This window comes from Oncorhynchus masou, chromosome 31 (assembly GCF_036934945.1).
Source record: "Oncorhynchus masou masou isolate Uvic2021 chromosome 31, UVic_Omas_1.1, whole genome shotgun sequence".
In the NCBI taxonomy this organism is placed as follows: domain Eukaryota; kingdom Metazoa; phylum Chordata; class Actinopteri; order Salmoniformes; family Salmonidae; genus Oncorhynchus; species Oncorhynchus masou.
This window is the reverse complement of record NC_088242.1, coordinates 20,949,411-21,021,499: the sequence shown is the minus strand read 5'-3', so window position 1 is coordinate 21,021,499 and position 72,089 is coordinate 20,949,411. Positions and strand designations below refer to the sequence as shown.

General features: G+C 41.7%; 1 protein-coding gene across 1 annotated transcript; it reads right to left on the bottom strand.

Annotated features, from left to right (window-relative positions):
• Positions 1 to 22,032: 22,032 nt before the first annotated feature.
• On the bottom strand, positions 22,033 to 49,743 carry oprm1 (opioid receptor, mu 1). The gene is made up of 3 exons (XM_064950320.1): positions 49,414 to 49,743; positions 26,593 to 26,960; positions 22,033 to 25,782 (listed from the first exon to the last, which is right to left on the bottom strand). The coding sequence occupies exons 1-3, from the start codon at positions 49,656 to 49,658 to the stop codon at positions 25,250 to 25,252; spliced, it is 1,146 nt and encodes a 381-aa protein (XP_064806392.1). The 5' UTR covers positions 49,659 to 49,743; the 3' UTR covers positions 22,033 to 25,249.
• Positions 49,744 to 72,089: the final 22,346 nt, after the last annotated feature.

Genomic DNA, 72,089 nt, shown 5'->3' with positions numbered 1-72,089 from the left:
ACGCTAATGCAAAGGAGATTGGAATGACAAGTGGACTACACGTCTCGAATGTTCAGAAAGTTAAGCTTACGTAGCAAGAATCTTATTGACTAAAATGATTGAAATGATACAGTACTGCTGGAGTAGGCTAGCTGGCAGTGGCTGCGTTGTTGACTTTGTAGGCTAGCTGGTAGTGGCTGCGATGTTGACACTACACTAATCAAGTCGTTCCGTCGAGTGTAATAGTTTCTACAGTGCTGCTATTCGGGGGCTAGCTGGCTAGCTAGCAGTGTTGATTGCGTTACGTTACGTTAAAAGAACGACAATAGCTGGCTAGCTAACCTAGAAAATCGCTCTAGACTACACAATTGTCTTAGATACAAAGACGGCTATGTAGCTAGCTAGCTGTAGAGACTGTTGGAAACGCTGTGTGTCCTCTCTGGACAATGGAGATTTGGAATGTCCAATAAATCACTAAGAGCTATCTTGGTGGTTGTATGTCTTAGAGCATAGCAGACTATTGAGAGCAGAGACTCATCTTCAGTTTTTTTTGCATTTGGATAGATTTGGCCTTTTCTCCCCCTCCTTGTCCTCCAACTTGATTTATGATGTCCCTGCCTTGTCCATCTGTGTTGTCTCCACCTGCATTGTCTCCTTGTAAGCACAACAGATACCCTGTACAGAAGGAGCTTATAGCCGTAGTGTTAAAATTAAGTAAGGCAGATCACTAAGAAACCGACAGTGGAACAGAAAGTAGACAAATGCAGGAGGAGAATAATGAAACAGAGGAGAAGACAGCCAACAAAAACTCTTGACTACCTGAACCTCTCATTCATCAACCTGTACTTTGGTATTGTTCCAATGTATTGAGTCTACCCTGTAGTCTTGTGGTAAGAGTTTCTGTTTTGAAATCAAAAGGTTGGGTGTTTGATCCTGGCCAAGACATACTAAGTTTTTTTTAAATGTGACCGTATGAGTCTCTGTTAGGCACTCAGTATTAAATATATTGCGCAGTGGATATTTTAAACACTATCCCCAAATATCTGACCTGTTGAGGAACTACATTCCCATTTTACCTAAGTGATCATTGCAGTTACTTTTCACCACAAAGTTTGAGAGTTCAAGTCCCTTCTGTGACCAATTCCCTACTGTTTAATAGTGTCAGTATACATTCTAAGTTCATGTGGCCCTGCATGTCCCCAGGAACCCTCATTTGTTGACTTCTGTGATCGAAAAAGCCTTGGTTTCATGCATGTCAACATCAGAAGCCTCCTCCCTAAGTTTGTTTTACTCACTGCTTTAGCACACTCTGCTAACCCTGATGTCCTTGCCGTGTCTGAATCCTGGCTCAGGAAGGCCACCAAAAATTCTGAGATTTCCATACCCAACTATAACATCTTCCGTCAAGATAGAACTGCCAAAGGGGGAGGAGTTGCAGTCTACTGCAGAGATAGCCTGCAAAGTAATGTCATACTTTCCAGGTCCATACCCAAACAGTTCGAACTACTAACTTTGAAAATTACTCTCTCCAGAAATAAGTCTCTCACTGTTGCCGCCTGCTACCGACCCCCCTCAGCTCCCAGCTGTGCCCTGGACACCATTTGTGAATTGATCGCCCCCCACCTAGCTTCAGAGTTTGTCCTGTTAGGTGACCTAAACTGGGATATGCTTAACACCCCGGCAGTCCTACAATCTAAGCTAGATGCCCTCAATCTCACACAAATCATCAAGGAACCCACCAGGTACAACCCTAACTCTGTAAACAAGGGCACCCTCATAGACGTCATCCTGGCCAACTGGCCCTCCAAATACACCTCCGCTGTCTTCAACCAGGATCTCAGCGATCACTGCCGCATTGCCTGTATCCGCTACGGAGCCGCAGTCAAACGACCACCCCTCATCACTGTCAAACGCTCCCTAAAACACTTCTGTGAGCAGGCCTTTCTAATCGACCTGGCCCGGGTATCCTGGAAGGACATTGACCTCATCCCGTCAGTTGAGGATGCCTGGTCATTCTTTAAAAGTAACTTCCTCACCATTTTAGATAAGCATGCTCCGTTCAACTAAGAACAGATACAGCCCTTGGTTCACTCCAGACCTGACTGCCCTCGACCAGCACAAAAACATCCTGTGGCGGACTGCAATAGCATCGAATAGTCCCCGCGATATGCAACTGTTCAGGGAAGTCAGAAACCAATACACGCAGTCAGTCAGGAAAGCTAAGGCCAGCTTCTTCAGGCAGAAGTTTGCATCCTGTAGCTCCAACTCCAAAAAGTTCTGGGACACTGTGAAGTCCATGGAGAACAAGAGCACCTCCTCCCAGCTGCCCACTGCACTGAGGCTAGGTAACACGGTCACCACTGATAAATCCATGATTATCGAAAACTTCAACAAGCATTTCTCAACAGTTGGCCATGCCTTCCGCCTGGCTACTCCAACCTCGGCCAACAGCCCCGCCCCACCCGCAGCTCCTCGCCCAAGCCTCTCCAGGTTCTCCTTTACCCAAATCCAGATAGCAGATGTTCTGAAAGAGCTGCAAAACCTGGACCCGTACAAATCAGCTGGGCTTGACAATCTGGACCCTCTATTTCTGAAACTATCCGCCGCCATTGTCGCAACCCCTATTACTAGCCTGTTCAACCTCTCTTTCATATCGTCTGAGATCCCCAAGGATTGGAAAGCTGCCGCAGTCATCCCCCTCTTCAAAGGGGGAGACACCCTGGACCCAAACTGTTACAGACCTATATCCATCCTGCCCTGCCTATCTAAGGTCTTCGAAAGCCAAGTCAACAAACAGGTCACTGACCATTTCGAATCCCACCGTACCTTCTCCGCTGTGCAATCTGGTTTCCGAGCCGGTCACGGTGCACCTCAGCCACACTCAAGGTACTAAACGATATCATAACCGCCATCAATAAAAGACAATACTGTGCAGCCGTCAATCACCATATTCTTATCGGCAGACTCAGTAGCCTCGGATTTTCGGATGACTGCCTTGCCTGGTTCACCAATTACTTTGCAGACAGAGTTCAGTGTGTCAAATCGGAGGGCATGCTGTCCGGTCCTCTGGCAGTCTCTATGGGGGTGACACAGGGTTCAATTCTCGGGCCGACTCTTTTCTCTGTATATATCAATGATGTTGCTCTTGCTGCGGGCGATTCCCTGATCCACCTCTACGCAGACGACACCATTCTATATACTTCCGGCCCGTCCTTGGACACTGTGCTATCTAACCTCCAATTGAGCTTCAATGCCATACAACACTCCTTCCGTGGCCTCCAACTGATCTTAAACGCTAGTAAAACCAAATGCATGCTTTTCAACCAATCGCTGCCTGCACCCGCATGCCCGACTAGCATCACCACCCTGGATGGTTCCGACCTTGAATATGTGGACATCTATAAGTACCTAGGTGTCTGGCTAGACTGTAAACTCTCCTTCCAGACTCATATCAAACATCTCCAATCGAAAATCAAATCAAGAGTCGGCTTTCTATTCCGCAACAAAGCCTCCTTCACTCACGTCGCCAAACTTACCCTAGTAAAACTGACTATCCTACCGATCCTCGACTTCGGCGATGTCATCTACAAAATTGCTTCCAACACTCTACTCAGCAAACTGGATGCAGTTTATCACAGTGCCATCTGTTTTGTCACTAAAGCACCTTATACCACCCACCACTGCGACTTGTATGCTCTAGTCGGCTGGCCCTCGCTACATATTCGTCGCCAGACCCACTGGCTCCAGGTCATCTACAAGTCCATGCTAGGGAAAGCTCCGCCTTATCTCAGCTCACTGGTCACGATGGCAACACCCATCCGTAGCACGCGCTCCAGCAGGTGTATCTCACTGATCATCCCTAAAGCCAACACCTCATTTGGCCGCCTTTCGTTCCAATACTCTGCTGCCTGTGACTGGAACGAATTGCAAAAATCCCTGAAGTTGGAGACTTTTATCTCCCTCACCAACTTCAAACATCTGCTATCTGAGCAGCTAACCAATCGCTGCAGCTGTACATAGTCTATTGGTAAAAAGCCCACCCATTTTCACCTACCTCATCCCCATACTGTTTTTATTTATTTACTGTTCTGCTCTTTTGCACACCAATATCTCTACCTGTACATGACCATCTGATCATTTATCACCCCAGTGTTAATCTGCAAAATTGTAATTATTCACCTACCTCCTCATGCCTTTTGCACACAATGTATATAGACTCCCCTTTTTTTCTACTGTGTTATTGACTTGTTAATTGTTTACTCCATGTGTAACTCTGTGTTGTCTGTTCATACTGCTATGCTTTATCTTGGCCAGGTCGCAGTTGCAAATGAGAACTTGTTCTCAACTAGCCTACCTGGTTAAATAAAGGTGAAATAAAAAAATAATAAAATAAATGTCATTTCAATTGCTATGTTGTTTTACCTGAATGGACGGATGCTGGCGGTCTGGGGTCCCGTGGCGATCGACGTCGTTCTTGGACGTGTTGTCTTATGGAGAGTAGCCATGTATGTCAGGTGTCTGTTGCAACTGTCAGTAACATTTCAGAAAGAAGTGAGTGTGTAACACTGCTATGCTGTTTTACCTGAGTGGAATACTTGCAGCCACGGCTTATAAACCATTTTCCTCTTCCAATCTAAGGAGGGTTTATGTTTATGAGATGATAAAGGATATAACACAGACAAAATACAACCAATCGTCATTATCAGTAGACAGTTCATCTCCTTTTCATCCGTCTTGGGACTGGCGTAGGTTCTTGGAGGTAGGCCTTCAATTCCATAACTAGGCCTATAGGCTAGATTAAATGAATGGGCAGAATAGGTAAGAGGACATTGAAAAGGAGATTAAAATAGTTAACCAAGATACCCAGAACAGTGTTTCCCCTAGGATGGTAGTAGGCGTGGCCAATGGCATGGTTTTAGAAGCCCTCTAGTCCGCAGAGACAACATTTAGCTGTTTTAAAGCAATTTCCTGAAATTCTACACATTTTGCATGGGGAGGATAATATTTTACAGTTTTAAATCTAGTTTCCTGCAATTCTACATATATTATCATGGTGCTGAGAGAGAAACTACAGTTTCAAAACTAATTTCCTGCAATTCTACACATTTTCCCATGGCATATTTATTTATTTTACCTTTATTTAACCAGGCAAGTCAGTTAAGAACACATTCTTATTTTCAATGACGGCCTGGGAACAGTGGGTTAACTGCCTGTTCAGGGGCAGAACGACAGATTTGTACCTTGTCAGCTCGGGGGTTTGAACTTGCAACCTTCCGGTTACTAGTCCAACGCTCTAACCACTAGGCTACCCTGCCGCCCCTGACATTATGTCATGTTCTTATGCTATTTACATTTTTTGTCATTGTGCATACTCCTTTGCTTCGCTTCCCCTCCTCAGCTTTTTAACTTTTTCTTCTGGAACAGAGGCTTGTGTGGGGTGCTCCACAAGACCTAAGCTTTTTAGTGTTCTAACTTCAATGAGCCCTTTGCATGGTTCGGACCAATGAGATACACTTTTTTTATTTCAGCATAGAGAGAAAATAACATCAATATTTGTAAGTCGCTCTGGATAAGAGCGTCTGCTAAATGACTTAAATGTAAATGTAAATATTTAATAAAAGGAAAAGGGAAGTTATGCCTTCAAACATTTTTTTAAACATGTTTAATAGTATATCATTACATAGACAAATCATTACCCATGTGACTGAGTTGACAGCCTATTAGTAATAATGCATATATGGGCTTAATAAAGATGTTTAACAACAATCAAGTATTTTTCTGTTCCTAGTACGACCCCTTTCATTGAGTTGTATCTATTTAGACCCCTTTCATTGAGTTGTATTTATGATAGTAAGTACTATTCTGGTAAGTACGACCTAACTGTTAGTTGTTAAGTAACACACACACACACACACACACACACACACACACACACACACACACACACACACACACACACACACACACACACACACACACACACACACACACACACACGCAGCTGCTGCTGTTATATCCTGTGAACTCTGCCCCTCTCATCTATTTTCTCTCCTCCCCAGTTAGAACAACAGTGAGACTGACTAACAGAGGCAGCAGCACTGGAGAGCCATGCAGGCAAAGGTAACACAACACACAGTTTCAGCTGTTACAGTATATACTGCAACCTCTGTCCCTCTCATGTCTCCCCTTTCCTAACTAGTTAAAACTCAGCCACGCACACACACACACACACACACACACACACACACACACACACACACACACACACACACACACACACACACACACACACACACACACACACACACACACACACAAACAGTTTCTGCTGTTATATCCAGTGAACTCTTCCCCTCTCATCTCTCTCCTGTCCTCCCCAGTTAAGATAGGGCCTATGAACAACAGTGAGACTGACTACCAAAGAAGGCAGCACTGGACAGCTATTCAGGCGAAGGTAACACCACACACAGTTTCAGCCTCTTATTTCTCCCTTTAAAACGGAGCCTACAACACACGCATAAACAGATGTTTTTGGTGTACCAGCCATATTAAAACCAACTATCACCAAGTTTTGTCACGTCTGCTCCCGCTCCCCCTCTCTGGCGCTCGAGGTCGCCTGGCTGCTTATCATTACGCACACCTGTCACCATCGTTACATGCATCAGCGCTTCATTGGACTCACCTGGACTCGTCACATTATTAATTACTTCCCCTATATCTGTCACTTACTCAGTTTCTTTCCCAAGTCAGCATTAATGTCGTTATGTGTCCCTTGTCCAGACGCTGTTCGTATTTTGTTTTGTGTCTGTTTATTCCTTAAATATTCACTCCCTTTAATTGCTTCTTGTCTCCCAGCGTCTGTCATTACAAGTTTACCATTGCAGACATCCGGTTCCCTTCACACCAATACACATACGCAGTTAATGTGATGTGACCACTCTCACTCTTGTTACAAAATATGATTTTACCATATTTATTTAATTTCATTTTTTTTATCTCCTAGGAATCCTCTTTTATGCAGTGCTGGTGAAATGGCCAATCAAACATGTCAGCCATTGCTTCATTGGATAACAACATTTCCATGTAATCTTATATCTTGTGCAATCTGTCCATATTTTTGAAAGAATGTGGATTGTTCTACATGAAATTCTCTGAAGGATGAGGAAGGAATCTAGCAGGTTGTGCTACAGGAAAATGGCCCTTGAATATGGAATATCCTACAGGATATAAATTCTGCAGGATTCCTGCAGGATTGTTTTCCTACAGGACCCTGCAGGAATTGTCCTACAGGAAAGTTGCCCCGGAAATCTTGTTGAGATATCCTGCAGTTCTTCCTAGTTCCTATACGGACACAACAGACCGCAAAGAAGGGAAAGGGAAAGGGGGGATACTTAGGCTTCCCCATGGTGTAAACAGTCTTTAGACATAGTTTCAGGTTTTTATTTTGAAAAATGAGTGAGAAAGATCACATCGCATCATTGTATGGCTGGGTGCCATCAGTGTTTTACATGCGCAACAGCTTGGAGCAGACATTTTCTCTCTTTCTCCTATTGAAGAAACTACAGTCCCGGTTGAAATATTATCGATTATATATTGTAAAAACAACCTGAGGGTTGATTATAAAAAATGTTTGACATGTTTCTACGAACTTTACGGATACTATTTGGAATTTTCGTCTGCCTGGTCGTGACTGCTCGAGCCTGTGGATTTCTGAACATAACGCGCCAACCATATAGAGGTATTTTGGATATAAAAATAATCTTTATGGAAAAAAGGAACATTTATTGTGTAACTGGGAGTCTCGTGAGTGCAAACATCCGAAGATCATCAAAGGTAAGCGATTCATTTGATTGCTTTTCTGACTTTCGTGACCAATCTACTTGGCTGCTAGCTGTTTGTAATGTTTTGTTTACTGAGAGAGATGTCCTTACATAAACGCTTGGTATGCTTTCGCCGAAAAGCTTTTTTGAAATCTGACACACCAGGTGGATTAACAACAAGCTAAGCTGTGTTTTGCTATATTGCACTTGTGATTTAATGAAAATTAAATATTTTTAGTAATTGAATTTTAATTTGGCGCTCTGCAATTCAGAGGATGTTGACGAAAATGATCCCGCTAATTGGATGGGTGCATCAAGAAGTTTTAACAATCTTATAACCCCTCAGGGTGGATGTCAGTGACAGAAACTATACCACAAAAGTGTATTTTGAACTCTCAAATATCTGGGCACAGCAGCTTCAGAGTAGGTGACTAGAGCGACTACCATACTCATGGGAAACAAGATTCTGGACGAGCCCCCCATTTTGTTACATTCCCCAGCAAGAGAACCAAAAATTGTCACTCAAACCATAAGGGGTTTTAGGAGGTGTTCTGAAAGACACTCATGGGGTGTCCAATGAAAGTAGACCACATCTGGGAACTAAAAGACACCCACCATGAGCGCCCACTAAATTTGCCCAAAAAGAGGCAAACAGAAAAACCCACACAAGACGGGAAGCAAATCAAAAAGTGGAACAAAACAAAAGCAGTGAAGATCTGATAAAGGATTTTTTTTATCCAACAGGGAGCGCCAACTAAAGGTGTTAACCCTCCCCATCTCTTAAGAGAACTGGAGCAATGGGCCAGCCCAGGTGAAATACCTTCTCACTAACGAGATGACAAACCAACACATACTGATTAATGAGGTGACACCAATCCATGTGCCCCACATGCTAACGTGCTAATTTCCAACCTCGAAATATAAATGGAAAACCAAACCCTGTAACATTATCTTACCTGATAATGACACACATAGCAAGCACATTCCCCACCAGACCAAGCACACACACGATAGAGTGAAGAGTCATGAGTATAATCGTGATGATCACTGGTGTCTTTGGCCGGGTTCGCTGAGATTCTGACAAAAAACACTATTGTTCATCATGGGTACATTTGAGAAATTTGAGAAATTGGTATGGTTACAGAAGACAGGTTACTTAAATGACACCGGCTGCCATTTTACGGGCTCCTAACCAATTGTGCTATTTAGTTTTTTTCCGCATTATTTGTAACTTATTTTGTACATAGTGTTGATGCTACTATCTCTTATGACCAAAAGGAGCTTCTGGATATCAGAACAGTGATTACTCACCTTGAAGTGGACAAAGTTTTTTTTAATGAGTCTGATTCGAAGGTCATAATGCTGCTCCCAGACAAGGCCCAAATCTCTGTCATTCGCATGAAGAAAAGATGGAAATACAGTGGTCGCAGATCAGTGTGTCTTGTGATAATTCATCTGTGAGTGAGTAACGCGCCTCTACCATCTGTTCTATTGGGCAATGTGCAATATCTGGAGAATAAACTGGATGAGCTCCGTTCGAGACTATCCTACCAACAGGACATAAAAAATGTAATATCTTCTGTTGACTAAATGACGACACGGATAATATACAGTTGGCGGGGTTTTCCGTGCATCAGCAGGACAGAACAGCTACATCCGGTAAGACGAGGGGTGGGGGTATGTGTCTATTTGTCACTAACAGCTTGTGCGTGATGTTTAATATTAAGGTAGACTCAAGGTATTGCTCGCCTGAGGTAGAGTACCTCATGATAAGCTGTAGACCACACTATATATGAAGAGACTTTTTCTCTATAATTTTCATAGCTGTCGATTTACCACCACAAACGGACGCTGGCACTAAGAACGCAAACAAGAAAATGCTCATCCAGAAGCGGCGCTACTAATGGCCGGGTACTTTAATGCAGGCAAACTTAAATCAATTTTACCTCATTTCTACCAGCATTTCACATGTGCAACTATAGGGGAAAAAAACTCTAGATCACCTTTAATCCACACACAGTGACGTATCAAATCTCTCCCTCGCCCTCCATATGGCAAATCTGACCATAATTCTATCCTCCTGATTCCTGCTTACAAGTAAAAACTAAAGCAGGAAGTACCGGTGACTCGCTCAATAGGGAAGGGGTCAGATTAATTGGATTCTACGCTAAAGGACTGTTTTGCTAGCACAGACTGGAAAATGTTCTGGGATGCATCCAATGTCATTGAGGAGTATACCACCTCAGTCACCGGCTTGATCAATAAGTGCATCGATGACATCGTCCACACAGTGACCGTACGTACAGTACCAGTCAAAAGTTTGTTATCACCTACTCATTCCAGGGTTTTTCTATATTCTCAATATGTTCTACATTGTATAATAATAATGAAGACATCAAACTATGAAATAACATATGGAATCATGTAGTAACCAAAAAAGTGTTGAACAAATCAAAATATATAGCCACCCTTTGCCTTGATGACAGCTTTGCACAGTCTTGACATTCTCTCAACCAATTTTATGAGGTAGTCACCTGGAATGCATTTCAATGAACAGGCGTGCCTTGTTAAAAGTTAATTTGTGGAATTTCTTTCCTTCTTAATGCGTTTCAGCCAATCAGTTGTGTAAAAGAAGATAGCCCTATTTGGTAAAATACCAAGTCCATGTTATGAAAAGAACAGCTCAAATAATCAAAGAGAAATGACAGTACATCATTACTTTAAGACATGAAGGTCAGTCAATTTGGAAAATGTCAATAACTTTTAAAGTTTCTTCAAGTGCAGTCACAAAAACCATCAAGCGCTATATGATGAAACTGGCTTTCATGAGGACCGCCACAGGAAAGGTGGACCCAGAGTTACCTCTGCTGCAGAGGATAAATTCATTAGAGTTAACAGCCTCAGATTACAACTCAAATAAATACTTCACAGAGTTCAAGTAACAGACACATCTCAAAATGAACTGCTCAGAGGAGACAGCGTAAATCAGGCCTCCATGGTTGAATTGCTGCAAAGAAACCACTACTAAAGGACACCAGTAATGAGAAGAGACTTGCTTGAGCCAAGAAACATGAGCAATGGACATTAGACCAGTGGAAATCTGTCCTTTGGTATGATGAGTCCAAATTTGATATTTTTGGTTCCAACCACAGTGTCTTTGTGAGAAGCAGAGTAGGTGAACTGTTGATCTCCGCATGTGTGGTTCCCAACTTGAAGCATGGAGGAGGTGTGGGCACACTTTACAGGTGACATTGTCAGTGCTTTATTTAGAATTAAAGGCACACTTAACCAGCATGGCTACCACAGCATTCTGCAGCGATACACCATCCCATCTGGTTGGGCATAGTGGGACTATCATTTGCTTTCAACAGGACAATGACCCAACAACCTCCAAGCTGTGTAAGGGCAATTTTACCAAGAAAGGGAGTTATGGAGTGCTGCAACCAAATTGAGATGGTTTGGGATGAGTCGGACTGCAGAGTGAAGGAAAAGCAACCAACAAGTGCTCAGCATATGTAGGAACTCCTTCAAGACTGTTGGAAAATCGTTCCAGGTGAAGCTGGTTGAGAAAATTCCAAGAGTGTGCAAAGCTGTCATCAAAGTAAAGAGTGGCTATTTGAAGAATCTCAAATATAAAATATATTTTCATTTGTTTAAAACTTCTTCAGGATCGGTGTCCCTTCCACGGGACGGTTGAGCTAACGTAGGCTAATGTGATTAGCATAAGGTTGTAAGTAACAAGAACATTTCCCAGGACGTAGACATGATATTGGCAGAAAGCTTAAATTCTTGTAAATCTAAACTGCACTGTCCAATTTACAGTAGCTATTACAGTGAAATGATATCATGCTTTTGTTTGAGGAGAGTGCGCAGTTTTGAACATGAAAAGTTATTAATAAACAAATGAAGCACATTTGGGCAGCCTTGATACGACATTTTTAACAGAAATACAATGTTTCATTGGATCAGTCTAAAACTTTGTACGTACACTGATGCCATCTAGTGGCCAAAATCTCCACTGCAGCTGGGCTGGAATAATACATTATGGCCTTTCACTTACATTTCAAAGATGACGGTAATTTTTTTTACAAAAGAACGGTTGTTTTTTTTCTTTGTATTATCTATTACCAGATCTATTGTGTTATATTCTCCTACAATCCTTTCACATTTCCACAAACTTCAAAGTGTTTCCTTTCAAATGGTACCAATAACATGCAGATGCTTACTTCAGGGCCTGAGTTACAGACGGTTAGATTTGGGTATGTCATTTTAGGTGAAAATTGAAAAAAAGGGGCAGATCCTTAACACTTTGGTTACGACATGATTCCATATGTGTTATTTCATAGTTTTGATGTCTTCACTGTTATTCTACAATAAAGAAAAACCCTTGAATAAGTAGGTGTTCTAAAACTTTTGACCGCTCGTGTTTATATACAGTACCAGTCAAAAGTTTGGACACACCTTGTCACGGCTTTCTTCCTGTGAAGGAGAGGCGGACCAAAACGCAGCGTGGTAAGTGTCCATGGTTTTCATAGGAAAACTCAACATGAACACAACTACAAAACAAGAAACGTGAAAACCCGAAAACAGTCCCGTGTGGCACAAACACTGACACAGGAAACATTCACCCACAAAATACCCAAATAATATGGCTGCCTAAATATGGCTCCCAATCAGAGACAACGATAAACACCTGCCTCTGATTGAGAACCAATCCAGGCAACCATAGACTTACCTAGACACCTAAAAGAACACAACCCCATAATCTACAAAAAAACCTAAATCTACAAAAATAATACAATGTAATATTATTAATCTACAATTTATGTTCTTAACCCTGGGTAATATTGGCCTGGGAGACGCTCAGGGATATTGGTATTCACAGTACTTCACATGTTTAAAAAAAATGTTTTAAACATAAATGCACTGTCATTTAAGCATTTAAACGGCATAGTTTTTCTCTGCCTCATAGAAACATTTGTAGAATTGCAGGATATTAGCTGTAGATCTGCAACAACAAAAAATATCTCTGCCGCGTCAAATCAAATCAAATCAATTTTTATTTGTCACATACACATGGTTAGCAGATGTTAATGCGAGTGTAGCGAAATGCTTGTGCTTCTAGTTCTGACAATGCAGTAATAATCAACGAGTAATCTAGCTAACAAACCCCCGAACTGGCAAGGTACAAATCTGTCGTTCTGCCCCTGAACAGGCAGGTAACCCACTGTTCCTAGGCCGTCATTGAAAATAAGAATTTGTTCTTAACTGACTTGCCTGGTTAAATAAAGGTAAAAATAAAAAATAAAAAATACACACAAGTGTAAAGGGATAAAGAATATGTATGTAAAGATATATGAATGAGTGATGGTACAGAGTGGCATAGGCAAGATGCAGTAGATGGTATTGAGTACAGTATATACGTATACATATGAGATAAATAATGTAGGGTATTTAAACATTATATTAACTAGCATTGTTTAAAGTGGCTAGTGATATATTTTACATCAATTCCCATCAATTCCCATTACTAAAGTGGCTGGAGTTGAGTCAGTGTGTTGGCAGCAGCCACTCAATGTTAGTGGTGGCTGTTTAACAGTCTGATGGCCTTGAGAAAGAAGCTGTTTTTCAGTCTCTCGGTCCCAGCTTTGATGCACCTGCATTGACCTCGCCTTCTGGATATTAGCGGGGTGAACAGGCAGTGGCTCGGGTGGTTGTTGTCCTTGATGATCTTTATGGCCTTCCTGTGACATCGGGTGGTGTAGGTGTCCTGGAGGGCAGGTAGTTTGCCCCCGGTGATGCGTTGTGCAGACCTCACTACCCTCTGGAGAGCCTTACGGTTGTGGGCGGAGCAGTTGCCGTACCAGGCGGTGATACAGCCCGACAGGATGCTCTCGATTGTGCATCTGTAGAAGTTTGTGAGTGCTTTTGGTGACAAGCCGAATTTCTTCAGCCTCCTGAGGTTGAAGAGGCGCTGCTGTACCTTCTTCACAATGTTGTCTGTGTGGGTGGACCAATTCAGTTTGTCTGTGATGTGTACGCCGAGAAACTTAAAACTTACTACCCTCTCCACTACTGTTCCATCGATGTGGATAGGGGGGTGTTCCCTCTGCTGTTTCCTGAAGTCCACAATCATCTCCTTAGTTTTGTTGACATTGAGTGTGAGGTGATTTTCCTGACACCACACTCCGAGGGCCCTCACCTCCTCCCTGTAGGCCGTCTCGTCGTTGTTGGTAATCAAGCCTACCACTGTTGTGTCGTCCGCAAACTTGATGATTGAGTTGGAGGCGTGCGTGGCTATGCAGTCGTGGGTGAATAAGGGGGTACAGGAGAGGGCTCAGAACGCACCCTTGTGGGGCCCCAGTGTTGAGGATCAGCGGGGTGGAGATGTTGTTACCTACCCTCACCACCTGGGGGCGGCCCGTCAGGAAGTCCAGTGCCCAGTTGCACAGGGCGGGGTCGAGACCCAGGGTCTCGAGCTTGATGACGAGTTTGGAGGGTACTATGGTGTTAAATGCTGAGCTGTAGTCGATGAACAGCATTCTCACATAGGTATTCCTCTTGTCCAGATGGGTTATGGCAGTGTGCAGTGTGGTTGAGATTGCAACGTCTGTGGACCTATTTGGGCGGTAAGCAAATTGGAGTGGGTCTAGGGTGTCAGGTAGGGTGGAGGTGATATGGTCCTTGACTAGTCTCTCAAAGCACTTTGTGATGACGGAAGTGAGTGCCCAGGGGGCGGTAGGCGTTTAGCTCAGTTACCTTAGCTTTCTTGGGAACAGGAACAATGGTGGCCCTCTTGAAGCATGTGGGAACAGCAGACTGGGATAGGGATCGATTGAATATGTCCGTAAACACACCAGCCAACTGGTCTGCGCATGCTCTGAGGGCGCGGCTGAGGATGCCGTCTGGGCCTGCAGCCCTGCGAGGGTTAACACGTTTAAATGTTTTACTCACCTCGGCTGCAGTAAAGGAGAGTCTGCATGTTTTGGTTGCCCATACCTCTTGTGCCTGAGCCGTTGAATTGCGATTCTACTTTGTCTCTATACTGACGCTTAGCTTGTTTGATTGCCTTGCGGAGGGAATAGCTACACTGTTTGTATTCGGTCATGTTTCCGGTCACCTTGCCCTGATTAAAAGCAGTGGTTCGCGCTTTCAGTTTCAAACGAATGCTGCCATCAATCCACGGTTTCTGGTTATAGAATAGCACGACATTTGATTGGAGTCCACCTGTGGTAAATTCAATTGATTGGTCATGAATTGGAAAGGCACACACCTGTCTATATATGGTCCCACAGTTGTCAGAGCAAAAAACAAAAATTTCATTTTCCGTAGAGCTCCGAGACAGGATTGTGTCATGGTACAGATCTGTGGATGGGTACCAACAAATTTCTGCAGCATTGAAGGTCCCCAAGAACACAGTGGCCTCCATCATTCTTAAAAGGAAGAAGTTTGGAACCACCAAGACTCTTCCTAGACCTGGCTGCCCGGCCAAACTGAGCAATCGGGGGAGAAGGGCCTTGGTCAGGGAGGTGACCAAGAACCCGATGGTCACTCTGACAGAGCTCTAGAGTTCCATTGAGGAGATGGGAGAACATTCCAGAAAGACAACCATCTCTGCAGCACTCCGCCAATCAGGCCTTTATGGTAGAGTGGCCAGACTGAAGCCATTCCTCAGTAAAAGGCACATGACAGCCCACTTGGGGTTTGGCAAAAGGCATCTAAAGAAACAAGATTCTCTGGTCTGATGAAACCAAGATTGAACTCTTTGGGCAGAATGCCAAGAGTCACGTCTGGCGTAAATCTGGCACCATTCCTACGGCGAAGCATGGTGCTGGCAGCAACATGCTGTGGGTATGTTTTTCAGCGGCAGGGACTGGGAGACTAGTTAGGATCGAGGGAAAAATTAAAGGAGCAAAGTACAAAGAGATCCTTGATGAAAACCTGCTCCAGAGTGCTCAGGACCTCAGACTGGCGGTGATAGTTCCCCTTCCAACAGGACAACGACCCTAAGCAAGATGGCGCCGGAAGAAATGGCAGCCGCTTTACGGGTGACTAACCAATTGTGCTATTATGTCTCACGTTATTTGTAACTTATTTTATACATAATGTTTCTGCCACTGTATCTTACAGTAAAAAATATCTTCTGGATATCAGGACAGCTATCACTCATCTCGGATTAGACAGAGATTTTTTCCTCAACAAGCAGGACGCAAATGATGTACTTCAGACACCCGACAAGGCCAAAATCCCTGTCACTGGCAAGAAAAAAAAGGTATACAGAACACAGGGCAGAGTGCCTTGTAAGGATCCGCCATCGGCGAGTGGGAAAGCAATATTACTTGCCAAGATACAATCATTGGACTATAAATAAGACGAGGTACGATCGCGAATATCCTACCAACGGGACATCAAAAACTGTTATATCTTATGTTTCACCAAATCGTGGCTGAATTACGACATGGATAACATTCAGCTGGTGGGATATACGCTGCACCGGCTAGAAAGAACAGCATACGAGGGGGGGGTTGGTCGAGGTGGGGTGGTCTGTGTATATTTGTAAACAACAGCTGGTGCACGAAATCTAAGGAAGTCTCTAGATTTTGCTCGCCTGAAGTATCTCATGATAAGTTGTAGACCACATAATTTGCCAAAAGAGTTATCATTCATTTTTTTCATCGCTGTTTATTTACCACCACAGACAGATGCTCATCCAGAGGCGGCGCTCCTAGTGGCCGGGGACTTTAATGCATTGAAACTTAAATTAGTTTTATCAAATTTCTATCGGTATGTTCAATGTGCAACCAGAGGTAAAAAAATCTAGATCACCTTTACTCCACACACGGAGATACCAACAAAGGGGTAGCCTAGTGTTTAGAGCATTGGACTAGTAACCGGAAGGTTGCAAGTTCAAACCCCTGAGCTGACAAGGTACAAATCTGTCGTTCTGAACACTTAACTGTCTGGCCTAGTTAAATAAAAAATGAAAAAAAGCTCTCCATCACCCTCCATTTGGCAAATCTGACCATAATTCTATCCTCCTGATTCTGGCTTACAAGCGAAAATTAGCAGGAAGCACCAGTGACTCGGTCTATAAAAAAGTGGTCAAATGAAGCTAAAATACAGGACTGTTTTGCAAGCGCAGACTGGAATATGTTCCGGGATTCTTGGCATTGGCATTGAGGAGTACACCACATCAGTCACTGGCTTTATCAATAATTGCATCAAGGACGTTTTTCCCACAATGACTGTACATTCATACACCAACCAGAAGACATGGATTACAGGCATCATTTGCACTGAGCTAAAGGGTAGAGGTGCCGCTTTCAAGGTGCGAGCCTCTTATAAGCTTATAAGAAATCCTGCTATTCCCTCCGAAAATCCATCAAACCGGCAAAGTGCCAAAACAGGACTAAGATTGAATCGCACTACACCGGCTCCGACGCTCGTTGTATGTGACAGGGCCTGCAAACTATTACAGACTACAAAGGGAAGCACAGCCGCAAGCTGCCAAGTGACACGAGCCTACCAGATGAGCTAAATTACTTCTATGCTAGTTTCGAGATAAGCAACACTGAGGCATGCATGAGAGCATCAGCTGTTCCGGATGACTGTGTGATCACGCTCTCCGTAGCCGACGTGAATAAGACTTTCAAACAGGTTAACATTCAGAAAGCTGTTGTGCCAGACGGATTACCAGGAGGTGTGCTCCCGGCATGTGCTGACCAACTGGCAGGTGTCTTCACTGACATTTTCACCATGCCCCTGATTGAGTCTGTAATACCAACATGTTTCAAGCAGACCACCATAGTCCCTGTGCCTAAGAACACTAAGGTAACCTGCCTAAATGACTACCGACCTGCAGCACTCACGTTTGTAGCCAAGAAGTGCTTTGAACGGCCTATTGGGAAACAGTGGGTTAACTGCCTTGTTCAGGCAGAAGACATATTTTTACCTTGTTAGCTCGGGGATTCGATCTAGCAACCTTTCAGTTACTGGCCCAACGCTCTAACCACGGTTTGTTCAGGCATTCTTGAGTTTGAAGCAGATATGCACCCTTTAAACATTATTATTATTATTAAAATGTTACCCCTTTTTCTCCCCTATTTCATGGTATCCAATTGTTTAGTAGCTACTATCTTGTCTCATCTCTGCAACTCCCGTACGGGCTCGGGAGAGACGAAGGTTGAAAGTCATGCGTCCTCCAATACACAACCCAACCTGCTTCTTAACACAGTGCTCATCCAACCCTGCAGTATGCACCTGCAGTATGCACCTGGCAACCTTGGTTGGCGCATACTGTGCCTGGCCCGCCACAGGAGTTGCTGGTGCGCAATATGACAAGGATATCCCTACTGGCCAAGCCCTCCATAACCCGGATGACGCTAGGTCAATTGTGCGTCGCCCCACGGGCCTCCCGATCGTGGCCGGCAGCGACAGAGCCTGGGCGTGAACCCAGAGTCTCTGGTAGTACAGCGCCCTTAACCAATGCACCACCCGGGAGGCCCCTTTAAACATTATTTGATTAATATTGTGATATTTCAGTTTTTTATTTTCAATAAATTAGCAAAAATGTATAAAAAACTGTTTTTTCTTTTCATTATGGGGTATTGTGTGTAGATCGATGAGGGAAAAATCACTTTTTTTAAGGCTTTAACTTAACAAAATGTGAAACAATTCAAGGGGTCTGAATACTTTCTGAAGGCACTGTATATAAACATGACATGAATCTATTGAAAGCCACGAATGCTTATCTGAAAATAGACTTTCCAATTACAATGAGAGAGATGGTTCTGTGTTGCTAATTCAATGTGTTTTTTGGATAAGTGCTCATGTTTTTGGGAATCTCACAGTGTGCAGTTTTGTGATGGGGCTGTGTTGCCATAGTAATGACATATATGAAGCTGAGAGCAAGACAAATAATGTCAGAACTCCCACCCCATTACGTTTCACTCTGTAATATTTGCATAGACTAAGAGTTTCTTCCTCCCCAAGGGCAGATGGAAGCAAAGGATGCATGTGTTGATTTTTGGAGAAACCTGACAACTTGTATTCATATACAGTATGCTCACACACTTCCGAGAAGAGATTTCAAGATTTTTGGGTCAATATTAGCCTACCCTAGTTGTCAGAATAAAATATTCTTAACATATTTCACAGTTTTATAGCTTTGTTTTATGCAAATGTATTTTATACTTGCAATAAAGACTAAATTATGTATACTTAATTGATAGAAATTGATGCAATTGGCAGGAAACAGTCATTTGGCCTTCATCAGAGGCAAACAGGATCCTTGGCAACAACTAGAATGCTTAATATAGTGCAGCTCTAACATAGTGCCGTTCTTCCAAGCTACTCCGTAACACAAGTATCTCTGGCTAAGTGCAGGACTAAGTGCTGGACTAAGTGTGTGTGTGTGTGCGTCCGTGTGGGTGCGAGCGTTGTGTGTGTGCATGAGTGAGTGTTGTGTCCCAAAACCACCGCCAAGCCTCCTAAAACTGCTGCTTCATCAGACAGAGAAAAGGCTTGATCTCTTACCATTCAGTTGCTTGTATTGTCCCAGAATCTTCCAAAAATAGGAATCATTTCCATCATTGCCACCCACTGCCATGCTATCATGTCGTGTCTGCACTGCTGCAGTGGTTGAGCGTTGTTCCTAGAAAAAGGTGGTTTCTTCAGTCGGCAGGCATGGAGCCAGTAAGAGGGATATTATTGCAGTACCCTGCCTGCTATGACATACTGCTGCCTGTGACTTACTCCTTATTCAGCAGGTCCTCCATTTCAGCAGCAAAATGCAATTTTCCCCTCATTGAGATTGGGTGGTTAGGTAGCCATTTCTCAAAGTGTGAAATTTGTTAAGGTACCATTAACTTCTACAAGGATGGAGTGAGAAGTGAGTGCATAGACTGAGTGTTTTTTCACAGGAAGAAATGTTTGCTTATTTGATGAGATAGGTACATGTCTGGACAGTCTTTTTTTCAGGAATAAATGTTCGTTATTTGATGTTATTTAACTGTTTTACCCATCTCATATGAATATACTGTATTCCAGTCAAAGCTCATCCTATATAACTACTGCTGTACACACCTTTTCTATTCATATACTGTATATAATGTCTATACCAACCATGATATACATATACATTTATATTCCTGACTCTGATATTGCTCGTTCTAATATTTCTATATAAAAAAAAAACATTGTGTGGGGGGTGTGTGCGTGTATTGTTTCAAATTGTTAGGTATTACTGCACTGTCGGGGCTAGGAACATAAGCATTTTGCTCCACACGCAATGACATCTGAAAAATATGTGTACATGACCAATAAAATTAAGATAAGGTAGGGGTCTAGCACAGAATTCAATCCAGGACCTTGCTATTTTCAACCTAGAAATAATGCCGGAACTATTAACTACCTTTTCTCTGAGTGATTGAGCAATGTTGGTCAAACAAGAGGGTTTCTTCAGCCAGCTGGCACGTTGACCCTTGGCTTCTTTAAAGGTACAATCTGCAATACTGCTGTTCAATGGTCATTGGAATTAGGCTAGTCATACTGTATACCCATTGATCCTTGACGAATTTAACAAAAAAATGCCTTAGAACATTTGTCTTACCCCATTATAACACAAAATAGAAAGCCACTTTTCTCAACAGTTTTTTGTTGTCTTTTGGGGATTTATTTAGAATACAGTTTTAAAAGTTTGTAACTATCAAATTGATGTCATGGACTGTCAGTCAATGCATCCATAGGATCCATCGAATTTGGAAGTGGTTACATTTCTTTATCCCCATCCTTCAGCTTTATAACAAGCCAGGTGGCTATACTGAATGGCTTGAGGTTTTCCTTGAACGAAATCCAACAAAGAAAAGAATAGGTTGATGTGAGCCAAAATCTGGATGGTTACTTCCAGCCTCCAGACATCAATGGACAGACAAACAAACTGAAGCCTGTTGTCTGACACATTCTTTGAGGAACCAAAAGGATTACACTACTCACAAATCTTTGGAAAAAACACTTAATTCATAAAGGCTGAGAAAATCCTATTTCAATCACTTGCAACCATTTTTAATGACTTCTCTTTTCTTTGAGCCACTACAACAGCTTGATAGTCAACTGAATTGATCACTCATATCACCTACCACACAGCTCCCAACTCCACAGAGTCTATCTTCTCCCCATCACACAGGCATTGGCATCCTAATGAAATAGGAGCCCACCTCTTTGATTATGTTATAACGTGACAGAGTTGGTACTCTGGGATAAGGTCTGAAGCAGACCATGTCATATTAATGAAAGGGCAAGAGTAACAACCTTCATTATCATTCAACTCAACGAGGCTATTCAGACTGACAAGTGACAACTAATACAATCCAATATTTAGGCCTAATTCAGTCACTTCCTCTAGTCTGATGGCATTACACTCCTGTGTAATAATGTATAAACTGCCATGGTGGTGTATTTGTAAATTGTAAATTGTGAATACATATACCTCTCATAAATAGTCATAACCATGCATTATTCAGATTATCAGATTTCATTTGCTAACTTTTTATGGCCATTACAAAAGCCTGAGGAATGCATGGCAAATCAATTAGCACTGCAAATGACTGTAAAGAAATACACTGTTTTTACTTTAACGATGGATCTATATCTTTTCTTAATCCAAACACAAAAGCTGACTCAAATGTAATTTCCCTTAGGTAACACTGCAGAGAACAGTGTACAATGGGCATGAAATATTTGATTTCAAAGTATTACAGAATCATATTATAGCCCCTCTACAGCAGGTGGTCCCATGTCGGGTAATAAACAGCCTGGCAATAACTGAAAACAGCTGCTGCTTTCAGGGGGTTCATTTTGTTCCCAGGCTAGCTAGCTCTCCTATAATGGAAGAGAAGAGCAGAGACCGACATCACACACAATGCTATACTCCGAATCAATAATTCTTACCTTATAAAACACTCAAATTGTGGCCTTTACACATAAAACATGCATGACACATTGGCCTGTTGATACCGAACGTGATGCCAAGTCACAATGTCAAATGGTTTTACAACTTTGACATGACAAGCACAAATCTAAAGTGCTTGATGCAGTGCATCTCAACCAAAACCTTTTTTGCTCCATTACAGAGAGAGGTGTGGAGGTCTATTGAACATTTGTTGGATAAAATGGTGGCAACAAATAAGATACACATAGATTCAATATTGTGGTAAAGGTAATATTCATTACAGTGTTTGATAGATAATGGTTTATTTGACTACTTACAAAAACATTCAAAATTCAGAATTTAAGTATATTTAGAAAAACAACATTTGCTGATTAACAACTTTATGTAAAATGTAGAATCATGCATATTTATCATTTTAGATATTTGAGTGAAAATCACATAAACAGTTTCAAATTTACAACAATCATTTAGAAAGTACAATGTTCACCATGGTAACATTAAAAGCATCCACCATTTTAAGACAAATCAGGGATTTTGTAAAATACAAAGTCACATGTACATGTTGGTCTATGATACAGCATATTGTCTTATCCCTGAAAAGATACACAGGCATAATGATACCATCATATACAACTTACAACTTGAAAATAATATCATAAAACACAGCTGACAAAGCCTGACGGCATCCCTATCTACACATACTTTCAAAAATTCTTGAACGGACTGACATACAATGTATATTTTTTTTTAAATAATATATAAATATATCAAGCAAGTACAAGCAAGTTCCAACCTGGGTCCAAATGCTATTGAAGGGATTTCAATTACTTTCACATACATTTCAAAGTAAACATTTATTGTTTTTTCAAATAGAAGTAGTTGTTTCAGTCCCATTATTTAAAAATACTGAAATACACCGAAAATATGTGCAAAAATATAAACGCAACATGCAACAATTTTAAAGATTTGACTGAGTTACAGTTCATATCATGAAATCAGGAAATTTAAATAAATAAATTAGGCCATAATCTACGGATTTCACATGACTGGGAATACAAATATGCATCTGTTGGTCACAGTTACCTTAAAAAAAGCTAGGGGCATGGATCAGATAACCAGTCAGTATCTGTTGTGACTACGATTTGCCTCATGCATCTCCTTCGCATAGACTTGATCAGGCTGTTGACTGTGGCCTGTGGATTGTTGTCCCACTCCTCTTCAAATCAAATCAAATTGTATTGGTCACATACACGTGTTAAGCAGATGCTATTGCGGGTGTAGCGAAATGCTTGTGTTTCAATGGCTGTGCGAAGTTTCTGGATATTGGAGTGAACTGGAACACGCTGTCGTACAAGTTGATCCAGAACATCCCAAACATGCTCAATGGGTGACATGACTGGTGAGTATGCAGGCAATGGAAGAACTGGGACATTTTCAGCTTCCGGGTATTGTGTATAGATCCTTGCGATATGGGGCTGTGCATTATCATGCTGAAACATGAGGTGATGGCGGCGGATGAATGGCATGACAATGGGCCTCATGATCTCGTCACGGTATCTCTTTGCATTCAAATTTCCATCAATAAAATGTAATTGTGTTAGTTGTCTGTAGTTTATGCCTGCCCATACCATAACCCCACCGCCACCATGGGGCACTTTTTTCGTCAGCAAACTGCTCGCCCACACAACACCATACATGTGGTCTGCGGTTCTCAGGCCAGTTGGACCTACTGCCAAATTCTCTAAAACGATGTTGGAGGCGGCTTATGGTAGAGAAATGAATATTTAATTCTCTGGCAACAGCTTTGGTGGACATTCCTGCAGGCAGAATGCCAATTGCACACTCCCTCAAAACTTGAGACATCTGTGGCATTGTGGTGTTTGACAAAATTGCAAATGTTAGAGTGGCCTTTTATTTTCCCCAGCACAAGGTGCACCTGTGTACTGATCATGCTGTTTTGCTTCTTGATATGCCACACCTGTCAGGTGGATGGATCATCTTGACAAAGAGGAAATGCTCACTAACAGGGATGTAAACACATTTTTGCACAACATTTCTGAGAAATACGTTTTTTGTGCACATGGAACATTTCTGGGATCACCACTTTACGTGTTGCGTTTATATTTTGTTCAGTGTACTGTAAGTATTTAAAATACAAATACTTAAAGAGATTATCCAGTACTTTTCAATACTTTTTAGCCAGTACTTCTGAAAGTAGAGCTCACGAGCCAAAACTGTTTTCCGAAAATTGCGTACTGTCACATATGTGCAAATATGTGCACCACGTCATTGCAGTTTCCCTCTGCTCTGCTGTGGGTGAATCGCGTGCATCTTGATAGCTGTCACTCATATGGTGAGGGGTTGAAGCTCATTGGCTGAAACTTGAAATGCTTGGGGGCTGGCCCACACGAGGGAAAATGTAGGGAACAAGGCGCAGCACAGTTTCCAGAAAATAGCCCCTTCCAACTAAGGATTTCGGGCTAATTGACGTAAAACAGTACTTCTGCTCATAGATTACGGATTATGCATTTATGAACTACACATTTGCAAATCCAGCCCAAAGTGAGAGGTTTAAAAAAGACTTAGTAGTCACCAAAGTTACCATGTCTTTTTTCACCAAAGTCACCATGTCTTTAATTAAGCATGTATTTGAACCCAGGTCTGCCACAACCCAATGGTTAGGACTTTATCTCCGTAAACTTGCAAGCACTGTAATATATCCGTTTTAAATATCAATAAATATTTCAGTTACTTGACGTTGATAAAGCAGCATTATCATGTTGATGGAACATTTTGCAGGTGAGCAAGTTCTGCCAAGCACTGTTAAAAATGACAAACAGTATTCAATACAATATCTGATAATAACTAAATGTAATCATATATATATATATATATTTTTTTTTAAATCACTTTCAGTTTGGATATTTTGCAGGGCTACATTAAAGGCAATTCACATACACATACAATACATAACAATTTAGCACAGATCATGTAGTATATAAAAGCAGCTATACACAGCTGTAAAGCTGCAGTCTGTGATTGGTAGGCTACATCCATTTTCTGACTTTTAAATTAATGATATATAGCCATTGACTCTTGAAGCAAACAATAATGTAATTGTAAACAAACAATGTACAACTTCAAAACATGGCCAATTTATAATTTTCAGTATGTTCAGTATACCAGTCTAAAAGGATAGCCTACTGTGTACATAACAGCTGATGTTGGTTCATTTCAATGTTCAGCCCAAAGTTCAACATTTTAATAATGCTACCTGACAGAAAGCCTTACGCTGAGCGCTATTCTACATTCAAATATTTGTCAGCCTTGCCAGAAAGAGGCGACAGTAACATAGATGCTCATGCCACGTTGCATTTCAGCATTTTGGCGCATTACGTGTCAGAGCTTTGTGTCAGAGCACCGTGGTTACCTGGGTGACTTCCGAGATCATGTCGTCGTTGGGCTGGCAGCATGAGTCTAACGACAACATCTCCATACCTAGTCATACCTCTTGATTGGACCTCTCCACCGTGTTGGCGCTGGAGTGGTGCTCGTGTTGGTGGTGGTGGCGGGTACGAGAAGAATTCTGCAGCTCCAGCATCGAAGGACTCAAGGGGATGCAGAACTCACGGAAGCAGCGCTTGAAGTTCTCGTCCAGGAAGGCGTAGAGGACCGGATTCAGGCAGCTGTTGGTGTAGCCCAGAGCGATGCAGAAGTGCCAGGTGACGGACTGCAGCAGGGAGTTGGGGATATTGATAAGGGCTTTGATGATGACGTAGATGTGGATGGGCGTCCAGCAGATGATGAAGACGGCCACCACCACCAGGACCATGCGGGTGATGCGGCGCAGGTTGCGGTCCTTCTCCTTGGAGCCGGACAACATGCGCACGCTCTTCAGGCGCAAGATCATTAGCCCATAGCACACAGTGATGATGAGGACGGGGATGATGAAGGCAAAGATGAAGACGCAGATCTTCAGAAGATTCTCCCAGTACCAGGATGGGTGGGGGAAGATCAAAGTGCAGTCGATGATTCCTGAAAATGTGAAGACAAAGTTGAACGAATGTAGCATATGAGGAAATCAACACCTCACAGCAGTATTTGTCACAGGTAGATAAAACTACAGTATATAGGCCCCAAAGCATTGCTCAAAATGATAAACATAAAAGTCAGTTGTGTTTTCGTTTGTTAAACAAGCTTGTGCTGACAGCTTGTATTCCTCAGGCTGACATCAGATATATTTTCATCATGAGACTGCAAATAACACTATCTATTCTCATCTAACCAATAACAAGAGCTAAGAAGATTTTGACAGGCACTTTGAAAACCTAATTCAGGAATCAAGCATCACCAATGTTGGTTACAAGTTTCTATTCCACTACTACTACTACAATTATTCACAAACTTTCTGAAGATTATACATTGTGGGTGCTGCTAGTCTATGGCCATATTTACCATCTTTAAAGCATAATATTGATGAATAGATTTGGAGGCCTACATTAAGGCCAATTAGGGATGAACGCTTGCAAAACAATTTAATGAGTTTGTGTCACATGTAAACCTAAATAAAGGATCTGAAAGTGTTCTTATTGATAATAAAAACATGCTTATGATATGATAATAAAAACATGCTTCATAGCTAAAGTGGCACTCGATTTCTCTCTATGACAGACCCAGACCATGCGTAGAACAGCAAAGTGCTTAAGTTCCGTTGGCTTTCCGTTCACTTCACAGAAATAACTATCAAACAAAATTGTTACTCTCGCTGCTGTGGTATGCTCACGAACATTACGGATAGGATATATATAATTGAGGATAAAAGAAAAACAGCAGGGGGAAACGTACTGTCGTACTTGCCGTTATCGGTTACAGTAGTTAAGGCGGTGAACATGACAGGTAGACCGATGGCAGAGGACAGGATCCAGTTGCACACGTTGACAATCTTTGCGTTACGGGGCGTGCGGAAGTCTAAGGCCTTGACGGGGTGGCACACTGCAATGTAACGGTCAATACTCATGGTGGTCAATGTGAAGATACTGGTGAACATGTTGTAGTAGTCGATGGATATCACTATCTTGCACAGCACGTCTCCAAACGGCCAGGTCCCCAGCAGGAAATTGACACTCTGGAAGGGCAGCGTACTGGTGGCTAGTGCATCAGCCAAGGCCAGGTTGAAGATGTAGATATTTGTGGCGGTCTTCATTTTAGTGTATCTGGAAAGATAAGATACAAAAATAAAAATCAAGAGACCAAATTAGGGTGTGCTTATCAGAAAACAAATAATCTGGACAGCAACTCGTCTATCGGAAAAACATTTAAAGGTAGACTCAGAAATATCTTTGGTTCACTCTGCCGTTCATGGCAACGTCTTACCGCTGTGTCTCAGTTACTCAGTCAAGTCATGCCTACCAGAACAGGATTACAAAATATTGCAATGGATTTATAAGGAATTGATATTACAAACATACAGATGGATGGTCTATTGACACACAAACACAACTGTCAATGAACTATAATCCAATTTCTCTTTACGGAGAGTTACTTACGAGGATGATACTATTGCATCGCATGTCATGGGAGACATGATGCTCTGTTGAAACATTCTTTCCCTGAGAGAAAAGCCACATGATAGTTCCACATGTGAAATCAGTTGTGATCTGACAAATTCACATGTTGCCATTAAGTTACTGGCAAATGCACAATAACCTCTTCACAGTGCACCTCATTACAGACACATTATCTTACAAAGTTTGCAGAACAGTCAACGTTAAAGGAGACGCTCTACTTTTATCGGCATAACCGTCAAACACTTCCACAAATACCCACATATTTGACCAAGTCCCCAACTCTGCTAATGAGCCCCACCATTACATTGCCCCCACCTATATTTCAAACCGGAGTGATGATCGTGCCTTATATTCAAAATATTGGGCAGAAAAATGTCCCATTACACCTACAAGGTACCAATCTGTACCATGGAGTTCATATGTGTACCTTTGAAGTGTAACTTTGACGTTTTTGTACCCCAGGTAACAACACTGTAGTGGACCATAACCAAACCCATATTTTTTTCAGTGTGTTAATATACAGTATGTTCCAAGCAATTAGTATGAGCCTGGTGGCACTGAAGAAACATTGATGCACTCTCAACCAAGAAATGGCAAGTTCAAATTCCCAAATAATGTATACGTCAGAACTCTTCAACCCTGTTCCTGGAGAGCTACCCTCCTGTAGGTTTTCACTCCGTTGGAGTGTGTATCGATGCTGATAGGAAAGGGAGTGCTGCTCTCGGATCAGATTTCTCCATTCAAATCTTACCTTAACGTTATAATTATTTCACAACACTGACGACGGATCAACTCCTATAGAGATGTTACCACCTACTGCTGAAAATATCAAGTCATCTTATTTTACTGCTTACCTGAAAAAAATGCACTAAATCGCAGATTTGGCACACCATTGCGCACAATGCAATTTAAATAAGAATAAATCATGAAATATATTGACACAAATTACAGTAGCCTACAAGTAGCAAAATAGAACTCATTTTGCTGTCATCTCGTTTTTTTATACGATGATTGTATCAATTGTGCAAAGACATTACACCTTTGTATGTGTAGTCAACTTTATTCAGAAGTTTTCGGTCACAGAGATTTTCAGTCACCAGAGATTTAATTAAAAAATATATATATTGTACCAGGCAAGTCAGTTAAGAACAAATTCTTATTTTCAATGATGGTCTAGGAACAGTGTGTTAAGTGCCTGTTCAGGGGCAGAAGGACAGATTTGTACCTTGTCAGCTTGGGGATTTGAACTTGTAACCTTTTGGTTACTAGTCCAATGCTCTAACCACTAGGCTACCCTGCCGCCCCAGTAGAACCTGAGAGACAGATAAACCATGTAATTTTATATTTAGTGGAGATCTGAGCGTTTTCAAGCGCAACGTTAGCAAAGATGGTTTTGGGAAACAGCTCCGAGATTTAATGATACTTAGCCTTAAGATGCTTTTGGGAAACCGGGCCAAGATTCCGTTTATCAACCTTCCAGAGTAAAATATTCTAAATGACATTTGATAATTAGGCTTTCCAAATTTCACCAAATGGTCAAACAGATCAAGAGATATAAACATGTGCCTGCTATAGGCCACCGTGTGATCGATATTAGTTTTCTTGCATATGATGAATTTTGACAGTGTTTATAACATGTGTTACAATACCGATATCCTTGACTGATTTATATCCATTTATATACCAGACCACGCCCACGGATTGTTTATTGATCCATAGCGACCATGTTGTTTAAGATACTAGTCTGGGAAAAAATTGTGTTGAGACCTTTGTCCATAGATGCCACATATCATGTTTTGTGCAAATTGGTAATTCGGTGCCAGAAGAGTAGCACTTTAAGTGTTTAAAAAAAATGCATCATGGCCACTCTATGGGTCCCTGAGGCAAATGTGTTCCTTATGAGGAGAAGGACCTATGTACCAGATTTCATGACTTTAAGTCAAATGGGGTAAGGAGCATGACCTTTCAAAGTAAGCATTTTCAAGCTCTTGTTATAGCGCCACCATTTGGCCAATCAGTGTAATTTGATAAATGCCAGATCTCTAATGCAAGACGCATCATTTACCCACATTTAGTCAAAATCGATCCAGTTCTGTCTGAAATATTGCATTTGACAAACGCACAAATGCACTAACGTACTAGAGGCTTTCACGGGTCCAAAAAGTTGGATCCGTTCCCGAAATGGACATGGGTGTCACGCCTTGGTCTTAGTATTTTGTGTTTTAGATAATTAGTTGGTCAGGCCAGGGTGTGACATGGGTTTATGTTATTGTGTTGTCGTATTGGGTTTTTTGTAGGCATTGGGATTGTGGTTGATTAGGGGTGTGTTTAGTTTAGGTTTGGCTGCCTGAGGCGGTTCTCAATCAGAGTCAGGTGATTCTTGTTGTATCTGATGGGGAACCGTATTTAGGTAGCCTGGGTTTCACTGTGTATTTCGTGGGTGATTGTTCCTGTCTCTGTGTAGTGTTCACCAGATAGGCTGTACTAGGTTTCACGTTCCGTTTGTTGTTTTTTTGTATTTATTAGTTATTTCATGTATCGTTCCGTTTTTCTTCATTAAAGACATGAGTAACCACCACGCTGCATTTCGGTCCGACTCTCATTCAACAAACGAAGAACGCCGTTACAATGGGGCTTTACCATCCAGACCCGATATGCATCAATATTTTTTTTAAATATAGAGACCCGTCCCAAATGGACCCGAGGTCAACTAGACCAATTCCGTCTAGATCTGGCCGGATCCAGACCTGAGCCGAGTGAGGGAAGCAGCAAAAACGTCATTTTGTAAGCTACTTTAATAACCAGAGCTGATGCAGAGTGAGGGAGAGGAGATAGAGAGAGGTGATGCTCTAGCAGGGGCCGTGCTGTGTGACTAGGCTACTGTGAGTGTGAGCGAGTGACACAGGAACAGGGAGGAGGAGTGAGGGAGAGATGAGAGACGGCAACCAAAGAAGCGGACTTCCACTATAGTAGACTAATAGCTGCCATACTGTAGCTAGGTTACTTATCATCCAATATGATTACTTAGTACCTGTCTTGACTGCATCAACCCGGGCAAAGGTAGTTAAGATAGCTAGCTAAGGGCCTCCCGAGTGGCGCAGTGGTCTATGGCTGTGCCACTAGAGATCCTGGTTCGAGTCCAAGCTCTGTCGCAGCCGGGCCGCGACCGGGAGACCCATGGAGCGGCACACAATTGGCCCAGCATTGTCTGGGTTAGGGAAGGGTTTGGCTGGCAGGGATGTTCTTGTCCCATTGCGCACTAGCAACCCCTGTGGCAGGCCAGACGCAATGCAGCTGAAACGGTCGCCAGGTTACGGTATTGTTAAGCGGCATTGTGGCAAGAAGCAGTGCGGCTTGGCTGGGTTGTGTTTAGGAGGACGCATGGCTCTCGACCTTCGCCTCTCCCGAGTCCATACGGGAGTTACAGCGATGGGACAAGACTGTAACTACCAATTCGACACTATGAAATTAGGGAGAAAAAAAGTTTCAAAAAAAGAAGATAGCTAGCTAGCTAACTAGGCTAATTGAGGCTGCACACACTTTCTCACCCTACACAGTTACAAACTACAACTAAATTCAGAATATAAAGAATATAGATATCTCCTAACTTTGCCCCAAACGGAGGCTCTATGACTGTAGCCTATTGCTGTTTTGAGGACTTATGATTGACCAACCACAAAAATAAGCTACACGCACCACTCTCGTGAAAAGCAAAGAACGGCAGCATAAATGATACCATTTCTCTCTCTCTTGCTCTCTCTCTCTCTACTGCAGAAGTCGCGTTTGGATCTGCATTGGTCTTTCCGGACAAGTCAGTTAAAATTACACTTAAAAGGTCATTTACACTTGAGCTGACATCAGCAGGGTTTACAGTGAATGCAATCTCCGAGAACGTCAGGGAAATTGCCTTGTCGATCCTGCATTGCACGTGGATTGAATCCTGGCTGAAGATTGAGATAGCGGGGGCATGTATCCCAAAATAAATCAAACTATTTTACTTTAAAAGATAACTCCTTTTTTGTCAGCTATGTTTGCAGTTTGAGCATGGAGTCATGCATTGTACATAAGCCATGGATGTAAACACGGAACTGGATGCCTTGACCTTTAAGCATAACATTGTCTGCTAATGCACAGTCCGTGTCTGATGGATGTTTTGTATTGCACATTCTGGAACATAAAATTGCTGTCTATAACAAGACCATAAAACACAGCTGGGGTTAATTGTTGATCATGTCTGTCTTCTGTGTGAAGCTTGAGTCTCCCAGACAAAAAATGATGATTACCTAACAGTTCCAGTGAGATAAACTGAAAGGATGGCTCCCAATATAAGGGGAAATAATATAGGGCAGCAGCTAGTATTCCTGGGGTATAAACATATTGAGGCACTTACATCACACAAAAAAACAAACAGTACATCATATAACTTTATTACGCCACTACATATCTACAATATAAAATATATAATACCACCGTACAACAATATTACAATGTGAAGGGGAAAGGAGGATACCTAGTCAGTTGCACTCAACCAAAATGTGTCTCCTGCATTTAACCCAAACCCTCTGAATCAGAGTTGCAGGGCGCTGCCATAATCGACATCCACGTTATCAACGCCCGCGGAGCAGTTGTTATTGGGGCAAGAACGGCAGATTTTTCCACCTTGTGCTAGCGTGTGTGTGTGTGTGTGTGTGTCTGTGTGTGTCTCATCACAGTCATCTTTGTTCCATAAGGTGTAGTTTTATCTGTTTTTAAATCAGATTTTACTGCATGCATGAGTTACTTGATGTGGAATAGAGTTCCATGTAATCATGGCTCTGTGTAGTACTGTTTGTTTATCAGAGTCTGTTCTGGAATTGGGGACTGTGAAGAGATCCCTTGTGGCATGTCTTGTGGGGTATGCATGGGTGTCTGAGCTGTGTTCTAGTCGTTTGAATAGACAGCTCAGTGCTTTCAACATGTCAATACCTCTCACAAAGACAAGTAGTGATTCAGCCAATCTATCCTCTACATTGAGCCAGGAGAGAGTACATGCATGCTATTGATGTTAGCTCTCCATATATATTTAAGGGCCAGTTGTGCTGCTCTGTTCTGGGACAACTGTAATTAGCCTATATCCCTCTTTGTGGTACTTGACCATATGCCTGGGCAGTAGTCCAGGTGCGACAAAACTCGGGCCCGTAGGAGTTTTGATATCAATGTCAAGAAAGAAGAGTAGAGCTTTATTATCCAATCTCAGCTACTGTTGTATCAATATGTTTCGACCATAACATCCAGAGTTACTCCAAGCAGTTTAGTCTCTTCAACTTGCTCAATTTCCACATTATTCATTACAAGATTTAGTTGAGAATTTAGGGTTTAAAATCAAATCAAATTGTATTGGTCACATACACATGTTCAGCAGGTTTCCTCCAAATACAATGCTTTTAGTTTTTTAAATATACTGAGCAAAAATATAAATGCACACATGACTGGGAATACAGATATGCATTTGTTGTTCACAGATACCTTTAAAAAATGGGCCTCTGGATCTCGTCACAATATTTCTATGCATTAAAATTGCCATTGATAAAATGCAATTGTGTTTGTTGTCCGTAGCTTATGCCGGCCTAACACCACCGACACCATGGGGCACTCTGTTCACAGCGAATACATCAGCAAACTGCAAGGTCGGTTGGACGTACTGCCAAATTCTCCAAAACGATATTGGAGATGTCCACAGCTCTGGTGGACATTCCAGCATGCCAATTGCACACTCCCTCAGAACTTGAGACATCTGTGGTATTGTGTTGTGTGACAAAACCGCACATTTTAGAGTAGCCTTTTATTATCCCCAGCACAACATGCAAGCTGTTTAATCAGCTTCTCAGATGGATGGATCATCTTGGCAAAGGAGAAATGCTCACAAACAGGGATGTAATCAAATTTGTGCTAAACATTTTAGAGAAATAAGCTTTTTGAGAGTATGGAACATTTCTGGGATCTTTTATTTCAGCTCATGAAACATAACATGTTGCATTTATATTTTTGTTCAGTGTATTTAGTACTATCTTATTACTTGCCACCAATTCTAAAGCTGTGTGCAGCTCTTTGATAAGTGTTGCAGTGATTTCACTTGCTGAGGTAGTTCATGTGTATAATGTTGAGTCATCAGTGTCCATAGACACACAGGCTTTACTCAGTGCCAGTGGCAGGTCATTAGTGATTGAAAAAAGTAAGGGGCCTAGATAACTACACTGGGGAATACCCGTCTCTACCTGGATTATGTTATGATGCTTCCATTAAATAACACCCTCTGTGTTCTGTTAGACAGGTAACTCAATCCATGATATAGCAGGGGATGTAAAGCCAAAACACATACATTTTTCCAGCAGCAGATTATGGTTGATATTGTCAAAAGCTGCACTGAAGTCTAACAGCTCCAACAAGCATCTTATTATCAATGTAGTTCAGCCAATAAAATAAACTAAAATTGTATTTGTCATATGCACTGAATATACAGGTATTACCGTGAAGTGCTTACTTACAAGCCCTTAACAAACAATACAGTTCAAGAAATTGTCACGTTCTGACCTTAGTTCTTTTGTTATGTCTTTGTTTTAGGTTGGTCAGGGCGTGAGTTGGGGTGGGTTGTCTATGTTCGTTTTTCTATTTTGTGTTTTGCATTTGGCCTGGTATGGATCTCAATCAGAGAGAGGTGTCGTTAGTTGTCTCTGACTGAGAATCATACTTAGGTAGTCTTTTCCCACCTGTGTTTGGTGGGTGATTGTTTTCTGTCTTTGTGTATGTCACCAGACAGGACTGTTTCGTTTCGTGTCATTCTCTTTGTTATTTTTGTTTTAGTGTTCTGTGTTTAATAAATTCATCATGAACACGTACCACTCTGCGCCTTGGTCCTCCGATCCTTCATACTCCTCAGACGAGGACGACAAACGTTACAGAAATAGAGTTAAGAAAATATTTACCAAATATTTTTTTGGGGGGGGGGGTCAATGTAAATAGTACGGGTGGCCACTTGATTAATTAATTGCTAGCTTGGGGGTAGAAGCTGTTAAGGAGCCTTTTTGTCCGAGACTTGACGCTCCGGTACCGCTTGCCGTGCGGTAGCAGAGAGAACAGTCTATGACTGGGGTGACTGGAGTCTTTGACAATTTTTTGGGCCTTCCTCTGACACCGCCTAGTAGATAGGTCCTGGATGTCAGGGAGCTTTGCCACAGTGATGTACTGGGCCATACGCACTACCCTCAGTAGCGCCTTACGGTCAGATGCCGAGCAGTTGCCATAACAGGCGGTGATGCAACCGGTAAGGATGATCTCGATGGTGCAGCTTTAGATGTTTTTGAGGATCTGGGGACCCATGTAAAATATGTTCAGTCTCCAGGGGGGGAAAGGCATTGTCGTGGCCTCTTAATGTCTTGATGTGTTTGGACCATAATAGTTAATTGGTGATATGGACAACCAAAGAACTTGAATATCTAAACCCCTCCACTTCAGCCCTGTCAAAGTTAATGGGGGCCTGTCCAGCCCTCCTTTTCCTATAGTCCACAATCAGCTCCTTTGTCTTGCTCACATTGAGGGAGAGGTTGTTGTCCTGACACCACACTGCCAGGTCTCTGACCTCCTCCCTATAGGCTGTCTCATTGTTGTCGATGATCAGGCCTACTACTGTCGTCAGCAAACTTAATGATGTTGTTGGAGTCGTGCTTGGCCATGCTGTCGTGGGTGAACAGGGATTACAGGGGCCCCATGGTAAAGGTATCTGCCACAGAGATGTGTTGTTGCCTACCCTTACCACCTGGGGGTGGCCCGTCAGGAAATCCAGGATCCAATTTGCAGAGGGAGGTGTTTATTATAGTCAGATTTGCCAAATGGAGGGCAAGGGAGAACTTTGTATGCATCTCTGTGTGTGGAGTAAAGGTGGTCTAAAGTTATTTTACCTCTGGTTGCACATGTGACATGCTGGTAGAAATGAGGTAAAACGGTTGTAAGTTTACGGCTACTAGGTGCAGTCCCCGGCTACTAGGTGCAGCGCATCTGAATGAGCATTTTCTTGTTTGCTTATGGTCTTATATAGTTGGTTGAGTGCGGTCTTAGTGCCAGTATCAGTTTGTGGTGGTAAATAGATGGCTACAAATAATATAGATGAGAACTTTCTTGGTAGATAGTGTGGTCTACAACTTATAATGAGGTATTCTGCCTTAGGCGAGCTATATCTCGGGATTTCTTTACCGGACATGCTACCTGTCCCAGACCTGCTGTTTTCAACTCTCTACAGACAGCTGGAGTGGTAGAGATACTCTCAATGATCGGCTATGAAAAGCTAACTGGCATTTACTCCTGAGGTGCTGACCTGTTGCACCCTCGACAACTACTGTGATTATTATTATTTGACCATGCTGGTCATTTATGAACATTTAAACATCTTGGCCATGTTCTGTTATAATCTCCACCCGGCACAGCCAGAAGAGGGCCACCCCTCATAGCCTGAGTCCTCTCTAGGTTTCGGCCATTCTAGGGAGTTTTTCCCTAGCCACCATGCTTCTACACCTGCATTGCTTGCTGTTTGGGGTTTTTGGCTGGGTTTCTGTACAGCACTTTGAGATATCAGCTGATGTAAGAAGGGCTATATAAATACATTTGATTTGATACGAGACATCCGCACCAGTGTAACTGACAGTTAACCTGTAAGTCTATGTCGTTGTTTTTTTGTTTGAATTGTTTACGTGTTCGAAATGATAAGACAAGCGGAACTACGTAGCTTATAACTGTTGTAACGGGGATCATTATTGAAGCAACACACCTTTGGAGGGAAGGCAATCCTGCGCTGTGTTAGCTAAGTTTTCATGTCATCGGGTGTAGTTCGTAAAGGTTGAAGTGTGTATGGTAGGATGGTAACGTTATAATAATTAAGTATGAAGTGTGAATTCGTGCCAGGAATATTAAGTGTGAAGTTTGATTTCCTCCCTTCTGTAATAAGCAGCCAATGAGGTATTCTTCCTTTATTCATGTGTTTAATCTGATACTGTTATAGCTCCGGCTAAACTGTTTATGTATGTAAGTACTTCAGAGTTATACCACGCTAATAAGTCACTCGTAAGATAAGGTTGTAAGAGTGTGCTTAACTGTATTTTCATTTACTTTATAGTTCTCACGGAAGGTGATAATTCTGACTAAATCTACAGAATAAACCCGCCAGTTAAAATCAAGTAACGGTTGTGCTCGTGGTTCCTGGAGGGAGCTACAACCATCTATCTTCAGTCATTTGTGTAAGTGCCATACATGTTGAGTGCCCTTCCCTAAAAGCCAAATGATAATATGTTTACTGTGAAATAGTATTGTATCTGGTGAAACACAATCTTTTCCAAAAGTTTACTAAAGGTGTTAGCAGGCTGATTAGCCGGCTGTTTAAGCCAGTATTTGACATTGAATGGAAACAGAAGAGAAGTTCAGAAGCACGATCAGTAATGGGCTAGTGACAGCAATGGTTCGAGTTCCTCTTCATATCACATGCTATATGCTAGTACGCTCATCTTGTCACTCACACAAGTAATATATACGTTTTGCATTATTTACACAGGATAAGCGCAAATGATTGACAACAGATCATAAATAGCCCTCAAACAGAATCCCTTCAAATTAGTATTAGTAACCTTTTTCAAATAAGATATTTGTTCCTGGGTTTAGATAACAAGCCAATTATAAGTAGAGCAAATATTGTTGAAGAATCAAAAGTCTTTCTCTTAAGTTGAATGCATTTAGCAGGTTTTTCCTCATTAAGGAAATTGTCCTCATAACCAGAGATACCACAGATGAATCATCTCCCGGAATTCTTTAGTCTGGCTTCATACTCTTTAAGGTGGAGAGTGATTATTGTGGGTTAAAGGAATGACAAATCCTCTGGTGCAGCACAGAGAGATAGTCCAACTGAATGTATTCAACTGAAATGTGTCTTCCGCATTGGACACTCTGGCTCCGTCTACATATTTGCAATCAAATGCCAGAATATTCTCCATCTCCTTAGCTATCATACTCTAATTCATTCAACTGATTTCAAAACTCGGTCCTCCAGAAAGTGGAGAGCAACACTTATGCAGATCTACTACGTGATATATTTAAAAAAAACTGCATTAGAAAGGATTACCAACACAAACTGACCACCTCATATTATTGACAGAAGCATGCTACATGGCGGACCAATCCAAACTCATCTCTCGGCATGCCCAGCCCACTCATTATCTCAGCCATTATCTCAGCTCACGGGAAGATTGCCTAACTTTTCTCCATGGCTAAACCAACTAGGCTTGTAATTTAACAATTGTATTCGTATTTACAGATGGCATACAAGTTTGTTATTAAGGCCCATGAAAGTTCACATGTTCCAGAAGGAATTTCTGCCCCAAAAAAACGGTTCTGATTTAAAAAAAAAAAGGTTTACGCTCAAATAGCGCTACTGTGAAGTAGTGACGTGTGACATACAGCTATTTTTCCTGAAACTAGCCACATTTACATTTCAGTCAACACACTTATCCAATCGCGACTTATAGTGGAGTGTATTCATGGATGCCCAAATCATTTAGCAAGAAAAGACCATATGAAATTATTTATCTTTAGTCTCTCTGCATTTCATAGTTTTCCTTCAATTCGCAAGAAGCTGAATGTCGCAAGAGGCTGAATGTATCTCACTGGAGAAAGCATCCGAGTGAGCGAAACAGTGATCCTCTGTCTAAGGAAGGTGAAGACCAAAAAGAGTTTGACATTGTTACTGCCCGTAGCTTTGAATGTAAGGTAAGAAAGCCAGCGAGCATTTGGCTTTCCTTGATAAAAAAAAATCAAATAATATCAAATCAGCGTTGAGCTAAATTGAGTGAGTTCATCTGTGAATCCTGGCGCATCCAAAAAAAAAAGTGTCAAGGGAGGCTAGTTTGGATTTTGCTTCTCTCCAATCACATCACATCACATCGAGAGCAATACGTCATTGACAGAAACAACTTGAATTGTTGCATCTCGTTGTGTTGTCCACTGGCTAGCTAGCTAGCTAAAATTGGCCCTTTCCTAAATTAGCCATGGATGGATATATGGATTTAGACTGGTTTTACTTCATTCTCTGTACTGGCCAAAAATTATAACAGCGATTCTGATCCAACCATAAATTAATACATTGTGCCCACGGCCTGAGAGGATGGAAGTTCATTATGTATCTAGATGTAGAAGGCTAATGTTAACTAGCTAATGTTGCCCATAAAAAGGAAGTTAGGCTAGCGAGCAAGCACTTTAGCCAGGTAGCCTAAGACAATAAAAAATACAAGTGTGTACTGTATGACAAAGTCATAGACCGTTTCATCGACAGGAAAGAGAGGAGGATGGCATTGGCGTTTCTCTACAAGTCGGGTGAGTCAACATGTTTTTTCTACTTGCGCACACACACACAGAGAGAGAGAGAGAGAGAGAGAGAGAGAGAGAGAGAGAGAGAGAGAAATCAAAACCATGGACAGCCACATCATATTTAGCTTACGTTGATTGGACTACATTGTTTTTGGTATCTTTTAGTTGTCACTGTAAAATACTATGTATAGGTGATTTGATGATGTTGAAATGTTGAAGTTGAAATGGTGCTGCAATAGTGGAGGCAGCTCCTGTTTTCTTTGTGACTTTCGGTAACTCTTCGTGGTTCTAAATCAAGTTGTTTAGTCGCCCCAAAATGTCCGAAACATTAACCTGCTTGACTATGCTGTAGGTCATGTAAGTGTTTGTAACATGCAATAAACTTTGTGGACTCTACCAGACAGACGTTGCTCTCAGGTTTTGTGATGAAACAAAGGTGTGGTTGAATTTATTCTGCCACTGTGTCTTCTTATTGTCTCTGACTTAGGCCTAGCTATCATGGTCGCAAATTAACTGACAGGTTATTATCACAACACATAGGTTGTAATATGGCTTTTTTTTCAGCTTTTCTTCCCCAGTGATTTTACCCACGCACCACTACTGGCAACTTACAGGACCAATTCAGGTTAAGTGCCTTGGACAAAGGCACAACAATAGTTTAACCTAGTTGGCTCAGGGATTCAAACCAGCAACCTTTCAGTTACTGGCCCAACATTCTTAACCGCTAGGCTACCTGCCATCCAGCAAGGGAGTGTGTAGGAGGGAGTAAAGGGAAGGAGGCCTCCTCCATCAGCGCTGTCTATAGTTAGCGGAGACTAGTTCACTATGAAAGAGGGAGCACAGTCATCAAAGCATCTGATAAAGACAGACAGCAGCTTAACACTAAAACACTTCAGCTGCCTCATGGTAGCTGCCTCTGGAATTACTGAGTGTGATGGTCCACTTGGCTGGAAGACATGATCACAACGGTGGCAGTTACCTCGAATCAAATAGAGCAGATACACCTGCGCAGCCAGCTGCCTTTTCTGATGCCTCAGTGCCAGCAGATGATGTCTAGTGGAACAAATTCGCAAATACTTTGGGATGTTCACCGCTGACACGTGGCTTTTGTGCATGGCGTGTTGTAAGGCCTAATGCACATGCATAGTGACAGCTGACATAGAGTAGGCGTAAACATGCCTTTTCACGGACAGCTCCATCCTCATCAGTGCCATTACAATTTTTGTTGTCACTGTGAAAACATCTAGAATGTGTTTATAGGCAATAAATATACACAGCAACTCACTATGGCATCGTATGCCTATATACAAAACATTTTAGGATTTTAGGAAATGAATGACATGAATGGTAACCTGAGTATAACCGCAGAAACAGAGCAGCAGAGTAGCCTATAGCAATGAAGGCTTGTTGCTAAGGAACAACCGAAACATGTCCTCTGACTCTGTGATTATCTTCTCCTGATACAGCATTCCATTACATTCAGGCCAAGACAGTGTTTCTCCAAGATTGTTTTTCAACATGGGCCTCTTTAATCATTTCAATTGAAATCAATTGTAGGGGAAACACTTGAGTTGAGTTCCTTTGGTACAAACAAGTTAAACTTCTAATGAATATTAAAATGTAAAGTGGGCAATGTATACTCTGACATCTTTCCTTTATTTTTAATTTATTGTTTTATTTCACCTTTATTTAACCAGGTAGGCTAGTTGGGAACAAGTTCTCATTTGCAACTGTGACCTGGCCAAGATAAAGCAAAGCAGTGTGACACAGACAACAACACAGTTACACATGGAGTAAACAATAAACAAGCCAATAACACAATAAAGAAGTCAATGACACAGTAGACAAAACAAGTCTATATACAGTGTGTGCAAAAGGCATGAGGAGGTAGGCAATAAATAGGCCATAGGAGCGAATAATTACAATTTAGCATATTAACACTGGAGTGATAAATGAGCAGATGATCATGTGCAAGTAGAGATACTGGTGTGCAAAAGAGCAGAAAAGTAAATAAAATCAAAACAGTATGGGGATGAGGTAGGTAGATTGGGTGGGCTATTTACAGATGGACTATGTACAGCTGCAGCGATCGGTTAGCTGCTCAGATAGTTGATGTTTAAAGATGGTGAGGGAAATAAAAGTCTCCAACTTCAGCGATTTTTGCAATTCGTTCCAGTCACTGGCAGCAGAGAACTGGAAGGAAAGGTGGCCAAATGAGGTGTTGGCTTTGGGGATGATCAGTGAGATATACGTCCAGGGTGGTGATGCTAGTCGGGCGGGCGGGTGCGGGCAGCGAACAGTTGAAATGCATGCATTTGATTTTACTAGCGTTTAAGAGCAGTTGGAGGCCACGGAAGGAGTGTTGTATGGCATTGAAGCTCGTTTGGAGATTAGTTAGCAGTGTCCAAGGAAGGGCCAGAAGTATACAGAATGGTGTCGTCTGCGTAGAGGTGGATCAGGGAATCGCACGCAGCAAGAGCGACATCATTGATATATACAGAGAAAAGAGTCGGCCTGAGAATTGAACCCTGTGGTATCCAGTATTTTAAAACAGAAAATCTTTGTCAAAAGGACAATACGTTATTCAGTTGGAAATGTCAAACAGTCAAAGACATGTTCTGTCAAAAAACATCATCACAAAAGCCACTGTTAATATAGGAGCCAACGAAAGCAGTAATGAGTCTGATTATAAACTATTTTTTTCTGTAGTGTGACATATTTTGCTCCATCTCCTACACTGAATTATAATCCTTTGAGTGGCAGATAAAACAAAGACAAGAGTATATAATGAGTGGAGGCCCAAAAAATATCTACATGAGTAATGCATTCATTGACAAAGCTACTATCAATCATACTGTGAATAAATGTTTACTGTTCAGGAACAGGCCTATTCTTGTCCTCATCTTACCTTGAAGAAAGACATTCCTATGGGAGGGAGGAATTGGTGGACCTATAATTGTTCACCACTGATGACCTTTCAAGACCAGGGCTTGATTTGGGCAGAAGCTCACCGGAGCTGAGTACTGGCACCTCAAATAATCTACTGCTTGAGCTCCTGTTTCCGCTTCTAGAATATTATCTCAAAAGGATTATGAGACAAAAGGATTATGCACCTAAATACAAATGGTACCGGCACCCAAAATGAGTACTGGAACCTATTTCAGATCAAGTGAAGCACTGATCAAGACCAATATTATTAATCTCCCTTAATAAAGATGGGAAGTCATTGAGTATGAGAATAAGGGCAGTGCTCCGGAAACCAAATGTGTAAGGAATCACACAGCATGCTACATCCTGTCAATAGATCTCAGGAGTTAATCATAAGGAGAGCCAACATATTGAGAGTAACACAGTGTGACATAAACTGCCTGTTGGGGATCCATAGGAGGCTGAGTTACAATGGACATCAATTCTGTGCATGTTATTTCCTGGAGTTTGAGAGGATGGAACAACTAAACTCTTAGAAAAAAGCATTCCAAAAGGGTTCTTTGGCTGTCCCCATTGGAGAACAGTTTTGGTTCCATGTAGAACCCTCTGTGGAAAAGGTTCTACATGGAACTCAAAAGGGTTCTACCTGGAACCAAACGGCTTCTCCCTGGAACCAAACAGGGTTCTTTAATGGGTTCTCCTATAGAGACAGCCGAAGAAACCTTGTTGGTTCTAGATAGCACCTTTTTTCTAGGAGTGTAGTATTAACCTGTATTTTCTGCCCATTGAAATGATTCTGTTTGGCTTAGAGTACTGTGTTGAACCTATTCAAACATGTTTCTAAAACCGTAGTTATCCCCACAGGACCAGCAGCACATGGAGAGTAATCTTTGAAGTGACTTATGAAACCTACTAACATCATGAAACAAGGAGAGATTTTATCACTAAAGTGTTGTTGAATGATGTTGAGTAATCGATCAGGGAACACTTAGAGAAAAAGAAACCTAATGTTTTTATTTATTCTGTATCCCTTACCTCAGAACCATCCTTTATATAATACATGAATTGGACCTGCTGTATTAGGCAGCTTGTGATAAGAGGACAAATGAAATGATATATCTTTATTAATCAATATCATTTTGTTTGTGCATATAGGGAAATTGTACCCTAAATCAATTTCCCTATCTCGCCGAGCTTTGCACATTGTACAAAATTATGATAAAAAACAAGCACTAGCCTGACAATAGGCCACCTTTTTGTTAATCAATGAACAAACATATGGCCATGAAGGGTACAGGTCCATCTTGAATGCATTGTTTGTGACCCAAAAACGTAAGTGTTAACAGCAATTACGGGAATGGATCAGACGTGATGATTTATTGTACTGTAAGATAGGAAACAGCTCTGCTCTTGCTGGTAGGCTGACTCGGGGAAGGGATGGTTGGAGAGAACGCATCGGTGTCTCCATGACAACAAACAGCACTCTACTATTTTCCCTGCGGTTTCCTGCAGTTCTAGAATTGATTTATCACATGAGTGTGCAGATATCATTCTGTGGGTGACACAACTTGTCATTTGTTTGTGCTTGTGAGAGTTCCTGGATGTAAGCACTGATCTGGTGGAACTTGTGGGTGGGTCAGGTGTCGTTGCTAATGGCATGAACGTTATCCACCATGTAGGTGCTGACACTCAGCAAAGACCAAGAAAGGTTAAAAAGGTATATTCATTTAAGATAGTTTGGGTTGATCTGCACTTAGGAATGATCCAGTATTGAGATGGGAATGATTAGCCTGATTTTGCGTAAATCATGCATTGATGTCAATGCAAGATTTGCACAAGTTATGAGCAAAGCTACTTGTCTTTAAAAATTGTTTTTATCATAATGAATATCAGTTCATTGGAGCAGTGGCTTAGTGCAATTTCGCAAGTCTCCCCGCAATGTCAGAGCAACTAAGTGGATTTATGTCAACTCCGTCAGACACATTAAACGGCATTTCATTTGTTCAATTATTGTCCAACAAATGTTTAAAGCATTTGCATTGATTGTTTAATTCTAACATTAGATATTTAATACAAATACCAATGTGCAAACTTATTTTTGTTTTGTTTTATAGCACTATTAAATCCTCCAGGGCTACTTTCATTAGCATTTGTGCCATCATTTTCTACATTTAGAACATAAAACATTTATACAGCAAACATGATCCCTTAGGTTTAGCACAGGAAATACTACCGGGGGTTAGCCATCAGTGATGGAGTTGACAACAGATACTCAAAACAGACATATTTTGCCTCTAAAAATAAAAGTTCAATACAAACATTTGTAAAATATGGAAAATTACTATTTTGAAAATCCCCAAATGAAAACATAACCAAAAATCTGACGGAGTTGATGTTTTACAGGGTTGACAAAAATGGCTTTTTCTTCTTCATTCAAGTGTTATACACAGCCTAATTTATTGCTTAATAAATCTAAAACCTAATTAAATGTAACAAATTTTTACCAAAATGTATATTCTATTTCAATATATCTGGCAGATGGAGTGACAGTTTATGGTTGTGACCATGGTGATTCCAATATTGTTTGTCAAAAGTAGAAAACTTTACAGACTAAGAGTGGTCCTGTCGCACTACATGTATTGAGGACATGAATAAGGGGTCCTTATGGTATAACTGACCCTGCTCATTCCTGATTCATTTAGGATTTTAGACCAATCTGACAGAGTAAATCAAATCTCTGAACACAACTTTTAGGAATGAAATGGAAATTAATAGCATTTTGTATGTGAAAGTATTTAGAGAATTCCCCAAACAAATATTTTATTTTATAAAATGCCCCTAAATGTAAACGCTAAACTCAAATAATGCAACAAAATAAAAAATATCAACTGTAAAAATAAGGTTTCAATGCCAGACAAAGGATTGTCCCGACTTTCAAGCATACCTGAGCTAATTTCCTGCTATTCTACACATTTTGCCATGAAGCTGAGACACCGTGTCTCAATCTTGGCACTCCGCCACCATTGTAAAAAATATTTTGGAAGCTATAGAAATGCATTTATTGTCACCTTAATGCAAACTTTTAAATTATCGTACGTGAGCTAAACATAAAAAATAAAAAAGCCAAAATATATTTTTTTAAATGTATAATTTTGAGAGATTACTAACGTTACTGTCCCCACTATAACAAAACAATACTTAAATACATGTAATTCAAACATTTAATTGAAATACTGCAAAATTCCATTCATTCCTATGGAGGACTGCTGCTACTGGTAAGGGACAATATGGCCGACCGGTGGCTTCAAAGTAATCCAGGGTTAATATACATCATTGGCTACACCAGTGCATTGGGTTAGATAGAGGACTTTGTGAGTGTATTCTGAATTCCCCAAGGGAGTTGACTCTCGCGGTTGTGCTTACAGTAGCTTACATGCCTCAGGGTCATATATTGAAGCAGTGAAGAGTGGCAATATGGGGGGAAAACCATACCGAAACTTGTGCTGTGGATAACGAATATCTGTATTCTTATTGAACAAGTTCAGGTAGTAGTACGTCCGAATAAGACTGAACTCAACCCAGGACTCTTAGACTACTGTATGTCATCAGCAGAGATCAGTTGGTCATCACATCCTCTTATTCATCAAAGAATAAATGAAGCAGGTGAATGCTTATGTACTACTAATCCTACTACAAACACCCCCGGCTGAGGAAGACATTTCTGAGTAACATTGTTGATTTACGGTTGACCTTGACCTTTTGGGATTGTGACTGGGGAATGGCGATGCTCCAATGATTCAAGGCTTTGTTGTGTTTCTGACATTTTCCATCCCTCTCTAATTCAGGCCGTTATCCCCACCTGCTTCAAGATGTCAATTACCATCCCATGCCCAAGAAAGGGAAAGTAGCTGAACTGACTGACTACCGATCTGTAGCACTCGCTTCCGTCATCATGAAGTACTTTGAAAGGCTAGTCAAAGACTACATCACCTTCTCCCTCCCTGACAAACTCGACCCTCGCCAATTTGCCTACTGCCCAAACAGATCCAAGGATGACGCAATCGCCATTGCCTTGCACACTGCTCTCACCCACCTTGACAATAGGGATGCATATGTGAGGATGTTCGTCATCGACTACAGCTCTGCCTTCAATACCATAGTGCTCTCTAATCTCACCACAAAACTCACAGCCCTGGGACTGAACTCCTTCCTATGCAACTGGGTCCCAGGTAGTGAAGGTAAGCAACATTACCTCCTCCATACTGATCCTCAACACGGGGGCCCCACAACGCTGCATCCCCAGTCCCCTGCTGTACTCCCTGTATACCCACTACTACATGGCCTCACACAGTTCCAACTTCATCATAAAGTTCGCTGACGTCACAACAGTAGTAGGCCTGATTACCAACAATGACGAGACGGCCTACCGGGAAAAGGTAGACAGTGGTGCCAGGTAACCAACCTCTCCCTCAACATCATCAAAACAAAGGAGCTGATTGTTGGTTTCAGGAAGAACCAGCTGAGCACGCCCCCATACTCACCAACGGGGCCGCCGTGAACACTGTCAAAAATGTAAAGTTTAGGCCTCCCGAGTGGCGCAGTGGTCTAAGGCAAGTCCAGGCTCTGTTGCACCCGGCCGCGACTGGGAGGACCATGGGGCGGTGCACAATTGGCCCAGCGTCGTCCGGGTTAGGGGAGGGTTTGGCCGGCAGGGATGTCCTTGTCCCATCGCGCTCTAGCGACTCCTGTGGCGGACCAGGCGCAATGCACGCTGACACGATCACCAGGTGTACAGTGTTTCCTCTGACACATTGGTGCGGCTGGCTTCCGGGGTTAAGCGGGCATTGTGTCAAGAAGCAGCGCGGCACGCCTGGGTTGTTTTTCGGAGGATGCACGGCTCTCAACCTTTGCCTCTCCCAAGTCCAAATGGGAGTTGCAGCGATGAGACAACACTTTGGCTGGATGTCCTTTGGGTGGTGGATCAGTCTTGATACACACGCGAAACAGTTGAGTGTGAAAAACCAAGCAGCTTTGCAGTTCTTGACACACTCAAACCGATGTGCCTGGCACTTACTACCATACCCCGTTCAAAGGAACTTAAATATTTTGTCTTTCCCATTCACTCTTGGCATTCTCTCAACCAGCTTCACCTGGAATGCTTTTCCAACAGTCTTGAATGAGTTCCCACATATTCTGAGCACTTGTTGGCTGCTTTTCCTTCAATCTGCTGTCCAACTCATCTCAATTGGGTTGAGGTTGGGTAATTGTGGAGGCCAGGTCATCTGATGCAGGTCTCCATTACTCTCCTTGGTCAAATAGCCCTTACACATCCTGGAGGTGTGTTGTGTCATTGTCCTGTTGAAAACAAATTATAGTCCCTCTAAGCGCAAACCAGATGGGATGGCTTGCAGAATGCTTTGGTAGCCATGCTGGTTAAGTGTGCCTTGAATTCTAAATAAATTACTGACAGTGTCACCAGCAAAGCATGCCCACACCATCACACCTCCTCCTCAATGCTTCACGGTGGGAACCACACATGCAGAGACAATCCGTTCACCTCCTCTGCATCTCACAAAGACACGGCGGTTGGAAGACAAAATCTCACATTTGGATTCATCAGACCAAAGGACAGATTTCCACCGATCTAATGTCCATTGCTAGTGTTTATTGGCCCAAGCAAGTCTCTTCTTCTTATTGGTGTCCTTTAGTAGTGGTTTATTTGCAGAAATTCTACCATGTAGGCCTGATTGACGCAGTCTCCTCTGAACAGTTGATGTTGAGATGTGTTTGTTACTTGAACTCTGTGAAGAATTTATTTGGGCTGCAATTTCGTAGGCTGTTAACTCTAAAGAACTTATCCTCTGCAGCAGAGATAACTCTGGGTCTTCCATTCCTGTGGTGGTCATCATGAGAGCCAGTTTAATCATAGTGGTTGATGGTTTTTACGACTGCACTTGAAGAAACTTTAAAAGTTCTTGAAATTTTCCGCATTGACTGACTCTAATGTCTTAAAGTAATGATGGACTGTCATTTCTCGTTGCTTATTTGAGCTGTCCTTGCCATAATATGGATTTGGTCTTTTACCAAATAGGGCTATCTTCTGTATACCTCCCTTACCTTGTCACAACACAACTGATTGGCAGAAACGCATTAAGAAAGAAATTCCACAAATTTATGCATTCCAGGTAACTACCTCATGAATCTCAAATATAAACTATATTTTCATTTGTTTAACACTTTTTTGGTTACTACTACTATATGCTATTTCATAGTTTTGATGTCTTCACTATTATTCTACAATGTAGAAAATCGTAAAAAATAAAGAAAATCCCTTGAATGAGTAGGTGTGTCCAAACTTTTTACTGGTACTGTATATATATATTTTTGTTTTGTTTTATTGTTTCATTCACACCTGCACTGTTGGAGCTCAGAGCATAAGTATTTCACTGTACACTGCAACTACATCTGTGATACTATGCATGTGACTAAATAAAAATCTGATCTAATCTAATAATATGAAGGACGTTAGTGAAGCTGTTTAATTAAAAACACATATCTGTCTAATAATATGTGCTAACAGATGTGTCATGAGCTGCCACCATTCAACACACCTGTGACAATGATGGCATGTCTGTATAGCATGTGGTGTGATGATATCAAAGTAACACGTTACTATGTAAATCGGAAAGCTATCAGCAGTCTCATGGCCAATCCATGTCTCCATGCAGGCTCAGTCTCACAATGGCAGATCACGGGCTACACATGCTCTACATTTCTAATGAGCCATTACCCTAGTGAATGATTTGTCTGTGAAAGGGTATAGGCCAGGGTATTGCCAACACCAAGTCCTTCTAGTGGGAAAAGTCCTTTTGTGAGGTCCCACTGTACAATAAGTGACCCTAATACCAATTTACTGACATAGAGACAAGTTCAGTGTAATTACAGTGTAAGTGTTACATTGCTCTTACAACTGCTATTTTTTCTTATTGCAAAATAAAAGTATTTGTAATTGTTCTGGCCAATTTGAAATGCATTTATTTGGGGGGGGATACGCTATCAAAATATATATTTTTCAGATGTTTTCAAAGTAAAGTGTTTATGAGAGTTAAATACCAATAATAATCGAATTATGTCAAATCATATGTAGCCAATGTCCGCCTATCAATGGTCCCACATCAATGGTTTCTTTGACAATAATATTAACTATGGTGACTCCACTGGGGTCTGGAAATCCATTGCGTTATAGCCGAATCCAAACGCGTTCATTTCTGACCGTTCGAGGCACTGCAGATGTCTGTGGTTGCAATAAAATGCTATCTTTAACAGCAGACAGTTGTGACTACGCTATATAAAATTACACATGGTGCAATACTCTGATAGTCTATTGACAAAATGTTTGTAATACATTTTTTTATGATGGCCTTCAGCACATACTCTAGTTGCAATGAATTCCCTTTAATTACAGGCAGAATAATGTAGCCATTTACTGGTCTATATCATGATTTACGTGCGCCTAACTCCAGGTGGAATTCTTTCACGTGCTCTGTTCAGAACAATTATTGAGCATGGTGCCATATTGGTCTATCAACAACCTGTTTCTTTCAATTTACCACAATGTGGTTCCTCATGGTATCCCCTTCTATGGCGGGTTACTGTCAGTTGATTTTCCTATTAAACTATGACATGTACACATACTACTAATCTAACCTAGACTCGGATTTACCATGCATCAGAACAATAGTGTCAGGGCAGTGTAGGCTATAAAACCTAGGGTTAGTTGTTGATATCTTACCTGATAATGACATACATGACGAGCACGTTTCCCACCAGACCAAGCACACACACAATAGAGTAAAGAGTCGTGATTATAATCGCGATGATCACTGGTGTCGAATCTTTGGCCAGATTGTCTGTTCTCTCACATTTGGCATCCAAACTCATGTTATCGCTGAAGTTCCGACAAAAAACACTATTGTTCATCATGGCCATATTCGAGAAATGGTACGGATAGTTCGACGTGTTGCCACCGCTTTCCATGGTCAGCTGAAGCTGTCCCGGCTGAGGCGCTCAGGACAAGAAATCTCTCAACGATTCTCTCACGTTCAAGGCTGCACGGTGTGAGTTAAGGCGTTTTTGTGTCACACCAAGTACCCTTACGCACGAGTTATTGGACGTGGATGAAACATAAATGCATATTACCAGTTCCCTCCTATTGCGTTCTCAATTTATCAAGCAAAATGACGTCACTCCATGAACCAACCCCGAGGCACTGGCGTTAGAATGCGGTAATTGCCTATAGCGAAGCATTAGCCTTCAGAATTATTTAACAATATTGCGCTACAGTAGACTGCATACATTTTCAAACTCAGCCCTTACGAAAAAATATTTCAATCAGAGTGCAGTATAACTGCAGTACACAGCAGTATAACTGTAGTTAGAGTGCAATATAACTGCAATATGCGCAAATACTGATCCAAAATAAGTATTTTTTACTTCAGTAATTTTGCAGTTCGACTGCAGTACACTGCAGTTATTCTGCAATTACTGCGCTCAAAATACCAGTTGACTGCTGTTACTGTACTTTTACTGCAGTTTCAAAACTACAATCTTTTTTTGTACTGGAGGTCAATCTGAAGTGCAGCTGTAGACCCTAGCCTATAGGCTACAAGTGAACGTGTCGTTGGGAACTTACGTTTTTGGTTTCCCATTGGTTCTGGGAACGAAGCCAGAAGTTTCCTGACCATTAAAACATAACGTTTTTTTTAAATGTTTTCAGAACGGAAGTGAAAATGTAGACTTTTCTGGGAACTAACATTTTTAGGTCTCGGGGAATTTAAGATAATGTTTTTCTATTTTTTTTGGGGGGGTATTAACATTTTGAGAAAGGTTATGTAATAATGTTCTAAGAACATGTTTAGATTTTCATTTTAGTCATTTAGCAGATGTTCTTATCCAGAGCGACTTACACTCTTAAAATAGCTCGGTGGGACAACCACATACCACAAGCATAGTAAGTACATTTTTTTCAATAGTGTAGCTGCTAGAAGTCAAATCAAATTTTATTTGTCACATACACATGGTTAGCAGATGTTAATGCGAGTGTAGCGAAATGCTTGTGCTTCTAGTTCCGACAATGCAGTAAAAACCAACGAGTAATCTAACCTAACAATTCCACAACTATGTGCTTCTAGTTCCGACAATGCAGTAATAACCAACGAGTAATCTAACCTAACAATTCCACAACTACTACCTTATACACACAAGTCAAATCAAATCAAATTTTATTTGTCACATACACATGGTTAGCAGATGTTAATGAGAGTGTAGCGAAATGCTTGTGCTTCCAGTTCCGACAATGCAGTAATAACCAACAAGTAATCTAACTAACAATTCCAAAACTAATTTCTTATACACAGTGTAAGGGGATAAAGAATATGTACATAAAGATATGAATGAGTGATGGTGCAGAGCAGCATAGGCAAGATACAGTAGATGGTATCGAGTACAGTATATACATATGAGATGAGTATGTAAACAAAGTGGTATAGTTAAAGTGGCTAGTGATACATGTATTACATAAGGATGCAGTAGATGATAGAGTACAGTATATACGTATACATATGAGATGAAAAATGTAGGGTATGTAAACATTATATTAGGTAGCATTGTTTAAAGTGGCTAGTGATATATTTTACATCCTTTCCCATCAATTCCCATTATTGAAGTGGCTGGAGTTGAGTCAGTGTGTTGGCAGCAGCCACTCAATGTTAGTGGTTGCTGTTTAACAGTCTGATAGCCTTGAGATAGAAGCTGTTTTTCAGTCTCTCGGTTCCAGCTTTGAGGCACCTGTACTGACCTCGCCTTCTGGATGATAGCGGGGTGAACAGGCAGTGGCTCGGGTGGGTGTTGTCCTTGATGATCTTTGTGGCCTTCCTGTAACATCGGGTGGTGTAGGTGTCCTGGAGGGCAGGTAGTTTGCCCCCGGTGATACGTTGTGCAGACCTCACTACCCTCTGGAGAGCCTTACGGTTGTGGGCGGAGCAGTTGCCGTACCAGGCGGTGATACAGCCCGCCAGGATGCTCTCGATTGTGCATCTGTAGAAGTTTGTGAGTGCTTTTGGTGACAAGCCGAATTCTTTCAGCCTCCTGAGGTTGAAGAGGCGCTGCTGCGCCTTCTTCACGATGCTGTCTGTGTGAGTGGACCAATTCAGTTTGTCTGTGATGTGTATGCCGAGGAACTTAAAACTTACTACCCTCTCCACTACTGTTCCATCGATGTGGATAGGGGGGTGTTCCTTCTGCTGTTTCCTGAAGTCCACAAGTGTAAGGGGATAAAGAATATGTACATAAAGATATATGAATGAGTGATGGTACAGAACGGCATAGGCAAGATGCTGTAGATGGTATCGAGTACAGTATATACATATGAGATGAGTAATGAAGGGTATGTAAACAAAGTGGCATAGTTTAGTGGCTAGTGATACATGTATTACATAAAGATGCAATAGATGATATAGAGTACAGTATATACATATACATATGAGATAAGTAATGTAGGGTAGTGATACATTTTTACATCAATTACATCCATTTCCATCCATTTCCATTATTAAAGTGGCTGAAGTTGAGTCAGTATGTTGGCAGCAGCCACTCAATGTTAGTGGTGGCTGTTTAACAGTCTGATGGCCTTGAGATAGAAGCTGTTTTTCAGTCTCTCGGTTCCTGCTTTGATGCACCTGTACTGACCTCGCCTTCTGGATGATAGCGGGGTGAACAGGCAGTGGCTTGGGTGGTTGTTGTCCTTGATGATCTTTGTGGCCTTCCTGTAACATCGGGTGGTGTAGGTGTCCTGGAGGGCAGGTAGTTTGCCCCCGGTGATACATTGTGCAGACCTGTGGTCCACCCAGGCGGTGATACAGCCCGACAAGATGCTCTCGATTGTGCATCTGTAGAAGTTTCTTCAGCCTCAACGCTGTCTGTGTGGGTGGACCAATTCAGTTTGTCCGTGATGTGTACGCCGAGGAACTTACTATCCTCTCCACTACTGTCCCGTCGATGTGGATAGGGGGGTGCTGCCGTTTCCTGAAGTCCACAATCATCTCCTTTGTTGTTGTTTTTTTCTTTTATTGAATTTTTACCCCTTTTTCATGGTATCCAATTGTTAGTAGCTACTATCTTGCCTCATCGCTACAACTCCCGTACGGGCTCGGGAGAGACAAAGGTTGAAAGTCATGCACCGATTCACAACCCAACCAAGCCGCACTGCTTCTTAACACAGCACGCATCCAACCCGGAAGCCAGCCGCATCAATGTGTTGCGCACTGCGCCCGTCACAGGAGTCGCTGGTGCGAGATGAGACAAGGATATCCCTACCGGCCAAACCCTCCCTAACCGCGGCCGGTTACGACAGAGCCTGGGCGCGAACCCAGAGTCTCTGGTGGCACAGCTGGCGCTGCAGTACAGCGCCCTTTACCACTGCGCCACCCGGGAGGCCTCCTTTGTTTTGTTGACGTTGAGTGTGAGGTTATTTCCTGACACCACACTCGAAGGATGGAATAATACTGCTAACTTAACTGTTTTGAACCCCAAGCACAGATGGGACACATGGAAATTAATTTGCTTAGGCATTAATCATGCAAACACATTTTTTTTATTGTGGCATGGCATCAATGAGATTTGAACGTATGATCTTCTACTCTCTACCCATGGAATTGGTCTACAGCGCCACCAGGATGGAGCTGGCGCGCCATGTTTTTTTTACTAATACAAAGCTGTCAAGAGACCCTATGATAAAGCAAACAAGATCAGGTGTGGCCAATTAAAGGGTGCGGCCAACACACCTGAACACACTTAACAAGAAAGAGAATAGAGTTTAGTTGATTCTGAGAACGGAATGTATGTTTTTAAATAACGTTCTTAGAATGTTCTTAGAACATTAATGTTTTTTTTGTGTAATATTCTGAGACCATGACTTTAAATAGAACCATGAGGAAACCTGAAGGAAATGTTTTGGGAAGGTTGTATGCAAAGTTAACATATGATAACCACTCTAAGAAACATATGGTTCTCTGAACGTTATGTGCTAGCTTGGTAAGCTACCAATATCAGAAAGATATTGCTTACAAATATGTGGGGGTAGTAGTGGTGGTGGTGATGAGGGCAGTTTGAGGTATTCTTATAGTCGATGTTTTGTGTTGCATTTTAATTGCATTATAAGTGAAAGAGGTCTGGTCCCCACAGTTCTATAATCCAATAGTCATTGATTTTAATCATGATAATGCAACTGTGTGTTACACTACTATTTCTGGGAAAAGTTAAGTGGATCACATTTATTTGTTAAATGTATTGAAGGCCGAGAAACTTTGGTACAGAACAAAGCAGCTTGGAAAGGGTATCCCTAGTCAGTTGCACAACTGAATGTGTTCAAAAAAAAAATTGGCTTCTGCATTTAACCCAACCTTGCTTTAGGGCAGAACAGCAAAATTTTCCATCTTGCCAACACAGGAATTTGATCATGCAACTTTCCAGTTACTGTTCCAACGCTCTAACCGCTAGGCTACCTGCCATCCCTAGAAACACCTAAGACATTAAGTTACGACAATTGTTACAGTGAGTCCTATTTGAGTCATTTGCAAACTTAGTCAATCAGTGTTGTCGTGATGTTATCAAAAATATTTGAAATCATCTATCACAGGATCGATCACAAGCCCAGCTTTTAGTTTTTTCAAGTCTTTGTAGTAATGTATGCTCATAGGAGTCTACAGCTGGAAATGGCTCAGGGAGCTACAGCTACATGTTAGGTACTGTACTACTACAGTAAATTTCTCAGAGAGCTACATGTTAGATACTGTAAATTGCTCAGAGAGCTACAGCTACATGTTAGGTACTGTACTACTGCTGTACATTGCTCAGAGAGCTACAGCTATATTTATTTAACTAAGCAAGTCAGTTAAGAACAATGACGGCCTGCCAAAAAGCCTCCTGCGGGGACGGGGGCTGGGATAAGACAAAAACACACATTGCGACAAGAGAGACAACACAACACTACCTAAAGAGAGACCTAAGACAACATAGCAAGGCAGCAACACATAACACAGCATGGTAGCAACACAACATGGCAGCAGCACAACATGGTAGCAGCATAAAACATGGTATAAACATTATTGAGCAGAGACAACAGCACAAATGGCAAGAAGTAAGAGATATCTAGAGGAAAAAGAAGCACACACCTATTTAGGCGAGGTGCTGGCCAGCGGAGAGGAAAACCCAAAAATAAAGGAGACCCACACACTCTAAGAGCGCAGATGCAAAAATGTAATGTCCAACGTTTCGACAGGCAAGGTGTCTTCGTCAGGGTATAATCACAAGCACTGCAGGGTGACTTGTATATATAGTGTCAAAAGACACACACACAGGTGTCTGTAATCATGGCCAAGTATGGCCTAATATCATTGGTTAATTGTCAAATATTAAAATGACATACAAAGAACAACATAGAAAAAACAAATGGATAGCATACGATTATAGATTCAATTTAGACTACATAAGCCTACAAACAATTACAATGGCAAAGTCACAAGAATCACAAGAATGGCTTCAGATCAAAGTCTACGTTGAGACCGAAGGGAGCAAGGGTCTTTAAATTAAAGATCCAGGCAGCCTCTCGTTTTAACAATAAATGATTGAGGTAAGAGACAACAATACATCCCGCAAAGCAGCCACAACTGTCAGTAAGATTGTTTATGATTGAGTCTTTGAATGTAGACATAAAACTGTCCAATTTGAGTGTTTGTTGCAGCTCGTTTCAGTCGCAAGCTGCAGTGAACTGAAAAGACGAGCAACCCAGGGATGTGTGTGCTTTGGGGACTTTTAACAGAATGTGATTGGCAGAACGGGTGTTGTATGTGGAGGGTGAGGACTGCAGTAGATATCTCAGATAGGGGGGAGTGAGACCTAAGGGTTTTTTATAAGCATCAACCAGTGGGTCTTGCGACTGGTATACAGAGATGACCAGTTTACAGAGGAGTATAGAGTGCACTGATGTGTCCTTTAAGGAGCATTGGTGGCAAATCTGATGGCCGAATGCTAAAGAACATCTCGCTGCTCATGAGCACCCTTTTAACATCTGCTTCCAACTCACACTCTCAAACACATAGATCCCCTGAACGCAGCTCACTCTCCAGATCCCAATCACCTGAATTCTGATCACCTGTTCACACACCTATATGTAATTTATGGTCACACACTATTTAGTTCAGGTCCTTGTAACCCATCATTTTGAGCTATTGTTTGTTTTGTGACACACTTTTATACGGAGCTTTGTTTTTCCGTAATTGAATCCTCCTGTGTATGATAGTTTTTGCCTGCCGCACTAACGACGCCTTTTGCCTATTCCCTGCCTGTACATTAGCCTATCTGATTTCCTGCTATCAACCTATTGCCTCATCTCCCGGATGATGTTACTAGCCTTTTCCCTGCCTGTACTGTTGCCTTGTTGGACCCTCTGTGTATGACCTTCTGCCTGCCCCTGGACCCAGCTACCTGCCTCCTCCTGTGGTCCTTTACAATAAAACACCTGCTGTGCCCTGCACTTGAAACCATCTCTCGGTCTCCCATCGTGTTCATTACAACCCTTACCTACCGATCTATAAATTACGTCTCCATAATCTAGCATGGGTAGTGTCCTGTCTTTACTATCATTAACTGAAGACTGATAGTTTTTATAGAGATTCTCTGTAATTAGTATTACGCGATTAGACTGATTAATCATGTAACCTTAATTACTAGGAAGTTGGGGCACCAAGGAAAAATATTCAGATTACAAAGTTATCATTTCCTAAAATAACTTTTCAGATATTTTATCTGATCAATTCGTCTTTGAATTAATTAATTATTTACATTACCTCACGTTAGTCTCATTCCAAATGTCGTAAATTGTTGGTTATCTGCATGAACCCAGTCTTCACTATGAGTCATCCACACATCAATGGTCTTAAATAATTTATTTATTACTAAGTAATTCACAGAAATGCATAAACAAACAAACAAGGTAAATGTGGTTACATGAAATGACAAGGAGAATGTGCCCTAGTGGGCTAAACCAGCATGGCGGCTTGTTTGACAAAAGGGGAAGTGGGGGTCGACTAAAAAATCACTACAGAGTGATAATTATAACAACTGAAATGCTAATCCCTTGCACATGAACGCTCACTCATTCGGGAACAATTGCAATCAATATATATATATTTACGCTCAGTGTGTCGTCTTGATCGCTGGTGAAAAGTTTGTTTCTTTTGTAGAATTGTCCGTCTCTCTCCCTCTCTCTCTCTCTTGGTTTCTGGTTTGAGGGGATAGTTCAGAGTGACATTCGTTATAGAATGGATGTTTCGGCGGATGTCGTTCTTCGAGTTCAATGATACCGTATTCATAGCTGCAGACTAGTAATTAATATCAAAGACTTGTTCTTATTCTGTCGGTATCGATAGTCTAAGAGTTTAACCATATGGTATGGTTAAAAGATTCAGCAATGGTCTACAACCTTTGTCTCCCCTAATGGAGAAAAACATGGTCTGCAACCTATAGCCATCTCGTAATTGAGGTAAGCTCGGTCTGCTGATCGAAATCCCGAGTGGGGATTTTATTCGAAAGGGGCGAAAAAGGGCTGTCCCAGGAGGCCTGACCCTAACAGCTTTGATATGTGCTGAGAGAAGGACAGTGTACCATCTAGCCATACTCCCAAGTACTTGTGTGAGGTGACTACCTCAAGCTCTAAACCCTCAGGAGGTAGTAATCACACCTGTGGTGAGAGGGGCATTCTTCTTATCAAACCACATGACCTTTGTCTTGAAGGTGTTCAGAACAAGGTTAAGGGCAGAGAAAGCTTGTTGAACATCTAAGAAAGCTTTGTTGTAGAGTGTTTAACACAAAATCCAGGGAGGGGCCAGCTGAGTATAAGATTATCATCTGCATGCAAATGGATGAGTGAGCTTCCTACTGCCTGAGCTATGTTGTTGATGTAAATTGAGAAGAGGTGGGGCCTAGGATCGAGCCTTGGGGTACTCCCTTGGTGACAGGCAGTGGCTGAAACAGCAGATGTTCTTACTTAATACACTGCACTCTTTGAGAGAGGTAGTTAGTAAACCAGGCCAAAGACCCCTCAGAGAAACCAATACTCATTAGTCGGCCCACAAGAATGGAATTGTCTATTGTATCAAAAGATTTGGCCAAGTCAATAAAAATAGCAGCACAACATTCCTCGAATCAAGGGCAATGGTGACATTACTGAGGAACTTTATGGTTACAGTGACACATCCATAACCTGAGCGGAAACAACATTGTATACCAGAGAGAATACTATAGAGATCAAGAAAGCCAGTCAGTTGATTATTGACAACTTTTTCCAACACTTTTGATAAACAGATCAAACTAGAAATAGACCTATAACAGCTCGATCTCCCACTTTAAATAAAGTACGAACTGTGGCTGCCTTCCAAGCAATGGGAACCTCCCTAGAGAGGAGAAACGGGTTCAAAAGGTCGGAGATAGGCTTGATGATGATATGGGCAGCAACCATAAAGAAGAAAGGGTCTAAACCATCTGACCCAGATGTTTTTTTTGGGTCAAGTTTAAGGAGCTCCTTTAGCACCTCGGACTCAGTGACTGCCTGCAGGGAGAAACTTTGTAGTGGGGCAAGGGGAAAAGAGGGAGGAGCATCAGGGTTCTTGCATTAGAAGGGGTGGGAGATGAGGAAATGTTGGACGGGCAAGGAGGCACGGCTTAGTAAAATAAGAATCCTGACTTAATGAAGTGATGATTAAAGAGCGCAGCCATGTCCTTCTTGTCAGTAACAACCACATCATCAACATTAAGGGACATGGGTGGGAGGAGGCTTTATTCTCCAGGTCTTTAACCGTTTTATAGAACTTCTTGGGGTTAGCCCTACAGAGAGAGAACTGCTCCAACCTGTTATGGCTGCTGTCCCTGTACAGGGACCAACATCAGGGGAAATTTCAGAGTGACAACTAAAAATACAATTTCGTAACATTAAACATTCTTGAAAATGCATGTGTCTTACATCCTTCAAAAGATTAGAATCTTGGTAATCAAACTACGTTTTCCAATTTAAAATAGCTATTACAGAGAACAAATCCCATGCTTTTGTTTGAGAAGAGCAATCAAGAACAGAAACATTTTCTGCCATGACAGTTTTTACACATTTACATCTGAAGGTAAAAGTATGACTTACATTCTGATTTCTTGCTCTTATTTCTCTTCCTGAGTATCCCATTGATCAAATGAAGTGCCGTTTTCTTTGATAAAATCCATTTTTATAGCCTAAATCTAAACATTTTGTAAACTATTTGTGCAGTGAATTCCATCTCTATCAATTTTTTACAGAGCATTCGGTGTGATTCGCCCCTGTAAACAATTGTTTACATAGTCATGGTGGGTGTCAGTGCATTCCTCTGGATGTTTGCAACACAGTCAAACAACGTTGGTTTTTTGCAGGGGAGAATTGACCGAAGTGAGCTGATTTGAAGACAACGATAAATGACTACCTGACGCACCAACAATTTTAGCGAAGATTCATTGATTGACTATATTTCTGCCCAATGACCACTGATCTTCTTGAAATCTTCCTGGGTAGATAGCCAATGAGCTGAGGTAAACGCCAGTATGTAATGGTTTGGGGTTGGACCACAATTCCTTGGTTGTAATCGCACGTGCAGGGAACTCCATTGTCGCCTTGACGATCATAGGGTTGCTGTAAGGCTTTTTACGCGCAGCTGTATTTCGGAAAGTTGTAGTTTCAACGATTTCATTGAAGATATCCTGGCAAATACTTCATGTAAAGCGAAGTCAAACTCTAAAGTAAAAGTGAAGGGAGACAGATTTTTTGTTTGAGGAATCTTGGAGTGTTATCATTCAATCGAACTGAGGAGCTGTTTCTGCAAGGACAGGACGTACTTCTGGACGGGTAAGTGCTAATGCCGTTTTATGAAATATATATATATATATATATATATTATATATAAAAAATAAAAATACATTTTTCTTTGCAATGAAATGTGTAGTTTGTTTGTGTGTGTGTGTGTGTGTTGGTATGTTTGGGTTTGTGTGTATATATATATATATATACACACAACAATGGCCGGAGTTGAATGGAACACCTTAGTGACTGTTCCATCTGCTCTATACAATCAATACATATCTGTTTATTTTATGTGATGATAAAAGGCTCATACAATACAAATATGTTTTTATGTTTTCTTTCACAGTGATAGCGACTCCTACTGGGAGTCCCCGGTGCCAAGCTGCCCGCTCTACCTGTGCCCCCAGTGGTGTTCATATGCCACAGTTCATTACTGCAGGCATGACTGTGCCTCAGAGCCAAAAGGGCACAGGATGGAGGCGTCGTTGTGTTCTGTGTCGCATGAAATGCACCACTTGTCCAGTTTGCCTCTGCTTTACATCAGAAAGAGACTGCTATGGGACATGGCACAGGTAGCAAAATATTATGACGAGGACTTCCAAGGGGTGTGTACTGTTTTTTTTTATATTTATTTTCTCATATTTAAAAAAAAAATGTTTGTGTGTGTGTGTGTGTGTGTTAGAATTGCTTTTTGATATGTTGTATATAGTTATTTGCACTGCTGTATATAGTTATAGGTCATTTCACCAATTCGGCCACTTGGGTACATTTGGGCAACAAGTGTGGGACACCTGGGTGACTTCATGCTAAATGTCATGTAGCTCACCCATTCCTAAAGTTATCAGTCTCAACCTTTGCACACCTATAGTTGCCCTCTTGTGTTATCCATCAAAATTATCTTCAGCATCCTATCTGACTGTGTGGCTATTCTAGTACATCTGAAAGATGATACTAAAATAATAAAAAACAGAAAATGTATGCTCTTTCTTTCTCTTTTCTTCCACCAGATCTACTGTGTTATATTCTCCTACATTCAATTAACATTTCCACAAACTTCAGAATGTTTCCATTCAAATGATACCAAGAATATGCATTTCCTTGCCTCTGGGGCTGAGCTACAGGCAGTTAGATGTGGGTATGTCTTCAGGCGGAAATTGAGAACAAAGGGTTGCAGCCACAACAGGTTTTAATGTTTAAAGTAACCAACTTTGGCCTTGCGGATAGCCTGAGTACACTTATTTCTCATTTGCCTGAACGAACGCTAGTCAACCTGAGTATGCGTGTGCCGAGCCTTGGTCAGGAGGTTTAAGCATGTCCCAGTTTAGGTCACCTAGCAGGATAAAATCAGACTTAGTGTTAGGGGCCATGAGAGAGCTTAGGCAGGTAGGGTACAGATGGTGCTGATGGAGGACTATAGCACCCAGAAACAGTCTGCTAATAGTTATTTGAAAGTTTAAAGCTTAAAACCAGCAAATTAAATTGTTTGGGGACAGACTTGGTGGAGGCAACCAAGCACTGCAGGCGATCCTTGGTAAAGATTTCCACTCCCCCGCCTTTGGAAGATCTGTCTTGCCGAAAAGGCTATAACCTGAAAGGTTAACATCAGTATTCAAAACACTCTTTCTTAAGCACATCTCCGTAATGACCAACACATCTGGATTGGAGCTGTGAACCCACACTTTCAATTGATCCATTTTAGGTAGTAAGCTTCTCGTGTTAATGTGCAGAAACCCAGGCTTTTACCAGAGCAGATATCAGTGAAGCAGATATCAGAGCACAAGTCAGAATTGGGGCTTGCAACAGTAGATGGGCCAGGGTATACATGCACATTTCCAGCTATCATCAGCAGTAACACAATCAAGGCATGGCAGAGGACAGGGAGAGCTCTGCAGTGCTTATTTATGACGTTTGCATGTGCCTTAGATGGCAACAAGATCATATTGTACGTCAATATTATCAGGTACATGTTAGGTACTGTACTGTAAAGGTGTTATGAATGTTATTTATAATGACTAAATTATGTATACCTTTAAAGTAATGATAGGACTATAACTAACATAATTCTACCCTGTCCTTGTATAATGATAAAGAATGTTTGTGCATAGGAAAAGAGGAAATGTTAACAAACAACTTGTGACAGACATCAGTTTCACTGTGGTCACAAGTTAACAGGAAAGAGTTCTCGTCCCCACCAGGGAGGGGAGAAACCATTAGGCTTGCAGTAGATTGCGTAACATGTTGCAGCGTATGAAAAGCAATATATGTGTTGGAATAAAATTGTAAAACATCATTGTCATTGTCTGAGAGGAGGAGGGACATTTATGACAAAATGGGAGGTATATAAACCAATGTCCATGATATGATTGGGAGAGCTCTCGTAAATAAACATTCTGACTATTGTAAGCTGGGACTCCGTCTGTTTCATTCAACTAGAATCTTACAAATTCTGGGTTGCAGACTGAGTAGTTTAATTGAAGTTCAGTTTATGAACAGTGATAACATACTTCTCTTAACAAAAGGGCAGATTTTTGTCCCATATTATATTGCTATCTGATTAAGGTTATACATTGTGTGGAATTCAGGCAAGATATTTTGGTTCTGGACTATTGCCTTATTCCTGCTAAGGGAAGAACAAATTCTTATTTTCAATTACGGTCTGGCAAAGCATGTGTTCGGATAGCTGTAGCCTAGCAGTGAAGAGTGCTGGGCCAGTAACCAAAAGATTGCTGGTTCACATCCCCAAGGTGGAAAAATCAGATGTTCTGGCCTTGAGGAAAGCAGTAAACTCCCTGGGTGCTGTAGATGTTGATTCAGAGGGGTTGGGTTGAATGCATTCAGCTGTGCAACTGACTAGGTATTCCCTTTCCCCATACTGTCTAAAGAGATTGTGTTGTGAGTAGTGTTTGAGGTGGATAAAGAGGTACTTTCTGTAACATTATAGTGCAGACCAGGATTCAAGTTTTATTTTGTATACTTTAGCTGTGTTTGTTTGAGCTTGCCTGGTGCAATGGAAACAAAGCTGGATCTTCACAACAAGAGGGCTGTCAGACCTGGGTTCAAATAGTACATATTTCAAAAAACGTTGAAAAGGTTTGATGAAGCCAGCCAGGAGTGCTAAATGGGCGGGAAATGTACTTTTGGGACTATAACTTTGCACCAGAAAAGCTTAATCAAACACTGAAGGTATATGAAATAAAACAAATTCTATTTAAACCCAGGTCTGTCAAACAGAGCCCTCTTGTAGTGAAGATCCATTGAAATTGTAATTACTGTATCTCTTATGGAGATGTTCTTTTAGGAGCTTCAAAACATGCCTCAAACATCAGCTTGGAACTGTGGTCTCCCTTAACAACATAGACCATAATGATCTCTTGACATTTCAACTATCTTCTTGAAATACATTCTTATTATTTGCTGTTTGATGTTTGATATATCTGAGACATCAAAAGGAGACTATTGTCCATTTTCTTTTCAGATCATGGAAATGTGTGTTTTTTACATTTACATTTGACATTTTGTTAATTTATCAGACACTCATCCAGAGCAACTTACAGTCAGTGCATTCATCAAAGGTAGGTGAGATAATCACAGACTGTATCACACTGTCTTTGAAACCCAACTCCCTGAAACACACACAACCTGAGCAGTTGAAAGCCAGGGTTTTCTCTTCAGCTCAGTGGACAGCAATCAAGCTATATTAGGGACTTTTACAAAAAAAACATACAGTTCAAACATTGTAATAGAAACAAGAACATTTCATGAAACTGTAAACAAGTGCCTTGCTCAAGGTAGATGGCATCTAAGATACAATTGCCATCAAAACACTCCCCACCAGAATTTCCCTTCAGACTTGGGATCTCTACCCTCTAGGCTACATACACTGTAAAACCATGAAATGTGACAAATTTATAACCTACACGTCTGTGTTTAAAACTTAAACATTCGGCATTTAGATTTGCCAATATGTGGTCTCATCTTAAACACAGGCATTTAAAATGCAAGGTTAAACATGACAGTCAATTTGTCCAGTCAGATTCCAACCAGGAGAACACGTATATCTCCTAAGTATTCCGATTTTAAACACTAGTGTTACTGTCACGTTCTGACCTTTATTTCCTTTGTTTTGTATTTATTTAGTATGGTCAGGGCGTGAGTTGGGTGGGCAGTCTGTTTGATTTTCTATGATTTGGGATTTCTATGTTTCGGCCTAGTATGGTTCTCAATCAGAGGCAGGTTGTCATTAGTTGTCTCTGATTGAGAATCATACTTAGGTAGCCTGGGTTGCACTGTTTGTTTGTGGGTGATTGTCTATGTTAGTGGCTTGTGTCAGCACAGGTCTCATTTGTAGCGCCATGGTCGAATTTGGTTGATTGTTTTTTGTTACTCTTTTGTATAGTGTTCAGTGTTCTCTTTATTAAAATTCACTATGAACAAATAACACGCCGCATATTGGTCCTCTGATCCATCTCGCCTCTCCTCTTCAGATGAAGAGGAGGAAGACCGTGACAGTTACTTTCATTTCATCCTGTTTAGTGTGCATTTAGTTGTTAAATGTGACTTTCCATCCCTTTATTCAGATCAGTGTTAGGAATGGCTGTCACCTTACCTACATTTCAGCACAACTGAACAGGACATTTGATTCAATAAATAGTTTCAATCGCGTTGTTGTTCCTCGACTGTGTTGAGTTAATTTTATTAACTCTCTGAGTGAAAAATGTGGGAGGGCCTCATCATATTTCCCAGCATGCTTTGTTGCAGGTTGATTTTTAGAACAGTTTGTTTTACTATATGTTTATGCACATTGATTGATTAATAGATCTTATACTATACAAAGATAAATACTTTTTCGAAACTAATTAAATCTGTAAGTGGTTGATCTATTGCACCCATTACTGAGATGGTTGTTCCAGTTTTGATTGAGTATGACAGGTAGTCTAATTTGTTACTCCCTTCACCATAGCGGTCATTCTGAGTGCAGTTTGTGGATGATAAAATGATCGGATATCCTCTCCCAGGATGGATTTCAATAGGAATTACTAATCACTTCACGAAACAGGGTATTGTGTCTTGCAGGTTGGGTGTGGCTCGTGAGCCAGGATTTTCCGACCACAATGTCGAGCAGGGCCGGCCTGCTCCAATTGCTGGATATTTGTGGGAACTGGAGCACCCTGTTGTACACGTCAATCCATAGCATCCCAAACATGCTCAATGGATGACATGTCTGGTGAGTATGCAGGGAATGGAGGAACTGGGATATTTTTAGCTACCAGGAATTGTGTACAGATCTTCCCACTGAAGTCGGTTACGATGCAGAACTGGAGTCAAGTCAAGACCCTGGTGAGGATGACGAGCATGCAGATGAACTTCACTGAGACAGTTTGACAGTTTGTGCAGAAATTGCTTGGTTGTGCAAACCCCCAGCTTCATCAGCTGTCCGGGTGGTTGGTCTCAGATGATCCCACAGATGAAGATGCCAGATGTAGAGGTCCTGGTCTTCAGTTGTGAGACCAGTTAGACGTACTGCCAAATTCTCTAAAATGATGTTGGAGGCGGCTTATGGTAGAGAAATTAACATGCAACAACTCTGGTGGACATTCCTGCAGTCAGCATGCCAATTACACATGCCCTTAAAACATCTGTCATATTGGGTTGTTTGACAAAACTGCACATTTTACAGTGGCCTTTCATTGTCCCCATCACAAGGTGATATGCCACACCTGTCAGGTGGATGGATTATCTTGGCAAAGGAGAAATGCTCATTAACAGGGATGGAAACAAATTTGTGCACAACATTTGAGAGAAATAAGGTTTTTGTGAGTATGGAAAATATACAAAATCTTTTATTTCAGTTCATGAAACCAACACTTCACGTGGTGTTTAAATTTTGTTCAGTGTATGTGGGTTTTTTTTTCTTTTGGAAAAGTTGACACAATTCCTTTAAAAACAGCTCATACATTTCTTACATTATTTATACACAAAAACGGCAACAAAGCATAAAACACAGCATTTGAAAGTTACATTTAAATTTGCTAAAAAGTACATGTTGTTAAAACCAATGAAAACAACCATGAATAAAAGTACTTTCCTTGTAAACACATAAAATCTGAAGAAGCCATTTAAAATGTGTACTAATGATCTAACAAAGGTAAAACTTTTTTAAGACATGAAAAACATGTTAAAAAGCCACTTTGTTGAAAGGCTGTCTTCGGTCCCTTGTACAGGAGCGGGTTGAGTCTTTATCAAGCTCACCTCATCCTGCTCTTCTGAATAGATCATTGTCCTGTCCTTCGGGGCCCAGAGGAGATCCCTCCCCTAGGCGCATCGCCCTAGGCGCCGCAGCGCTGTCAGGCCGTGGCTGCCGGGACCTAGGGTGTTGTGGGGGACCCTTCGCCTGGGGTCGAGGCCCCCTTCCTTCCGTACAACCCCAGGGCTTCCGTGGCTACCATGGCCACTGCCTGGGGGGTGGTCTCTACGTTTTTCGCTACCAGCAGGTTACGGGAGGACCACAGTGCTTCCTTCAGGCAAGTGAGGGTGGGCCAGAGCTTGGTGAAGGCATTCGATGGAATGGGCCTTCGGTCCACCCCATACAGCACGAGCTGAGGTGTTAGGTCCTCCCCTGCTGGCAGACACGAGGTGATCAGGGGGCCTGCTTCCTTCCACAGGCCCCTGGCGGCTCTGCACTCCCAGAGCATGTGCCTCACCAACTCTTCTTGGCCGCAGCCTGGTCGGGGGCACGCGGAATTCCTCGCCATGCCCCGTGACCGGGAGGACCTCCTGGGCGACCATCCAGGACAGGTCCCGATGCCGATTCAGGAGAGCAGGATGGGCCACGTTGCGCCAAACTGTTGTGGGCTCACCTATAGCGAGCCCGCGCACTGGACATACTGGTTCCCGATCCTGCACAAGAGAGAGAAGAGAGCAGTGTTTTGTTAAAACCGTGACGGTTTCTTTTTCCAGTTTAAAATGTCTTAAAAACTTCTGGAGCTGGACATAGGGCGGGGGTAGCAGGAAAGAGACTGGGGCTCGCAGGTCGACTGGGATCAGCCTCAGAGTCCTGAGGTAAGATCCCAGCCAGAACCGTGCGAGAGCCTGATTCTTGTTGTTGACCGGGGAGGTGGCAAGAGTCAGATGTAACGCTGTGTAGCGGCTGCCCAGGAACAAGTAGAGGTCAGGCAAGCCTTTCCCCCCCTTGGACCTGGGCCTCTTGACCACCTCCCTCCTCAGCCTCTCCCACTTGCCTCCCCACAGGAAGTAGAAAAGCATCCGCTCCAGGTCTAAAATACTCCTTCGAGGGGGGATAAAAACAGAACTGATTAATAAAAGCACAGGTAAAATCACAGCTTTAATGATTAAAACCTTGCCCTCAAGAGTCAGCTGTCGTAGTCCCCAAAAACCCAATCTCTGTCTTACTGTCCCCAGGATTCCACTCCAGTTGCCGCTCCCTCCTCCCCCCCGGTCAAACTTTACCCCCAGTACCCCTATGACTGTCAGAGGTAGTCTGGTCAAGTCTGGGTCTGCCCATGGTCCGAAGAACTGGGCCTTTGTCTTGTCTCTGTTCAGTCTCGCCCCAGAGGCTCGTCCGTACCAGTCAGTCCTGTCCAGAGTCCTGTCGACTGATAAAAGGTCGGTACATAAAATGTTGACGTCGTCCATGTAAAAGACGCACTTGGCGGTCATCCCCCCACTCCCCGGGATACCCACCCCACTGATCCCTTTGTCCCTTCTCAAGACCTGTGCCAGTGGTTCAATACAGGCCACGAACAGAAGAGGAGATAAAGGACAGCCCTGACGGACGCCGCAGTGTACTCCCACTGCTTTTGACAGATGCCCATTTACAAGGATTTTGCTGGTGATGTCCCCATACAGCAGTCCCACCCAAGCTAAAAACCTGTCAGGGAAACCCATTTTTTGCAGTACCTTAAAGAGGTACTGGTGCGAGACCCGATCAAAGGCTTTTTCAAAATCTAAATTTAGAACTTCAAGCCGCATGTTTCTGTCTCTCGCATAACAGATGGCATCTCGGATCAGTATCAGGCTGTCCGTGATCTTCCTTCCGGGCAGTCTCCAGTTCTTCAGGTCCATCCTGTCATTTTTCTTGTGTAAAAGCGTCACGATCCCCACTCTAAAACTGTCAGGTAGTCTGTCGAGGTGTTCGAAGTCAGTAAAAACAGTCAGAAGTTCGTTGGCTAAAACATCCCAAAAGGTCAGATAAAACTCCAAAGGGAGGCCGTCCTCCCCTGGTGATTTACCCCTCTTGGAATGTTTCAGTCCTTGGTCGATTTCTGTCCTCGTCAGGTCTTTTTTCAGGTCGTCCGTGTTGGGTAGGATCTTGTCGATATATGTTAAAAGGTCCCCCATTGTTTCCTCGCACACATCTTTTACCCCAAACAGTTCCCCATAAAAGTCCTCGACCACTTCCTTTATTCCTTCTGTGTCTGTTTTTAAAACCCCGTCCTTGTTTCTCAATCCTGTCATAATCCTACCCTTACTAACTATTTTCTTTAAAAAAATACCTAGTGCACTTCTTTCCTTGCTTCTTAAAATAACCCCCTTGCTTCTCTGTTCTGCTAAAAGTGCCATTTCCTTTTTTACTTCTTTGATTTCTTGGTTAAAATCAAAGCCCTGTTGGCATAGGTTAAAATACCTTTCCAGTCGCTTTTGCAGTCCCACCATGCGTCTATCTTTTTCTTTGCTTTTTTCCTTTCCTATCTCTCTAAAGAAGGTCCTCGTCCTTCCCTTCACCATTTCCCACCACTGTGCTCGTGTGTCAAAAAAGTCCTGTAGCGTCTGCCACTGGCTGAACTGCTCTCTGAACTGACTAACTACTCTATCATCTTCTAGAAGGGAGCAGTTCAGTTTCCAGGGCCCTCTTCCCACAGTCACACCCGAAGATAGTGAAAGGGTGCACGTCAGCATTACATGATCTGAGAAGAAAGCAGGGGTTATTCTAGCATCAGTTGGGGGACAGTCCCGGGTAAACAGATAATCAATGCGAGAGGCTCTGGTGCCATCACCACTGGTCCATGTGAAGCCCTCCTCTCTTGGATTCAGGGTTTTAAAGCAGTTGGTCAGTTTAAAATCCCTGCACAGCCCTTGCAATAAAACGCTTGACCTGTCTACCTTAAAATCCCCTCCTGCCCCTCTCCTGTCTGCTCTACTTAAAACACAATTAAAATCCCCACCCACCACTAGAGGATCCCTCCCCAGCATGTGGGACTGCAGGTCCTCTAAAAGTGTGCACCGGTCATGTTTATCGTTAAAACCATACACATTTAGCACGTTAACCTGTTGCGTCACGCAATCCCGGATCCGGGATTCTATTTATAGCCTCAAGCTCATTAGCATAACGCAACGTTAACTATTCATGAAAATCGCAAATGAAATTAAATAAATATATTTGCTCTCAAGCTTAGACTTTTGTTAACAACACTGTCATCTCAGATTTTCAAAATATGCTTTTCAACCATAGCTAAACAAGCATTTGTGTAAGAGTATTGATTGCTAACATAGCTATAAGCCTAGAATTCAGCCAGCAACATTTTCACAAAACAAGAAAATCATTCAAATAAAATCATTTACCTTTGAAGAACTTCAGATGTTTTCAATGAGGAGACTCTCAGTTAGAAAGCAAATGTTCAGTTTTTCAAAAAAATATTATTTGTGTAGGACAAATCGCTCCGTTTTGTTCACGTTTGGCTATGAAAAAACCCTGTATCCAGTTATAGCCTCAAGCTCATTAGCATAACGTAACGTTAACGATTTCTGAAAATCGCAAATAAAATGAAAATAATGCACCTGCTCTCAAGCTTAGCCTTTTCTTAACAACACTGTCATCTCAGATTTTCGAAATATGCTTTTGAACCATAGCAATTCAATAATTTGTGTAAGAGTATGCTAAGCTAGCTTAGCATTTTGAGTAGCATTTAGCACGCAACATTTTCACAAAAACCAGATAACCAAATAAATAAAATCATTTACCTTTGAAGAGCTTCGGATGTTTTCAATGAGGAGACTCTCAGTTACATAGCAAATGTTCAGTTTTTCCTGAAAGAATCTTTGTGTAGGAGAAATCGCTCCGTTTTGTACATCACATTTGGCTACCGAAACGAACCGAAAATTCAGTCACCAACAACGTCAAACTTTTTCCGAATTAACTCCATAATATCGACCGAAACATGGCAAACGTTGTTTGGAAACAATCCTCAAGGTGTTTTTTCACATATCTCTTCATTGATATATCATTCGTGGAAGCCTGCTTTCTTCTCTGAATTCCATGGAAAAATACTTGCAGCTGAGGTTTGCGCACCAATTTCGGCGCAGGACACCGGGCGGACACCTGGTAAATGTGGTCTCTTATGGTCAATCTTCCAATGATATGCCTACAAATACGTCACAATGCTGCAGACACCTTGGGGAAACTACAGAAAGGGCAGGCTCATTCATCTCGCATTCACAGCCATATAAGGAGACAATGGAAAACGGAGCCTCAAAAATCCTGCTGATTTCCTGGATGCCGTTTCATCTTGGTTTTGCCTGTAGCTCACGTTCTTTGCAGTTCTGGAAACGTCAGAGTGTTTTCTTTCCAAAGCTATCAATTATATGCATAGTCGAGCATCTTTTTGTGACAAAATATTGCGCTTAAAACGGGCACGTCTTTTTATCCAAAAATGATATAGCGTCCCTAGAGTTTCAAGAGGTTAAAATCCCTCCCCATAAAAGTACAATTGGCTAAAAGAGCACGCCCACCTACCACCACCGTGGGGTCTTGATTAAAATAGCAACACCGTCGTTCTTGTTAAAATTGGAACCACTCCAAATGGAGGGCCCATGCTGCCACTTATCCCCCCAATTCCTGTAAGAGGATAAAAAGGGTAGACCACACTCCTGTAATAAAAACACATCTGAGTTAAACCTTTCTAAAAAGGATAAAACCGACTGCTCTTGTTGCTGTCTTTATATATACACGGGATCAGCGTATATGTTTTTTTTTTTTTTTTTTTTTTTTTTGGAAAAGTTTTATTAGTACAATTCCTTTAAAAACAGCTCATACATTTTTTACATAATTTATACACATAAAAACGGCAACAAAGCATAAAACACAGCATTTGAAGGTTACATTTAAATTTGTTAAAAAGTACATGTTGTTAAAACCAATGAAAACAACTATGAATAAAAGTACTTTCCTTGTAAAAACATCAAATCTGTGAAAGCCAGGATCAGCGTATATGTGTGGCATTCACTTACACAGTCACTTGGTGAAGGATTAAGGAATGTAAATAATTGAATGCAACAACCATGTCTTTTTCACTAGTAAACACAGTCATGGTTGTGTATATCTCACATTTATTTGAAAGGCTTGCTGGGAAATATGCAAATATGGCCTTACACCCTACAGTGTTAAAACAACACTCTCGGTGTTTAGTGTTTGAAACCTAAATGCCCCTAAACTAAGGCTGGGGAATTGATAGGGATCTCACAATACGATATTATCACAACACGTTGGTGCCGATGGGATATGTACTGCGATTCTCACGATTCTATAAGTATTTCAATTCAATACTGGGATATTATTGCGATTTGATGTTCCAAACATATTGCTCACCATATGTCTGCTGTGGAGGGACAAGAGAGAGAGCATGACCCATTTTCTTTAATCAATCAAAGAAATAAAAGTGTCAAAAAAATTGGCTCCTCATTTAAAAATAATATGTAAGTAAAAATACTGGAGCTTTGGTGCAGGTACTGCCAACTAATGCAAAAAGAATATTGCAATATTGTCAAAACAAGACAATATATCGTCAAAAACAATATCACATTATGTAACTATCGTTTTTTTCCATCACTAGAATAAACGTGTTCATGTGTTTAAAAAGTGTTAGTGAATCAACATGTTCGGGTGTTTACAATCTAAAAACTGACGTCTTTTCATTGAAATTCAAAATGCCTTGACACATTTGAAAAGTGTAACAAAAGTATTTGTGTTCAGATCCTAAACACTTGGTTTTACAGTTTATATACTTAAATTAAAACCATTTAAATTCCCAAATTTTACTCTCGTATATGCTACCTTAGTGATCAGCTATTCTGTACTGTACTTGTAAATATATAGAATGTAGGCCTAATACATTACCTAAAATCTGAAGCAAAATATGCACTTAACATTTCTAGTTAGACAACCATAAGAGACTCCTGCCCATATCTTGATAAGAGGCTATAGTTCATGTGGTGTAATTGAAATGAATGTCAATTACAGATATTATTCTGTGATGTGTTCTCGAACATGTTCCTCAGTTATTAGGCCTTCAGGCAGAGGACTTGGACTGTTACTAGGCAACAGTTGGAAGGGTCTATACCGGCAATAATGCTCATGTGTTCTGCCTTTGTCGATCAAAGCTAATTATTTTAAATGTGTTTTACTCCCTCTGTGCAATGACAAAACAGAGCAGATTCACAGCAGTACCAGTTTTGTGTGGTGGTCCAATCATGGGTCATTCATTGCATGAATGACATTAACGGGTTGTTGGAGCTCCACGCAC

Bases quoted from the DNA above. Each gene is read 5' to 3' on its own strand.
- oprm1 (XM_064950320.1), bottom strand. From the start codon at position 49,658: ATGGAAAGCGGTGGCAACACGTCGAACTATCCGTACCATTTCTCGAAT. The intron at 26,961-49,413 runs GTAAGATATCAA...TTATCTTTCCAG, and splicing joins GTCATGTATGTCATTATCAG to ATACACTAAAATGAAGACCG. The intron at 25,783-26,592 runs GTACGTTTCCCC...TCACATTTTCAG, and splicing joins CGATAACGGCAAGTACGACA to GAATCATCGACTGCACTTTG.